This window comes from Passer montanus, unplaced genomic scaffold (assembly GCF_014805655.1).
Source record: "Passer montanus isolate IOZ18808 unplaced genomic scaffold, ASM1480565v1 scaffold2, whole genome shotgun sequence".
NCBI lineage: Eukaryota > Metazoa > Chordata > Aves > Passeriformes > Passeridae > Passer > Passer montanus.
The window spans coordinates 5,022,671-5,094,759 of NW_024366591.1; the positions used below are offsets into that span (position 1 = coordinate 5,022,671).

Genomic DNA, 72,089 nt, shown 5'->3' on the forward strand with positions numbered 1-72,089 from the left:
TTTGCATGAGCATGGTTACCCAAGGAAGAAAGGAGAAGGCAAATATAATGGAGATGGAGGCATATGGAAATGTCATCTCCAAATTTCATTAGGTTCATTTTCAATTCAGTTGAAAATTGTGTCTTTGCAATCCCCTGCTGTCTGTAAGAAGGATCTAACAATTCCTGTGCCCTTTTAACCACGTGAAGGTCTGATTACCTGATATTCTTGTCATTAAAATCTACCTTATATTCTAGCCTTTTCTTAAAGACATTGACATTTAATGCTGATAATTTGCATGATTGAATTTCATTATTTTGAAATTTCATTATTTTCTTCAGCACAGACTTGTCTCTGCTCATTTTGTGACCATTGATTTGTTTGAAATATAGGAGTTTGCAAAATAATATTTTTTATTGTTTGGAGGTGGGGGGGTTTCTATGTTGAAATAATTTCAAATGTGATTTTCTTTTATTGCATGCCTTAACACTGTAGACCTTTAAGCCGAACAAAAGGCTCCATGCTTGCTTCTGGATATGTAAGGTGGGCATGCCTAGTTCAGAGCAGGCAATGACATGGCACACTTCTATTTTTTCACTGATAGATATGAAACCAGCAGATTGATGGACTGCAGGAGGAGTTCAAGAGAACTAAGTCCTACTGGCATGCTGCTTGCAGCAAACTGAAAGACCAGGCTGAGTTGCTGACCAGGCAGAACAGGGAGCTTTCAGATGAGCTCAGAATTTCAAAACATTAGAGACGGAAAGCAGAAAAAAACCCCAAACTATAACTTTCATGGACAGAAAATCAGAGACCCTGGTATTGGAAGATACTCTCTGCTTCATAGTGTTTGAAAAATTCAGTAGTTTTTCTTTGGAGCTGTGATGTGTGAATACTGTCCCTCCACTCCTGCTTAGCCTGAAGGTGGGGAAAGCAAGCTCTACAGTGAGCCATGTTAAAATATGCTCTTTCTGTTGCCCTCTTCCACCTAGCCTTTTTACCCACAAGGTGTGCAGCTTTACCAAGTGATACAGCCAGCCTATCATAGACACTTAGGTCAGATGTCTCCCTCCACTAACTAGGAAGGAAGTCTAGATAACTAATTTACTTTCAGTGACTAAATTAAAGCCTCCTAAAAAGCCTCCTGAAAATAATTCTACATTTTTATATATAGTGCCATTTACCCGTTCAATAAAACATCTGTTCAGCCTGGAAAAAATACAGCTCAACCATCTATTAAATCGTAGTTCTTATTTTAAACTGTACATTTTGAACTGCTGTAAACTTTCTGGAAGGAAACACCATCAGTGGCCTGCCTTACAGAGGCACAAGTTGAATTAGTAAATAGGAGTTAGACTGGGAAGAAGAAGAAGGCATAAACTGGGTGGAAAATACAGTTGGCTGATGTCTTTGCTAATCTCTGGAAATCAAAATGATTTAATCATAGGTTTACAGAGTGTCTTGTAATATTTTTTATTCAATATTTCACTTGTTTAATGTACTTGTAGGGTTTTACTTGCTCCATTAGTATATAACTGAGTAACTTCTTTTAAGGGAGTAAAAGGAAATTAAAATTACTTTTTACACAGGAGAATCTGGTGAAAGTAAATGGTTCAGACTAGAATTAAAAAAACCCTGATTTTGGTTGAGTGCATAATTTCTTTTCCATGTGTGTATTCGAGGGAGAAAAACACATGCTTTGAGGGATTATTTTCATCCTGTGTATGTCAAGGAAGCTAGAAAAAATAATCTCCTAGATGGTATAGTCTGATGAGATGAACCCTACACTTCCTCAGAATGAACCTAGAAGAAAATGAAATTGAGCCATTTTCTCTTTGGCATTTCTCTAATTTTCAAATCTAATTTCTAGTTAGGTATCTTTAAAAAATGTTAGAACTACCAACAAATTTGTCCTTTGCTTTATCGGAGTGAAGGAGTTTTGTGTCTCTTTTTTTATTTGATTGTAATGTACTCATTAGTGAAATTTTTCACCTAACACTTAAATTTCATTGAAAAAGTAATTTGAAGTTAAATGTCACTCTATTTTTACTTTTTCCAAACCTACCTGCTCTTATGACTCATCATGTTATAGATTGTGAAGGTCAGAAAAAAAATATTAGTCACAAGTACAAAATCAAAATACATAAAAATTCCAATAAAAGCAATGATAAGAAAAAGCTACGTAATTTCTGCTGTTGGCCAGATTTCTGTTTATTTCTACTGCTTTGCTGATGTAAAACTACTACTCAAGACACTGAATATTTTTGTTGTGTGAAAGTAATACTAGAATACTCTAAAGGAAGATGCTAGGATGGTACCTACAAGGTTTTGTCACATACTAGGGACTTTCAGACCCTCGCTGAACAGCTTGTGGAATGTCATTTATTGTTTTTAAATATAATAATTTTTATGAAAAGAAAATTACTTTAAATTTGAGTGAGATGGCTTTGAAGGCTGTTTGATTCTACTAGGTGTGACTTGAACTTAAAATTACATATTTATAACAAATCCTCCACTATTTTTCAGAAGCTATTCTGTGAGGGACAGCATCATCATCCACACCAGAAGAAAGTCCATGGAGAGATAATCACAAGAGCAGCATCATCTCTCACGTGGGGCTGAAGACATCTTTGCAAAAACACTTCCTTAGAGATGTGAATAATAAAGTATGCATCCCTATTACCACTTTCCAGAGTTTCAAATACATATTTAAGAGAATGTTTTTTGGAATCAAAATTTCTACAAATGAAAGTGTGTAAAAGCATGATCATATTTTCTTGCTTGTGCATAAAATATGAATTTATGAATTGTAGATTTTCTTCTGATTTTGCAGTAGCAGGAGAAAAAACATTTTTCCCCCTGTTTTTAAGACCTAACTGAATTGTATGTTGTTTTCAAAGTTTTCCAAACTTTTTGCACCTGCTACTCCACAGCCTGATTTTACCAGGAATCCCCTTGCCTTGGCAAACCACAAATTTAGTATTTTGCCATTTGAGGCTTTACTTGCCAATATGTAACAGTGTCCTTCTCCTGGTTCAACTCAGTGGGAAAACCACTCTGATTTTTACAAGTTGTGACAAGTCAGCTCAGTATATCAAGTGAGATGCTTCTTTCTGGCTGGTGTGCCCACGACTGCTCTTCCACAGTCAGCTTACCATATTTCTAGCACATCTCAATGTTTAGAATTTAGATATCTAAATATCTCTTTATGATTTTCTTTCTCTTGGCTTTGTATTTCTTGCTTCATATTATGGGCATCTTGGATACTACAAGTCCCTTTTCTCACTTTTGGTCAGGTTTGGTTGAAATCTATGCTTTATTCAAGAGTACAATATCTCTGAAATTCATCTTTTCTACTGGAAACTTCCTTTGGCTAAAGGAAAATTTAGATTAGCCAACACATTCTGCTCTCTGCCTGTATAGGAACTGAAATAAAATGTAAAAGATATCAGATGAGAAGGGAGGCAACTGTTCCAGTATATTGAGCATGACAGTGTGTGGCACTCACATTCTCTAAAAAATCCCTTCTCCCAGGGTTTTTCTCCTGGGAAGCTGAAAGGCAGCAAGAAAGGCCTCAGAGAAAAGAAAAACAATTTTTATCTCATTGTTTCTCCTGTTGTGCTCATGTGGAATGTGTTTGGAGACCGTTTACCCAAAGGTGATTACCTGATTGGACTCCGGTGTGAGTTGTTTTGACTCACTGGCCAATTAGTGCCAAGCTGTGTCAGGACTCTGGAAAGAGTCACGAATTTTCATTATTACCTTTTGAGCATTGAGTAAGCATCTTTTCTGTATTCTTTAGTATAGGATAGTATACTATTCTTTAATATAATATAGTATTGTAAAGTAATAAATTAACCTTCTGAAACATGGAGTCAGATGCATCATTCTTGCCTTCGTTGGGGGTGTCTGAGCATTTACAATAACAGTGTGTGTTTGAAAGTTGCTAGACAGTAAATTCAGCAAATTCTCTACAGTTCCAGATATGAAAAGAGACATTGATGATTTCCTCCTATGGGACACAGCCACAGGCAATAAAAATTGTGACTTCAGCAACAGTTTTGAGGGAAGTTGAGGAGAGCAGACTTTTGGGCTCACTACTATCTGGGCTTTCACCATCTAGCCAGGACTTCATCCAGTCCAACTGGAATACAGCACAAGCATGAGCTAGACTGGTGGGCATAGTGCCCAGATGTCCTGAGTGAACTCCAAAATGTTTGACAGAGACACATGCTCTTTATCTGATCTGATGGCACAGAAAGACTTTACAGTGAATAGAGTGGCTGCCAATTGTTTGACTCTAGAATTGAAGTCTCAGGTAAATGGAACATGAAACAGAAGCCCAAAATCTGTGTCATAGCAATAGATCTGCACATGGTGACTCACTTGCATTTTCTTTGCATTTGAGCTCTTTTGCTAGCAGTGGATGCTTTCCCTCACAGATCCTGTGAATATGGATAATTCTGAATTTTGGATATAGATTTAAAAATCTATCATACTACTTCTATCCAAAATTGAGAAACTGAGCATAGGAACACATCTAAGTGAATGGGATAACCTTGAACACCAGAGAGGTGTCAGGCATTGGAATGGGCTGAACAAAGGAGTGGTGGAACCACCATCCTTGGCACTGTTCAAAAAATGTGTGGATATGGCACTTTGGGACTTGGTTTAGTGGTGGACTTGACAGTTCTGTGTCAATGGTTGGAACGGATGATCTGAGAGTCTTTTGCAACCTAAAATATTTTATGGTTCTAGTGAGCTATGTGGTATGTAAGTTAAAGCTAGCTTGGACTGGTGAGTTTAATCAGCTGTAACCAAGAACAAATTGCCATCTGATTTTTTTTTTTTTGTCAAATCTAATAGAATTTGAGGATATGCACAAAAACAGTTGGCAAGCAAGTCTGAATAATGGTCAGTTTGTATCTTTGTTAAAGATACAAAAGACATGATTTTATGAAGTAAAAGAAAAAACATAACCAAGAGATGGTACACATCTGAAAAATATGCATTTTGCTTACCTATAATACTTTTAAGGATGACCTCAATTTGTGCTGTAATATGACCTAGCTGGTGAGGAACTGTCCAGTTCAAGTTGTGCTTTAGTGAGACAAGAAAAATGTCCATTTTAACTGCATATCATTAGTGGTTCTTTCAGACTATGAAAGAACAAACACATGGGCCAAAATAATTATTATTTTTTAATTATTAATCCTTACTAACAGGGGTACTCTGAAAACAACTTGATTTCTGAATGCAACTCATTAGCTGGAACAAGTCACCATTTTCCTGCCCAACATCTCTGGATAAATTTTCATTATTTCTATGAAAAAAGATGAATTTATTTGCCTGGCAGTGTTGGAAGTGCAAGGAGGGGAGGGGAATTCCACTGAAAGGTATACTGATAGCATTTCTTAATGCTTCAGACAAGGTCAAATATGCTTACTTCCAATCTTAAATGGATTTTGCTGTCTAATCTTGCAGGGGATTTTGATGACCTTTGAGCGTGTCTATGAACATTCTTCTGACAAATTACTAACCCTCAAGTAGGGAAGGTCAGTGAATACGTGAACAGACTTTCACAGCATTTGAACTTCACTGCTTTATTAATGAGTATTTGTTGCTTTTTCTCAAATTTTTGATTTGTTAGAGTGAATGTGAACCCTACATGACACAAACTGTGATATTTGAAGGTAATAAGAGATCCTTATTTTAGGGTACTGACAAGTGAGAGATTTCTGGGACAATTTGATGAAGAACAGTAGGTATTAACAGCTGGGAGGCAAAAGCTTATTAAAAAATGTAACTGATTATTGTTGAACATGAAGATCCAGGAGAACATATTAGAATTCCTGTGGTCTAGCTGCAGACTCAGTAACAATACCTCCTCCTGTTCTCCACTGCCTTCCTGATAGCATAGATCTGTAGGACTAGAGGAATTTCAAGAGTACCTGCTTTTGCCAAGAGGAGGATCAGTGTCACTGATGGCAATTTCACTATGTTTCACTAACTTCCATAATGAAGAAATAGAATGAGCTGCCTATATGTTCTTTTATGAAGTTGATTTTCATTACTAAACTACACCTCTTTTGTTGTCACCAGCTGATAAGGTGATTGTTTTTTATGTTTTCTGTGAAGATTGGGAAAAAAACCTATCTACTTTGTGCATGTTGGGACATTGCTTCTTCCTCTAACTCTGTGGCCCCTTTACATCAAGGGTCTGCATTTACTGGTCATCCACATATTACCAATTTTTAAAAATTGAGATAATTTGATGGCTTTGTTTGTGAAAGTGATGGAATTGAAATAATCTTTATCAAGAACCCAATCATGTGTGATTAGTCCAAATGCTTATTATTTGAGTTTCTTAAAAAGTGCAGAGCAAAGCTGTAGTGGTTGCCTGGGATACAGTGATGCTGTATCTGAATTTTGAAATGGTCTCTTAGACTGACATTCCTCTGAATGAAACCAGAGACTGCATGTGATTCATGTAAGCCTGTCTGGATTCCTTTGACATTATCGCTTTAAAAATAGGTATGATAGTGTATGCAATGCATAAAAAATAAACCTGGCTTTTACAATGGCATGGTAACAAGAATTGTTCTGCATGGATGCTCCGCAGCTGAATTGGCTGATACATCTCATAATTTTCATGGAAACAGTGCTACTTTCTCTGAATACATCTAGCCATAAAGTATCTTCTATTTATAATTCTTATGTAAGGTTTTTAAAAGCTTGAATTGCAACATTCTTTCTATAATAAACTACAAGGAAAACAAATGGTTCCACATGTTTTTGTCTCTCTGAAGCTGATGAATATTTGAGCTGCTGTGGCCCTATTGGCAGTTTCTGAAGATGGTGAGCTAGCTGGCTCAAAACTAACCAGGCAGCAGCAAAAGAGTTCATCTCTGCCTGATTCTACTCAATGAACCAGGTTAATTCCCCTCTGTAGCTGCTGATGCCTCATAAAGGAGGGACTGGAAACACATGGCTGGGGAAAAAGAAAAGGAGTGAGACTCCAGCAATCTGGCCTGAAATTGGTTTGAGCTGATGTGAAACTGCTCCAATGGCTTTTCAAATTCTTTTAAATTATTTGGCAGTTTCAGTCTTGAGATATTTGGCAATGAAATGATGGATTGTGTGCTCTTTCTTTCTATCTCTCTGCAATTTCTGAGCTAATATCTCTTCATCAGAAATGGTCTTAAAGGTCCTCAGTTCTATACCTTTTGTCTCAAGCTGAAGTCTCAGGCATATTTTGACAGTTTGCCCTTCCACTTTTATTTGAAAACCTGATTATGTTTGAAGAACCCAACCATATCCACATAATCTGCTGGCAGAAAATATCACCAAATGTAATATAAAAATTATATTATTTTTAACAATGAATTCTATTCGTTTATGTACTTTCTAGCAACCTTGTCTGAAAGAGGTAATTAGTTGCCTTTCTCCTCCTGAAAACTGTTTTATGCTTGGAGGAAAAATTTAGCCTTTTAAAATCCTACAGTTTTCTGGTGTTGCAATAGGATTGCTTTCTTGGCTTCTTCCTTGTAAGCCTACATTAAATTGTAATGTCATTTATTAATATCAATAAGGCATCACCAACCACAGCAGCAGCAGATACCCTAAATTTCACTGATCACATGGAGTAAATTTTACAGCTATCAAACATTGACCATTGTTATCAGAGAAGGAGGAGTGCAGTTTTTCTGTCTGTGTTTTGCTAGCCCCATGTCCCTTGAGCAATAGCTCACGGACGTGAGTAAATTGAGCTGATGGCAAATATATTCTTTCCATTAATAGCTTACACGCATCTTCTCAAACAGCCACTCTTCAGTGTGTGAAACATTTCAAAATCAGAGTTACTGGTGCCATTTCCAACTTTTTTTTGGATTGTTTCTTTGTTTCTTACCATCATGTACTTGGGAGCTGCAAGAACTTGAGAGTCATTGTGTAAATCCCAAGTATCTCACAGTGGTCATGCAGGAATATTTTTTGTTTTCTCTGTGCTCTGCTCTAAGGTCTGCATGAAAAATTGGGGAAGTATTTTTGAGTGTCCTTGATCTTTCCAGTCAAAATAACTGCTATATTTTGGTTGAAAATTTTTGCATCTCATTTCCCTTCTGTGACTCACACATCCCTTAGGGTCCTACAAGTCTTGTGTCAGTCTTTATTGGTGGAGATGTATGAGATCAAAACATAGAAAGGTTGGACATGCAGCAAGTAAAAATGAACTGTTGTGCAATATATTTTACTGGACTCAGCTCAGTTGTGATAACCTAGAGAGAGCTGGCAGGGTGGTGGGACTGGGGGATGAGAACCTTTCAGCAGCTGTTGGCCTCGCACTCTGCCCCTTGGATTAGACTTGACTTGCATTTTTGGCCAAGCACAGAGAATGTGGGAAGCAAAACAAGACCCAAATGCAGAGTCATGTATAAAATGTATGTGTGTGTGCTTGAGTGTGTCTTTGTGGATACATCCACACACACAATTAAACACTTTTCTAAACTTTTAATCACTTAATAATGCATCCGTTGTAGGAAGATTTTTTTAATGCTATTTGAAGATGTTTATATTAACTTAACACAAATGTATTTACACCTTTTAGGACATAAATAGCTCTGTGCAAAAAAGCTGATCCTTTGAGATTAGTGACCAAGAAACATCAAGAAGAGGAAACATCTAACTGTTCCAGAAGCATAACACCAGTTGGCAGGAGGACCCTTAATCAGGGATGACTGACACTTTTTGAACCTAAGTAAGCCAGCAGCAGGGTCTATTTAAACTCCCTTTATTTTCTTTTTATGATATCATTCAGAATCTGTATTGGGATCCTGATCCCCACATGGCTGCTGCTTGGCTCTCTTTCCCTGGAACTGCAGATTTGTTTGTCAGTAATTATCTAAGAGGCTGTTCATACACTGAGCTATTTAGACACCTGCAGGCAGAGTGTGAGTGTATGCTTTGAAACCTGCCCCCATTGTCTCAGAAAAAATTCAGGGGTGATTACAAGAATTGGGGCACTGCATGGGCCAGTAGTTCCCAGTGGCAAGGCCAGGGGCTTGGAGAACCAGGGGCAGCTCATGGAGTCCAGCAGGGCTCTGCCTATCCCACAGCCCCAGCCAGGGAGGAGGTCAGGCTGGGTGTGGAGCGAAGGGCCAGACCAAAATCCCAATTGTCAAAGACCATAGCGATGAGACAAACGTGGGGTCATGACAGGAAGTCATCCATGGGTCACCTTTGGGAGGATGGACAAGGTGTTGACAAACATTATCAGCGTAAGAAGCAAGACTCTGAGAGCTAGAATCTTTAAAAAGCTTGAGGTAGGTGTTGTTATTGAGCAATTTTCATGTGCTTTCAATGACACCTTTTTCTTTGATTTTTCTTACAGAGACACCTTTGCCCATTTCATATAGCTCAGAAGACACCTTCCCCTCACAAAACTACAGGAAAGACACTTGCAGCTTTGCAACCTGCAAGAACAACGAAGAAACATAAAATAGAATTGCAGTGAATGTGTGGTCTTAGTTTTCATAAACAGCATGCTAACTCCCATTCATTTGGCAACAATACTCTCCTGGTTTTATCTTTTCACCTTTACTCCTCATGTAAGTGCAGTCTTTGAAAAAATATTGCAATGGTTTTCAAATAATAGGCTAGATTCCTTTGTCAATATAGTTCTGCACAACTGTTGAACATTAATAGATCTATGTTGTTATTTAACATTTTCATTTTTTCTCAGGAAGAAGAAGCTCTTAAAAAGACAGAAAAATTGCTAAGAGCTCAGAATAAAGTGGCTTTTGTGATCCCACAAGAGAGATGGCATAACTGCATATGACAACAAAGTATCTACAGACAGTTCTGCTTTTCTAGATGCTGAAGTAAAGGTTTGAGCTATTTAAAATTCCAGTTCTTACATGAGCAGCAACTGTGTTCTTTCCATCTGTGAGGAGAAATAAAACAAGAAAAAGAAAGTATTCTGTTCCCACTTCCTATGTCATGCAGTAGACACAGCTTTAGAGATAGATTTGACTACTTTAAGCATGGTGTTTATAGTTATTTAGTGAAACATATCATTGTCCTGTGGGGAGCAGTTTTCCCTATTCCTTCAGGTCCCATAATTCAAAATTCATCACATCTTTAAACTGTAATTAACATCAGCTTGTAACTGTCCTGGATGCTGTGTGCCAGATGTCACTTGACTTAAGGCTCCTTTACACTGCCAGACTGCAAAGAGCATTAATGGTAATGGTAAACTGGAATTGTAACATCCAGAATAGCCCTTAGTTACATAGATAGCACCACCTAACATCTAAGAGCCATGTAATTTGTTTTGGAAGAGTGACTCTAGCTAATACAAATACCCTTCTTCGTAAATCAGTAGCCAATACTCAGAGAGATAGTTCTGCTCTCTGTTCCTGTGTTTATTCTCTCCATTTTGTACAGCATAATTTTTCCAGAATGCATTTTTATCACCTCATTTTTGGACTTCTGTTTTGCTATCTTTTGCTTTACAAATGAAAGAAAACTGGAATTAATCTGCAACATTTCTAGTTACAAATTTAAAAAAAAATCATTGCAAATACATGGCAATACCAGAAAGAAGGGAATCTTTCCTCTGTGTGTGAAATAAATTTTTTGCACAGTTGTTTTCAGTAAGTGAACATATTTTTAAAACATTTCTGTTTATATAACACTGACTTTGAAGTTTTCATAATATAACCTACAAAATTAATATTATCTAGAAGGTCAAAGTTACATCAATAAAGGAGAAAGCATGGGGAAGAGGTGCAGGAAAAAATAGAGTATCATGATGGAAAGGTAAGAGAAAATAGCTGCTTTTTTTTGGTTGGGAGATATTCCCTTTTTTGTGAAAATTCTGATTAGACTGGAACAATATGACAAAGTTGTAGTGCATCTTCTGGTTGCTTCTTCTTTGAATGTTATGAAAGAATTATACTATGGTATTTGATATATTCCTGAACAGAAACAACTGCTACAGTAACACCAGGAAAAATTATTAACTAGAGGTTATGCTGGGTGACGTCTTCTCTGACTAGTGACTTTTTCATAGAAGAGCATATTAATGACATTATTGCCTGCTGTCAATAAGAAGTCTCAAGCAAATTTTTAGGTCTGTGCATGCAGCCAAAATTAATTCTGTAGTACTGAAGGTCCATACAGGATTACTTGGAAAGAAATGGTTCTTAACCTACCACATCAGCTATCTCCATTAATTCATCCAGTTCAATCATTTTGATGCACACAGTTCAGAACAGGCATCTCTCAAGTGACCTGTGTGGAAGATGTACAAGCATATATTAAATGAGTCTGGTCAGTAATTCACTAAATTTGGTCATGAAGAAACCTGACTGTCTTCCATATTGCTGCAGGACTGTGCACTTTATTTTGCTTAACATTAAAACAAAGTAATGGGATGGGAACTTGGAACATGTGCTACAACTAAGTTAATCTTGTGAAAAGAAAATTTCTTTTGGCCTCTTTTACACAAAAACGAGGCAAAAATAATGCCTGTTCTGCAGAGATAACCTTTGAAATACAAAGATGTAGCATGACTTTCTTCAAAGTCCAATTTAATTGGAAGGCAGTGAGGTGATGCTCATTTCCTTTGACTTCATCTACATTGGATGCTCTGTGTGTTTGAAGGTAGAAGAGGTGCTTTCTGACAGACACCAAATCCTCACTTTCCACATTGGTACTAAAAAGGAGATTGGTGCTGATGAAAGGATGACAATGATCAGCTTTTCCAATAGAGATGTAAAGAAGATCATGCCAGATCAGAGAGTAGTGGGTAACTTTTCATTTCCTTTCAGGAAAATAAAATTATTAACCGATTTTCCAGCAAGGTTCTATAATTTAGCTTGTTCTATCAATTCTGAGAGAAACAGATGAGGAAAGGTGTTGGTTTAACAACCCTGAGCAGTGAAACTGCTTCATCTATGAAGATAGAAGTGGAAAGGCATGAAGGTAACAGTCAAAGAAGGAACAAATGTGTAGCTGGCAGAGCAGGAAACTGAACAAAAGGGGCATGGGTTGTCATCTGAAGCAAGGACTGGTTTTTATACATTTGTAGAGTATGTAGCATGGAGGTTTCTTCCATGTTGGCATTATGTAAATAAAAATAGCTAATAACAATGTGGGCTAAAGTGGAAATTAGTGAGACCTTTGCAACAATAGGATTTTTTAAAATTAATAGTGCATGGATGAGACCATAGAGGTGAGAGGATGACTTTCATTTGCACACTGTTCTCCTGCACAATATAGAGGTGCAAGTAGCATCATCTGGACACAACCATAAGGGTGGATGAGAGGAAGGAACAGCAATGTGAACATAGCTACTTTTATCAATGACAGATGCAGAATATAACCTTGAAATTACTTTTAAAGATGGCTTACTTTTGAGCACATTGTTGTTGAATCTGCTTATGCAAATGTTGTGAATATGCTGCTATCATCTCACTCTCCTTCCAGATTTATTATTATGCAGATATACAGAAAACTCACACTGCTTATCCAGATGGCCTGGAGGTGCTGCAGTTCCCTGATAATCAGATAGGTATGCAAGACCTCATAATGTGAACTGTATGTATAGATTTATTTCTATTATGACTGCAGCAGATTGGATGTTTTCTTGCCATTTCACATTGTCTTTGCATTTTACTTTCAATATATTCCATCACTTCTCAGTTTCTTCCTACAAAACAAACGTAATAATGGAATGTAAATGTAGTTCTTCCAATTCTGATTATCTGATTATGTGATTCTTTAATTTCTTTTACCAGCGTTGTAGATATAATTTACATCCTCACTACAATGTCCAAAAAAAAATCCTGACTTAGCTTTGTGTAAGGCAACCTGAAAGAACACTAGACAGACTTTTTGCATCTTTTTTTTTCTGCAGAAAAAACATTATCCTGATGGCACACAAGAAATTGTGTTCCCTAATCTCACAGTGAAACGCCTCTACAGTGATAGACTGAAGGAAACCTTTTTCCGGATGGCACAATAGTAAAAGTAGAAAAGCAAGTCCTGTGTAACTAACAGGGACCACACTTTGGACACAGGTACAACAACACTGACATTTAGAACTGTGGTTGGATTTTGCATAGCTGGGAAATTTCCAGATGAAGAGAAAAAGGATTTGTAAAATAACACGGATTTTTCAAGAATGTGGCACTGAAAATTCACTTCTGCCTTGAATGATAGGTGACAGTTCACCACTAGCAAAATGACTGCGAAACATTCCTCATTTAGTTCCATGTAACTTTACACTGGCCAGAGTAGCTGGGAGATCACCAGTTGTCAGTGTTAGCAATGTGGGTACTAAAGGACTCAGGATCAGGGCTTCTGAGAGGTGTTTGGCTCCCTGTCTAATATTGGGCAAGGACTGAGATTATCTCAGTTTGTTACAGCATGGTGCCATTAAAACCAAGGCTGTGGGTTTTGATCCCTGAAAGGGTTATTCACTGAAGTATTGGACTTGAGAGTCTTTATGGGTCTCCTCCTAGTCATATTCTGTGAATCTGTATTGTCTCTCAATTCCTCCATGCAAAATGAGAAGAACAGCTTTGGGACTCTTACACGTCTCTTCAAAGGAAGAGGAAGGATACTGCTGTAAAATGGATTTTCTGCCTGCAAAATGCCTTGAGATCCCTGTATGAAGTAATGTAAAATTCAGATCTCACCATCCATTAGCTATTACATTACATACTGAAGTTTTTTTGTGAGACCAGATTTCCAATGCCATTCCATGTAAATCCTGAGGTTTTCCACTTTACATTATTTTCTTATTTCATTGAGTTATATTTGACATCTCTGTGAGACAAGTTAATAAAAGACAGCGTTTTCTCATCACTTCATTAATTTCTACTTCTTTCAGGAACAGAGATAAACTAGTGGTATTCAGTGGTGGCCAAAGGGAGATTCACACTGCACAGTTCAGGAAGAGGGAGTACCTGGATGGCTCCGTGAAAACTGTGTTCTGCAATGGCAGACAGGAAACCAAGTACTCCACTGGATGACTCCAAATCAAAGATGAGGAGGGTAATCTCATCCTAGATAAGAGGTGATTCTTACATGCAGAAGGCTGCACTGTACATATGTAGCTCAAGGCATTTTCTTGGCAGGTCACAACTGTTAGGAAGATCTAACTTGTGAAAGTGAATGAATGGATCTGTAGGGCTGAAATTTCTTTGACTCATCAACTGGTGCTTAGATTGCAATAACATTACCTGAATGAAATGAAGACTGAAGAACATGCAGTCACGCCCTTTTTGTGTATTCAACATTAAAACAGATACCGACAATATTTCTCACCAAAATGTTTCTTTCATGGTACTTATCACGCTTTCTCTAGTTTTTATGCAATTTGTTGTGAAAGTGACTACAATTAATAACTATGTTATGAAACTCCTAAATATACAGTTCAGTGCTGCCTTATGCTGACTAAAATAAATCTCCATGGGCTATTTATTTCCTAAGTTAATAATCAAAAAATGTGTGGAAGTGATTAATGTTTTCCGTTTGTTTGGATTTTTTGGACCAGAATTTCCCAGCATGTACCAAGGTTTAGCATGAGCTGGACATTAGACCAAAACCTGAGCAGGAGTCGAGAGAACAATCACAGCTCTGGATGTTCCTTCCAACTAAAGTTGTTCAAAAAATTATATGATCATAATATATAAACCCTGATTCATGTATTTGAAAATAAAATGTAATATTTATTCCATCCTAGTAATTATTCTGGGTCAAAGATCTGGATCTTCTGAATCTTTCTTCTTCCTCCAGCAGTCTTTCCTCTGTGTTGCTTTCTTTTTGAAATAATCTTTCCCACTACTGATTTTATTGTTCCAGTAGTGCAAAAATATTTCCGGTCAGTGAATCTCTCCATCTGTAAGGTTCTTTGGATGGCACTTGATACTTAGAGGGATTAATAATTTATCAGATGTTGCTTTCAAATTCCTTCCTCACAGACTGCCTGTCAGAAAACCATCGAAGAGTTTGGGTTGGAAAGGACGTCAAAGATCATCCAGTTCCAGCTCCCCTGCCATGGGCAGGGACACTTTCCACTAGACCAGCTGCTCAAAGCCCCATCCAACCTGGCATTCAACACTTCCAGTGAGGTGAATTTTTCCAAATCACTGAAACTCCTCTCTTGTAGAGCTCAGTTCATTACCTGCCCACTGACTGTGATACCCAGTTATCTCCTTATGCCCTTCAAATTCCTGTAGAAACAAATAGGCTTTTATAGCATGCTGGTTTAGCCTTTTCTTACACCTAAGTACAAAATTGCAACATTTTTTAATTCCTTTTTCTGTTTCCAGGGTCTCAGACAATCAACAAATCACCACTCAAGTTGCAGGGCATCTTTCAAAGAAAGAGCAAGAAGCATTGCTGGTATTTATCATACACATACTTCAGTTTATCAATTTAGTTATGAAGATGTAATCAGTTTGACATCAGGTGGCATGAAGATAAAATTGTGTTGTTTTCCCTTAACTGCTTCATAACACTGCTTTCAACTACAGAAATAGTTAATATATTTTCCGTGTGTTTCACTAGGAATTTCAGTTTGTGCTACCTTATGCTGGTCAAAATAGATCTATGTTGATTTTTTCTCAATTAAGCATCATAAATAAAATAAATGTTGCTAATGTTTTCAGTTTGGCTGAGAAACTGGATATGATAGCAATGTTTTGCAAAGGACCATTGTTTTTATTCCCAAGAATTGCTTTAACAAAAGATCCCTGTTCTCCAGTCAAAATGCTGACATTATTTTTGTTTCTGTAATAAATCAGAATGCTTTGCTCACAGCTTTTAGCCTTAAATCACTGTTTGCTATTCAATAACCCATCACTGAATCACAGAATCCTGTGGATAAGTAATCCCTCCTAATTGTGAACTAAATAAGGAACAATTTTGTTATCATACTGCTTGCTCCTTGCTTCATTCATTAACCACACTTGACTCTACTTGCAAGAAATATTTTGACTTTGGAATAATTTGGCACATGGTCCTGCACAATGTGTGATACATGAGGAATATATGCAATGCAGTCTCTAGAGCTGTGCACAGAGGTGAGCTTACTGAAGATTTTGCAGCACTTTTTGCGAGCCCATGTCTGACTCTTGTTTTACCAAGATGAGGGTTTTTTTCAGGTGTTATTTTATAGTATAATAATAAATGGATTTTTGACATAAAGGGCACACATTGCGTTTGGAAACAAGAAGGCAGGAAATTCACCTGCATGAATGACAATCTCTGCCAGGTATGTTATAACTGAGAGTCCTTCACAGATGAGTTCTGACACATCCCACTTTGTTTTTCACAGGCTGATTCTCATACCCTCTCTCCTCCACCTTCCACTTGCCTCAGTTAACCAGAAGCATGGCTCTACCATTTATAGTTCATAGCTGTAGGAACACAAATAACCCAAAAATAATCCACATTAACTGTGACTGCATATTGTCCTTAAACTGTAGCAATACACATAGCTACTTCTCAATGTTTTTTTGTCCTGGAGGATTTACAATGAAATTTTGATTAATCCTTCAGGGAGATGGAATACATTTGGGAATTACGACTTTTGTCTTTTCACAGGTTTTCCTGGCATTAGCAAAAACATGCTACAGCCACTATTTGGCCTCAGTTTTTTTTTCACATATAGAATATATTGTGACTTGTGAACTGAGCTAGTTCCAAACAGACAGGGATGTAGGCCTCTGGTCCTTATCAGAGGAAATATCTGTATGGTTAGCTAATAGTTGCAGAAGTCAGGTGTAGGTAACCACCAAGTGAGTTGGGCAGACTTGTGTGGAGAATGCCCAGCCTCCTGGGATTTGTTTATTTTTAGCTTCACCTTTTGCTTGGAAGGGTATTTTCGGCATGCTATTTTTTTCTGCATCTGGGAAGTCAGTGTTTTTCTTGGAGGTGCTCTGGCAGTTTTCTTAGTTAGGACAGCCACCTTAGGAGTTGATCCTCTTGCGCCTACAGGGCAGATTGTGGTGAAGAAGCAGAAGTATATTTTGGCCACTTTTTCATAAGCAATTAAGCCAGTTTTGCTCCAGGGCACACACCTTCTGCCAGCTTTCATCCCAGTGACTTGGTTTGGCCTGGAAGTGTCAATCTGCTTGCAGTTCAGCAGTTCAGAAATACTGTGGAAAAGTTTCCTTCTCACAGTGTCATCCATGGAACAGCCTAAACACAAGCTTGGATTTTGGTTGAGTTCTAAAAGTCAGGGTTTGAATTTGCCCTAAACATTCTCATGGCGATGGAACACCCACAGCTTCAAGATATCTCTTGCATCATAGTCACCTGTGTTCAATTCCATCTTACTTTAAGATGACTTTCTTTGCACTGCTGCAATACTGGCACATTATACTAATTCAGTATATTACCCTGGTCTGGGCAAACTCTCTTGGCTAAGGTCATAGAGCCAAACACAAACCAACAGTAGACAGTAGGAAAATGCCTATTGATTCCAATGTTCTTTTCCTGCTCTGATATGTGCTGATTTAACTCACTGATAATCTTCTGCTATTACACTAATGAGTTCCTCTCCAACTCCTGAGGAGCAGGGCACCTTCTTCTGTCATCACTTCCCTATCAAGAAAATGATGTTCCATAGAGATATACACGGATTCTAAATGAAATACCATTTCCCACTGTCTACAATGGTAGTGAGTGATGGACCCCACCTATTTTTATGAGTAGGAAATGCATTTTGAGTTACATTGCACAGAGCAATTCTTGTATAGACAGTTCATGAAATGTGCTCCTCCCTACCCAGCTAGTTCAACATACACAAGACTCAAACTAAAGACCTGTCCAACTGGTTGGTGACATAGAGGAAAAACACCTATGGATCTTAGATTTTTTTTCTCTCGGTTTTATTTTTTTTTGAACGCTACAGTGGTGAAACCCTACAGTCTAATTGTCCCTGAAGATTAGACTCCATATTTGGGTCAGAGAGTGTGTTGGATGAGAGAAGAGTGTTTGATCTGAGGACCATTCTGACAAAACATTAACACACTGACTCTCACCTTCTCTCAGAAAGCAGCAAGCAAAAAAATACAAAGTGAATAGTCTATACAAGACTCTTTCACATCCTGTTATTGTAGTGGCACCCTTGTTTTTTCTTTTCAGGTTGAGTTTTAGACTGCAGAATAAATAACCTCTGCCTTCCAAACAACTACAGAAAAAAAGTGAAAAAAGTCACACCTGGATATACTGCCTTGAGCAATGTGCAAGTGAGTTGGGAAAGGATACTTTTATGTGGAAAAAAGCCCATTTATTGAAATGGAAAATTTTTTCCCAGAGAACAAATGTAATCTTTTGATAGCTTTAATTTAACTTTAATTTTCTTGTTTGGAAAATGTCAGAATATCCTCTTTTCATTTTTTAAAATACAATGGTTCAGGAAGACTTTTTTAAATGTCAATTTAATTTTAAAATTAAAAGCCCAAATGTGAAATGAAATGCTTTGCCATTGTCAAAATGTAAATTAATATAATTCAAAAGTTTCAGAAGTCACAGAATAGTTCAGGATACTCATCACTTTATTTGAATGTGGAAAAAAAAATTAAAAATCTTTTGGGAAAGAAAATCATGTTTCTCCACGGTCACATTTATGGCTCTCTCGTATGATGTACCTATGTCATAGCTGTCCAATGTATAGAGAAGTGTCCAGGAGGTTTTTCAGGAAGGCTGGGAAGCAGGGTAGTGGGGTTAGAAGCATATGATTACTTTACCACAGGACTTTCTTTCGGTGAATCCTTTGCCCTGTAGGGCATTGGGTCAAAAGTAGTCCTGGGCCATCTTACATTCTGTAGTGAGGGAATTGTTGCCTAAAAATACATGGGATTTGAGCAAGCTTTAGTCCAGGGTGTGAGGAATAAGGCTCCTATTGGAAAGAGACTTTAGGCATCATTAATGGCTGAGACTGTGGCCAAAATTTGAACTTCTGTAAACAATTACTTTCCATATTGCAAAATAATATGTAATTCTATATTCCAATATTAATATGTATATGAATATATTTTGTGTTGTTCTACAATTAAACCTGCAGTAACCTTCCATCTCAGGTTTAGACTGGTGTTGGACGGGAGGCAGCACGATCTAAATTGCACTGGGATTATTCCTGAGAATCCCCTTATAGATAAGAGACAGTCTGAAGTTGAATTATCCTTAATGAGAGCTTTCCTTGAGTGAGGGGTTTGTAGGCAATATGAGATAAACATGGTTAGCAGTTACTGAAGTATGGTTGTGGTGTAATAGGACTTACATAAAATACCATGAAGGAGTAGTAGCCTTGCTGTGTCTGTCATAGTCAGTCATTCTTTTCAGCACCAGAAATTCAGGGGCTTGCTGCTGAGCTTGCATATAAACCTAATGTGATGATCCCAGAAAATGATGGTTATTTTTGCTTCCACTATTTTTCCTGGGAATTCTTTGCTTTGTCTGCTTATTAAACAGCAATACATCACATGCTAAGAAAAAATTAGTAACATGCAACAAGCAAACAACAACCAAACAACCAACCAGAAAACAAAAAAGACAGACCAAAAAACTCAACCATATCAAACTAAACAACATTTACAGGAGCTGGTTCAAATCCTGGGGCAAGCATTAAATTAATTTTTAAAAAAAAGTAGTTGGACACAGCCATGGTAAGAATTTGGATGAGGCACCTTACAGACTGCAGTTTGCTTTGTCTTTTCTACACTGCTCAACAATGCTGTTAGCAGTCGAGCAGTGTAGAAAAGTGTATTAGTGTTTCTGCTATTGAACATGCAGCCAGTATGTGATAAACTGTGCCATCACAGTCTCCACTAGGTAATCATAAATAAATCTGTTGATAATGTCTGGACAATGAAGCTTTCTTTAGTGGTTTGTTCATATCAGCTTATATTAATGAACTTCTTTCATACCTCTGGCATTCAGGGAATGAAATTAAACTTCAACATTCATGGAATGCCAGCTTACAGGAAATTGGCTCACCAAACCTAGATATAACAAACGTCTGCTTCAATTTCCCAGATAATTGAATGCCAGGAAAAGAAAACAAACCACTTTAACTAACAAAGAACACTTATCCACTTTTGAGAAAGTCATATCACATATAAGCAGAAGCTCTTGAAGCTCATTTGTGAAACACTAACTCTAGGATTAGGCATTGGTCTAAATGAATGAATATAAATTTCACTCACTTCACTGTGTATAAATGTGTGCCCAGATGAGCCCTCATCTTTTCACCAGCCTTCATTCCCAATGGGTTCTATGTTTAGCCCATTCCTTAATAACTTGTAAACCCACCTGTAAGTTTGCAGACATTCTTCCCCAATGCAGAAACTACCGCAGCTGTCTCTGACTGTGCTCAAGTTTAACACTGATATACTGCTGCTGCCAACCAGCACCCAGAAGCAGAGAGCCTGGAATCATAGAACCAGAATGATTTGGGTTGGGAGAAACCTTAAAGACCATCCAGTTCCAACCCCTCTGCCATGGGCAGGGACACCTCCCACTAGCCCAAACTGCTCAATGCCCCATCCAGCCTGGCCCCATGAGGGGAGCAGGATGCTATTCTCTGTGACACCCTGGGACACAGAACATTCAGTAGATAAGCATCAACAGGCTTATTGCCCATTGCCTGACTTAGAGCCCTGGAAGGTTTCAGGCACATGACTGGGGAGGGATTCATTCACTTCAAAACCCATAGCTAGCATCCTTTGAGGCAGCTACACCTGCTCTTGTTAACCTCACGCACTCAGAGTCAGACTGATAAAAGCTATTGTTTCACTGCAAAATGAACACTGTTGTTGGGGGTGAGGTAAGAGCTTGTCTGGTAGTGAAACATGCAGCGAAGCAGGGTGAGTCTGCCTGCACCCTGCTACTGGTTGAGGCCTCAGCACAGACAGACCTATGCTATTTACTACCTGCTAGACTGAAGGAGGACTTGTGGAGTCTCTTTTTTCCATGAGAGAGAAGATGCCTCATGCCACAGCAACCTCAACTACCATTTATTTTGTTTAATTTCAGTGAATACATGTTCCTAGATGAATTTCTGCCTAATTTTTTTTTATATATACTGTGCAGCAAAATCCCTACAGTCTTTACAATTAACAAAACCATAAGTTCTTATAACTGTGTATAGTCCATGCATAACAATATGCGGCAATTTTCATTTAAGTCGTGTCCAAGACTGAGGGACACCTTTATATTCATCTGTTCCAGGCAAAAGCATGTTCATTGCATTGCCACCTATAGCTGTGGCTTTCTTTCCCAGGGGAACAGTTTTTCCTCATGGTCCCTGTGCAATGGAAGAGCTGTCATTCAGGAAATGACTACACAAAATCCTGTGAAAATTCAAGAGTGAAAACTAGCTCCTTAAACCACAGGCTACAATGTCCTATCTCCCATGCTGATTCAATGCCAGTAATGCTGAGGTCCTCAGCAAGGTCAGAACATCTTTTTCCTGCTTCTTTGCTGAGCTTTTATTGCTGAGCATAGCATATGTGGCATGGGATACCCCTTTCATCACTCTGTCTCAGCTGTCCTGGTTTTGCCACCTCCCAGTTTCTTGGGCACCTACAACCTACTCACTGAGGGGGAAGAGTGGAGAAAAAGAGAAAACCTGGATGTTCAGCAAACACTACTCAGCAATAGCCAAAATACTGGTCTGTTATCAACACTGTTTTAGTTATAAAAGTGTGAAACACTGCATCATATGGGCTGCTACAAAGAAAATGAACTCCATCCCAGCCAGACTCCGTACAGAAGTAAAAAGAGAAACTACATTAAAAAAAAACCAAAACAAAAAACCCAAAAAAACCTGTATAGTGTCTAGAGTAATTGTATTTCCAACAGAGATATCAACAGCATGCCTTTGAGCTGCCAGGACAAAAGTGCAAGAGAAAGCTGCACACGTGAGGGAGCCCACCCTTCTCTTCTGCAGGACATAATAAATTTTACTTTATTGTATGAGACCTGGAACAAAGCTCATCATGTGAAAAGCTATGAATAAACACAAGTGAAGTCTGAAGGAGACTCCAGATTTTTGGGAACAAGAAATGTAAGAAAGACAGTAAAGTAGCATGAAGTTTGTTGCTGTTAATAGATGTAACAATTTGGGGATTTTTGTCACACAAATTGTGTTATTGTTGTCACACTGTGTGGTGTTTCATCCTCCTGCTGTGGTGAGTAACTGAGAGAAAGTAGTTTCAAGTGTTGTCTCCATGGCAGGCAACAACTCAGCTAGCTATATGTAGTTTGTTTCCAGAGGCAGCACTAGTCTTCGACATAAAGAGCATTTGTCTGCAATTCCTTTGGTGCTGTCTGCCTCACACAGAGAATCTGAATGTGTCATTACCAGTAAATGAACATGAGGTCTGTACATTACTCTCTCATTAATTTGCACAGTAACTGTACTGTAACACCCTTCTCTTTGCAGTAACAACACAAAAATCCATATCTAGAAAAAATATGGACAAAACTAAAGAGAAGTTGAAATGAGATGAGCCACTACAGGATACATGTAGATCTCAAGAACTTATTACAGTGTAAGTCCATCCTCCTTTTCTCCCTATCTGTCTGTGACTTGCACTGTCACCTGCGCTCTTCTCATGGCAAGGTTCTCCACGGCGTGGCCGCTCATCTTGAAAACAGCTCTGTCCCTGGATGGGAAAGTGGAGCAAGGTTATAATCACTGAAGTATTTTGTCTTGTAGTAGGCATCTCTTTTAGAATGAAGTTGCTGTAAATGGTGACAGAAAAATTAGAGACAGTTAAATCAAGAGTGCTGAGATAGAGGGATGACACAGGCAGACTCAGCTATCTGCTGACCTAAGACAGGTTGGTGGACTCAGTGGTTGGTTGATTCTGTGGTGTGTAGATATGAACTGCAGATATGAAAGCCAGTCTATAGGCTGATGTAATTTACAGCAGGTGTTAAAGAATGCAACATAAATCTTTATAATGAAAGGTTCCATGAAATGATGTGTGTTAATTGCAATTAACTGACCAAATGCAGTTGCTTCTTTCATTCTGCATGTGGCTTGACTGTAAAGTTATACCAGGTCTTATCTGGAGAAACAAAAAGGTGAGGACTTTAGGAATCTTGCTTAGATTTCTTAAGACTTTATTAATTAGTTGATCATATGCATGAAAGGATTAAGTCAGATAATCTTCCCTTATAAAGGTGAGATGTCAAAGAAGGTTTTTACTCTTGAGACATTTGCATTGTAATGGCCTTGAAATTTGTTCCTTTACCTTCTTTCTGGATACAGTACACACTGGAACACCCTTGGAGGCATGCGTGTAAGGAGCTGGCCAGTTTTCTTTGCCTCCATCACTCTGGCCCTGTTGGATTACATGTGTGTTTCCTGGGAGTGGGCTCCTCCATTTTCCTTCTTTGTAGCAGCAGGTGTCCCAGGGGAGCTCTTAGCCTCGAGGTATTCCACCGCTCCGTAGGTCACCATGGACAGCACAAGCACAGACAGTACAATGTATGTTTTGATGTAGACTTGCAATTTGGTGCTGTAAGCAAAGGCAATGACAAATCCAACTGATTCCCAGAGACGGTAATTTGCAAAGGCAGCCTCCTTGTTCTTCTCAAATAAAATGCCATAAAGTGCTGCAAGGAAGGAAGAAAGGAAGGAAAAACATGTCTTGTGAAGATTAGATCTGTAACCACATATTTTCTGCAAAGGGAATAAATAGAACACAGTGGGGAAGACAGACACTCCCTCATAAATGTCAGAGAAAGGAAAATACAAGCCTTGTCTTTAAAAATTTGTTGTGCTTCTGTGAATTGTAACAAGTGAAATAACAAAACAAACATGACAAAATAGAGAACATGGAAGAAAAGGGGAACAAAAATGCGAGGAAAGAAAAAAGGATGTGCTCTATTGAAGTAAGATGGCAGGACTTCTTTTTTCAAACTATTAGCTACAAAAATCAAGGGTTTTGCACTGGTGAACGAGCAAGTAAGGAGGAAAAGGAGGCCTTGACTTTGTGGAGTCTCTGTGTATGACTGTTGATAAGCTCGTATCAAATCCTTACAAGTTTTCACAACATAGGCCCAGATTAAGTATGCGGGTAAGACGTCTCTCTTAATCAACCAGGTTTTCGAATTTTCAGCTCCTGGATGGGTTAGAAAATAGAATATCCTTGATGTATACAGAACTTCCAGGCAGCAACTGGAAAATTTTCTTGACATAGAGACTCAGTTCAACTGATCATCCTAATGAACTTGTGTTCACTGGGAAGCCCCCAATGCGCTCAGTCAGTTGCACACTCACCACTGGAATCCAGGGAGGGATTCCAGCTTTCAGGTCTGACTAGTGAAGCACACAGGGAAGAGGAGAGAGCTTGCTTTCCTCTGGGTGCTGAGCTAGCACCAGTGGTGATACAGAACAGGACATTTACTCTCACTCAGACATGGTGTGCACAGACGGAAGGAGAAGAATATCATGAACTTTGACTCTTTTCACCCACTTGCCTAACAACACATCTGTTGGAAATATGTCCATTCAGCCAAAAGGCAAAGAAGAATGCAAAGTTCTCTGAAAATCTGAGTAGACTCAGCTACCCCTTCAGTTTTGTTAAGCAGGGGGAGGCTTCATCTGTATGAAAAGCTTATATGTCCTGATGACTGCAAGAGGACATTTACTGAATAGTTTGGGCATGATGGAAAATCTGGACAAGTGAATCACAAGATGTACTTAGTTCATTAAACTGGCTGAGTGGAGTGTAGATATGATAGTCCTTCATAGTTTTGCCTAATAAATGAAAAAGTACAAATTGTTCATTCTGATTTCCTGATGTGTCCAGTGTTATCTTCTGGAAAGGTATTATTAAGGTTTCTGATGCCATGGCAGTTCTATGTCTAAAGGTTCTCTGGTTTTCAGCTGGTACTTGTTTGCTATTTTGAAGCAAATTGCCTGGATGAGCTTCAGCAGGACCTGCTGGGCTGAGTGAGTGAAGAGGCTGCTAGTTCTGAAATTTTACAGTTCACTTCCATGGAAATTATCCTGGTTTTCTGCTGCTGTCTGTTTTCCTAATTGTTGCCCTGGTACTACTAGGCATCTGCTAGAAATTATTTTAGAGTTTAGGTTTATAAACTCTTTAGACTCATATTCTTTCTAAAGACACAAGTCAGCCCAGAAAGAACTTGGTTTTACTGTAGTCATCCTGATAGTTCTGTGTTACACAATGGTTATGCCCAGGTAGAATTTTTGTCAGTGGGTAATATCAGCATCTGTGCTCAAGTTAGGTAAAAAAGAGCACTACACACTCTGAAATGAAGTAGCTTTCATTGGAAATAAGTGAGAACGTCCACACACAAACACAAACATGTCAGGAAAACTTTATAAGATGAAGTGACTCATCCACCGTGAGCCAACATGTCCTCTAGGGGGTACTCAAGTATTAAATATCCACAGGAGCACAAAGCAAACCAAAGAATGCCTTAAGTATGGGGCACAATGCCATTTGTGTCTTCACTGATTAATCTACTGGCGCCCAAACAGCACTCATGGGAGCTTAGCAAAGGAAGGACCACAGACATGTTATTTTGGAGGTCATATCTCACCTCATAGTCTTTGATGCTGGGAATTTCTTATGTGATGTATATCTGCATAAAACTTCTGAATGGGAGAAGACATTTAGTCCTATGTGGGTATGACAAACTGAAGATCCTGTTCTGGGATGCAGCATTGTTGGGTAGTGTCACTGCACCTCTCTATTCATCACTTTTACATCATCACTTGATATTTCACTGTGACAATATGACAAAGTGAACTTTGTATCATTTTACAAATGGGAGTTGTGAAGCAGCTGAGTAAGGTACAGACCAACAAAAAAAAAACCAAAAAAACCCCCACAAACCAAAAAAAAAAAAAAACAAACCACTATGCGAGGAAAAAAACATTTGGGTGTTTTCTAAATGTGAAAAATTTCACACAAATGTGAAATTTTGACAAGTATCTTGCACGAGTCTGGCAATGGAGATGACATGAAACAGTGCTGCAAACAGAGATTAATCCTGTCACATAGTTGCAGAGCTCACGCACCATCGAGTAAGCATGAAGCACGGTCCACTGTTTTTGCCACATCTGGGGGTTTGGAAACTACAGTCACCTCCCAGCCACCTTCTCCAATACTTAAGCCCTCTCCAATACTTACCCCTTTTTTTCCCTAATGTGGGCCTCAGGTACATTTTTGTCAGTCATGCAGGGACCTTACTGAGGAAAAATGCTCTCAAGGACATCTCAAATTTCTGTAAATCCTAGAAGAGAGGGTACAAAGCCCTGTTCTTTTCAGTGGTGTCCAAGAAAAGCGGGCAAGAGGTGATGAGCATAAGTTGAAATATATGTGCTTTCCTCTGAATATCACAATTTTTTTTTTAATTATAAGGGTGACTGAGCACTGTCACAGGTTGCTCAGAATGGGTGTGGAGTGTCCTCCTCTGAAAAATATCAAAGGGTCTATGGACATGGTCCTGAGTAAGTGGCTGTGCCTGGATGGCCCTGCTTTAGCAAGGGAGTTGAAGTCGAGGTCCTTTCCATCCCTAACACCTACTGTGATTCTGAAAGAAGGACAGTATCCATGGACAAGTCTTTCTGGATAAGACAGAAGCAGGACAAAGGACAGGTCCTTTATTCTAGTGGAAGACTAAGATAAGCTCTCAAAAGTGTTAGGAAGAAACTTGCAGAGCAGTCAGAAAACCTGTAGCTGAAGAAGCAGGAAATGAATGAACAGCTTTGCTTAAGAGAGAGAAAATCCTCACTGCTCTCCTTCCATGACCCTAAGTATTATTAAGAGCACTGATTTAAAATTTTTACCTAAGGCACAAGCCTCTGGTAAGGATGTGAGATGATGAGAGGGTGTCCCTTGATGTATGAACTAGTTCTCCTCTAGGGGATATGAGCTGGAGCTGCTGGAGGGGCAGAGAAGGATGCTGGTCCTTGTGTGTAGAGGCAGGACGTGCTTGAAAGGAGATCACTATCAGTGACAGACGATGGACTGCCATGTTTTCCATCTGGCTCTCCAGGAGGAACATGGCACTTTATCTAATGGGTGAAATCTTCTAAGGCCCTGAAACAGCCAAAGGGATCAGAGGAAGGACACATAACCTGATGTGTGCCCAGAGGAGAACTTTCCCCAGAAGTGATTTTGTAATGATGTGATATAATTCCAGCTTAAATTGTTGGCAAAGAATTCCATACTTTGACTATGCATTGTGTGAGAAATACTGTTCACTTTGATTTCTATAAAGGCTTCTGCCTGATAACTTTATCTGGTACCACTAGTCCTCCTATTAGGAGATACATTGAATTTCAAGTCACCTTCTCCAGACAATTAATTACCTTACTGACTGCTTTTCTCTTGTCCAGGGTAAAGCTTTCTAGCTTTTTAGTCTTCCTTCAAGGAGAAGTGCCCCATGACCTTCCTCCTTTTTATTGCCTACTTATGCGCTATCACACTGGATTATGAGTTTTGAAATGGAGTAAATCAGAGCTGTATGAAGTTACTTGGCTGCATAATATTGCTTTCTGTGGTTTTCTCCTACATTTTTCCAATATCTCCTAACAGACATTTTTCTTCTTTTGTTGCTGAGCTTTGAGTTAATTTTTATCCAGAGTGTTCTCCTTTATTGCAAAAGACAGACTAAAAGTATAATTCTTCTTAGTTTCTAAATTACTTTGAAATACTTATACTTCTCCAGAATATTTATTCTGAAAACCCATTACTGTCTTCTGCAGTATTCTTCTCTTTTCATGTTGGAAAAATTGGTTCAATGAGTATTTTGCATTCTTACTCCCAACTTGTTCTATTTCTTCTGCTTTCCAACGAGTTAACATATTTTAGATGCTGTCTTAAAGCCATTATCATTGTTATGCAGCACTGTTTCATAGATTCAAAGATGCAGACTCTTATATCTCGAGAGAATACATTTCATTGTCACTGGGACTTACCATTAGTTTGTGTTTGCCAAACAGCATCAGATACACCCCAAAGACCAGGGATTACAAAAAACACAGCAAGCTGCTTGGGATCAGGTTTCCAGAGCAGTACTGTTATTATACAGCTTGTGTTCAGAACTGCAGCTGTTGATTTAGAAGGAAATAAAAAAGAGAAATATAGATGCAATTATAATCAGGACAGATTGTGGTAGATTACACTTTTTTATTCTACCCCCAACAAAAACACAAGGCAATATTAAAATCTGTGGTTCATTGAGCTTTGCGCTGGCTGAGTTGATATCACATGACATACAAGACAATGCAGGCCTTTCAGTGTCTAATTCATAATTCTGAGCAGTGTCCTGAGCTGAGAGATCCTCAGCTCATATAGCTGTAGCACAAAGGACATGAACCACTGAGTAGGAGAAGTAGCTTTTGAAAGGCTTGCAGTCACAATGCGAGGCATGTGAGAAGGGGCAGCAAACACACTTCTGCTGTCCTTGTCTTAAATTAAGTTTTCATTTACGGCCAGTGGTGACAATTAGGGATTTCTAGAGGGTGACTTTGGGTCTTTCTTTTGAAAAGTGGTTTGTAAATGAGTCACAGATTTTCGCCCCCACAGGCTGAGTAAAATGACTGCTAAACAGAATTGAGAGGTTCAGAGGTCTTCCATTTCTACCACTACAGTTCTGTGGGAGATTTAATTGTTTATTGCTACTAATACGTGTTTTTGGGGTTTTTTGTTTTTGGGGTTTTTTTTTGGTTTTTTTTGTTTTGTTTTGTTTTTTTGGGGTTTTTTTATATCTGAGTTTTATAGACTGAGACACACACCTAGAACAGACAGAAGAATTTTTGAGCTAGTGACTATAACAGAAAATGCTTTACATTTCTTCTTCCTTGTCCGGGTTTAAAATTTCCTGTGGACAAAATGCCTAGAACGTCTTGATGCATATTGATCTATTCAGTGATATTTCTAATAATACAAATTATTGCATAGTGGAAATAAGATATTAGTCCACTTCAGTATGCATAATGCATAAAGAGGCACAAAATATGTATTTCTTGGTATTTTTTTATGCCTCTATTACTCATTGGAACAATGTTCTCTGGAGATGGAGATGTTCTTAAATATGCAAATCTTTTCTCAAGGCAACATGAAAATTACTGTCCCATACACAAATCCCTAAATTATTCTAGCTTGATACATTACTTTCTTCTACTTTTCTCCCTATAGAACAAGTAGTAAAAAGGACAGCAGGCCAACCTTTAAAAAGCTTCCTGAAATTTCACTCAAATTTCCAAGTTTGTAATTTCCTGAGTCTCAGGTCAACAGTAACTTGCTTTCACTCCATAAGGGTGAGGAGGTTTCAGCCCAGTGGAGAAATCCTACTTATGATAGTGCGAGTCTCAACATCTGCATTGTAAGATCATTTGTCATTGGCTGCATCAGAGCTATAAAGAGCAGTTTCTGCATAGATAGAGCCCTCAAAAGCAGGTTGAATTTACATCACCAGCAAAGTGATGTAAGGCGAAGACAGCAATACAGTGCTTAACTGTGAGCTGAGCTGCCTCTCTTCTCATTAATTAAGTTTGTGAAGTCTGACTTTAGATTGACTTTGGTTTTAATTGATAGCTGACAGCAAGCTATCATTTTGTACATGCAAAGGAGGGAGTAGTGGATGTGATTACATGTGGTGATCAGTCATGCAAGAAATGTTTACATACCTAATGAAAATAGAAGTTTTCTACCCATGAACTGTGAGATCTTTCCGAAGAGCAGAGAGCAGAGGGAATTTATACTTGCAAAGCAGATCATCATATAGCCAACATATTGTATCCCCAGGGCACAGGTCACAAAACTCTGGAAGAAAAGGGGTAGTGGTGTCACATTTTCTTTGATAAAAATAAACAGCTAAAGTTCAGGGATCTTAGCCTAAGTGTTTGGTAAATAGCCAGCATGGATGAAATAAAAAGAGCACAGCTAGAGAGTTTGCTGACAAGTCTCTGGTGCATTGACATAGCTGGCCTTCAGGAACAACTTTACTACCCCAGTTCCCAATCAGACTGATGCCATGCAAACAGGGGAATAACAAGCGGAACAAATCTAAGCACTGCTTGCTGTACAAATAAAACTCCTGGAAGTAGCATTAAGAATTTTCTGCCCTTCCCATCATTGCCCAAGAGATGAAAATTGACAATTGACACTATGGTCATGACAGAGCAGCTCCGAAAAAAAAAGAGGACCTCTTCTATAAGAGCATATAACCAGTGCAGGTTGCCATGGAGTGCCTCTTTCAATCTGTTCCAACACAGCAATAAGTGCACCATTCCATCTGATTTTTATCCAAGCTTTGAAACCTTAAGTATGAAAGAAAAAGCTCAGGAAGGCTGCCCTCTTTCCTTTGAGGCTTTCTCAGCAAAAGCCAGGAGAACACACCTGCTATATGTCTAGGTTTGTTGAGAAACTGGAGGAGCAGAAGTGGTTTTAATCACTTCAATCTGTCAGGCTCTGGACCTGTGGTAGTGACTTGTGAGGGCTTTCAGCCAGCCATGTTGAGGACTTGCTCTCTTACCGTAAAGGTTGTCAAAATAAAATATGTGGAATGTGCACTGACTTGCATTTATGCAAGCTCTAGGGAAACCAGAAGAGGAAGGAAGATATGAAAGCTTTGCTGGCTTCTGGCTTTTCTCCCAGTTTGTTACTTACAACAAGGTGAAGAGTTTGAACCTGTAGCTCTCTGCTGTGGCCTCCACTGGTGAGTTAAGCTCTCTACTGCATTTTTTTTGAGGCTGTTCCAAGGGACATATCTACTGCTGTTTGAAGATGTCACTCAAGGGTCATTCATGTAGAAGTAAGCAGTAATTTTGCAATCCACAAATCATCATTAAAAAAAAATCTTCATTTGACAAGTAAATATTGGTCAGATGTAATAGTAAGATGCAACAGCACAAAAAAATCAGGAAGAAATATATTTTCATTTACATCCATACCTTTGAGTAGTCACCAGTAAGAAATGCCTGTTCAAACCCACTGTACATTGTCAGAGGGATTAGAAGACACTGTCTTTTATCTTTAAGATGCCGGAAAGTTGCTAAGAATGTAGACCAAAAGGATGGTTTTTCTTTCTCAGTCTCTGCTTGGTTAGATTTGATCTGGTCCAGAAATATAATAACCAGCAGCACAGCTAGCACACCACTAGCTGCAAAAAAAACCAAAACAAAACAAAAAGTTCATGAAAAACTGAGGAATGCTGAAAGAATGATGGGAAGTCACTTGCTGCTGTTACTGTTCTGACTGCATGTTTAGCCCTCTGTGGGATATTTTGGCAGCAGCCTCAGATTGCACTGTAGTGTAAAGCCATTTCTGTATAAACAAGAAGGCCTGATCTACATGCACATCTTCTGCATACAGCTGTGCACTCGTAAATCTCCTCAGCTTAGCTGTGGCTGGCCTGTTGTGACAGCTGCCGGGCCAGCTGCACAGCCACAGAGGGTGATGGTTCACCCTTCCAGGGCAGTCCAGGGGCACAGGGATGGGAGCTGGCCAGAAACAGCTCCCTCAGGAGCTATCAGAAGGCTTTAAATCAACAAGAGAGAGGAGTATTCACTTCCAGTGCCAAGGTTTTCATGGCTAACGGGGCTCTTCTTTCAAATACATGGAAAGAAAACTAAATGCTGTCTTGAAACCCAGTATATGTTGTGCCCTATTTTTTTTTTTTTTGGCTCAGAACCATGCTTTGAGTATGCATTATATGCTGTTTTGAAGATGATAGTGAGCAGCTCTAGCTAACTTGAAAAGATGGAAGTTATAGCTTTAAACCCATAATTTCCAAGCAGAAGCAGCATATAAAAGAATATATGGAGTAGTTTATCAGAAAATTATCATTCATTTATAAATCCATATTTGTTGCTTGTGTAGTGAATCAAAACAATTTTTTTCATGTTATCAAGAAGGTAGCCATGCCTCATAATATACATGAGACAATCATAGATTCACAATTGATTGCTTCATTACAGATGCAGGGCATGATAATGTTTCCTTACTTATGCTGACTAGAATTCCATCCATGGAAAGAACTACAGTTCAGAGTAAGAGGAGAACTGGGCACCTCTTTCCATTCACTTTACTTATTTAATGTGCTACTGTGTTATGTTTATGGATATTGTCTCTACTGTGAACTTCTAATATCCAAATACATCAGCAGATTTACAATAAATTGCCTCATTTTTTTATTGCTTATTATTTTTCATCCATGTCTCCTAAAATTTCTCCAGTGTCCTGGTTCTCCACTGTGGCTGAGCTGTAAATCCTTCATGATTCAAGTTATTACTGGTTCTGCCAGAGTGTTTATGAGTACTTTTGGACTAATTGCTGGACATAAATGCATGAGAGCAGGACATCCAGGTCTTCAGAAAAAATATGTGTAACAAATATGTTAAATGAATCAAGGGCAATTATAGGAGATAATGGCATGGCTGAATAGCAGTTGGTATGACCATAAATAGAAACATTCACAGTCCTTGATAAAATGAAATAGCAGAAGAGTTATCCATTATTGTCTCTCCCCAGGCTGGCCAAAACAAGAATTCAGCCACCAAATAGAGGACACATTTAAAAAATGTCTGTGAATGAAATATTCAGCCAGTTACTTTCCCTTGAGGTAAGAAAAGACATCTCCTTTATTAAGAGCTTAAAAGAAAAACAAAACCCCACTGGCGCAGGGTCAGGAGGAAGTAGGGTTGCATTCACTTTGCATGCACAAAGCCTAAGGAAGTCCTGTATATGTTAGTCATCAAATTTAAATTTAAATTTTACAGACAAACATGCCTTTAACAGAAAGTCATCAGCTCCAGTACATTCTGGGAGGAGAGTGGGGGCATATTTTTTACACTTTCCCACCAATTAGGTGGAAGATGGGGACAGAGGGAGAGTTTTCCGCAATGCCCTTGTGCACTGAGACTTGGCCTTGCCTGGATTGCATATACTCTGCTGGAGTGTATAGCAAATTCTATGCTTCTGTCTCAGCACAGAGACTACATCTATGTTCTGAGACTCTGAAAATATTTTAACAGAGCTAAGGTGCACATTGCCTTACCAGATAACGTTCCTTTATCCAGAGAATAACTTCTTTTGAGTGGGATACTTCTTGGAACTTTTCTCACTCAGTTAGTCCTTGCACACCTATTTTTCCTTTTAATGGCATCAGCTTCCCTGTTTTTAATTATTTTCTATCCTTGTGCAAGGAAGGTCTATAGCAGCTGTAGTTACTAAATGGAAGATATGCCAATTTGCCTGGATGAATTTTGGTTACCACACTGGGCTTCAGCTTTATTCCAGGTGAAAAATGTAAAGAATATCTTTCTCCTTTAGATAAAAATGATGAAGCTCTGGCAAAAATCATTAGAATTATTTAGGAAGGAGTTGTTTATAGCTCTCACATATTTAATTTTCCTTTAGCAAATTTGATTGAAGGAGAAAGTCAGAAACTTAATCTGCAAACCATGTTAGATTCCATTAGTACTAGCCTCTCCATCAGTGATACTGATTAAAGATTGTGTGGATTACTCACCAGTATAGACCCCTACCAGTGTGTAGATTAAGGAGTTGGAGGGTCTTTCTGACCCAGTGCTGTTAGTGGTATCAGTCAGGCAGTCATATGCTCCACAGCATTCCAGGTTGTCTTCTGAGATCTCCCCTAATTACGAACCAACAGAAAGGCAGGTCAGTGGAGAGATCAGATAAGTATACACTATGTGTAAGGAATCCAGTGCTTAGTGATTGGTTCTGGTTTCAAGTCTTTCCTGATTAGAGGTATTTAACTTCAGAATCCCAGTTTAACACACATAAATTTGGTTTAAGAGAAACAAAAGAGAGACTGAACACTGAATTAATGGTTACATGAGGACAGGGACTAAAATTAGAGGCTGAAAACTGAATCCAAGTTCAATTTGCAGTATTCAAAGTTTGAGTGTATATTTTTACATCTTAATCATAATACCTCATGAGATAAGTCTCCAAGTTTACACCAGCAAGGGACTGATGGACTTCAGTTCTTACAGCCACCCTGCATTTTCCCTCTCCAGATAATTTCTGTATATGGTAAAGGAACAGAAACCACCTCAAAACATTTTTTTAATAAATTCAAATTATGATTACTCAGTATTGCAGTCTTCCAAGTAGCTTGCTTTTTCTGACTTTATTATTTTACTACTGCTTTTATAACTTTCTGAGAGCACGCTTGAAACTAACAGTACAGCAGTGTTTGGAGTAAGACCTTTGTTTTGTGCAGTCCTATCATTTTTTTTGCAGGTCAAAGCCACAAACACACATGTACTCACACATACTCTCACCAGCACACTGTGCCCATTTCCTCCAGTACCCTCTTCATAAAGAGCAAAGGCTAACCCAAAGTGTAACCCTGAATAAACTGTCTACAGGAGGAGGATGATCCAAACCCCACACAATAATTTTAGTGCTTTGACTGCAGAATTTGTCTCTGGTCCAAGCACAATAAAGGGCAGTACATCTGTACCTTGGCTGATTCCTTAAGGAAGAGCTGATCCATAATTTTTCAATTCAGCTTATTGTGTAACTACTTTTAGTGTGTTTTTCCTCATTGCTTCCCATTAAAGATGTGATGTAGATCAGCTGTCTAACCAGCTTCATAAACAACTTTAGGTTTAACACAAGATAAAATGTAATAATGTAAAGAAAATAATTTCCTTATTATAGTCACTACTACTACAGACCCTCAGCAAAATTGCCATTTGCAAAAGTTGAGTCACATGAATGAAGTGTGAAAGTGTGTAAAACAAGTTTTTTATCGGTTCCTGCATCATCTGAAGATGAAGCTGCACATGCAATTAGTCATATGCAAGCTGTAAGCAGGGTTTGCAGTGCTTCTCTTGAATTAAAACTGTAATATTGTTGAGTGAGGAAGGATGACTCTTGTAATTTACACTGATTACTGTCTTCAGTTGTGGTATTACCATATGGTGTAACTTTGCCTTGCTGTGTCTGGATGCAGTGATGCAGGCAATACATCTCGAGTAGGTACATCTCTGAATTTTATGCATTTTGATTCTCCAGATACATGCTGTATCTTTCCTAGTGCTCAGCAAAATGATACATTTTAATGATCATGATACATGAAAATATGAATGGATGCCTTTGCACAAGCCTCAGAGGAAAGAAAAAGAATTGCGTGACTGGAGATTCTTACCCCCTTGCCCTAGCAAAGAAGTTCCCTCTAGATTAAAGTTGTGTCTCACAGAGAAGGCACAGTAGAGAAACTTATGTTATAACTGCTCATCATTGTTGTGAAGATGTGCTTTGAGAGTTGTTCACATGAACGCAGCATTTTCTGAAATCCTATGTAATAGATAAAAAAATAAGTATCTTTAAAATTTGGAGGAACATCCTCAAAAGTAAAACTAGGAAGGAATTTAAAAGACCAAAAAAACAGTGTTTCATTCCTCTTGTTAAAATTATGTATGCTTTGAGGCAGAGGAGAGTCAAATGGTTGCAGTCTGTACAGTCCCCACAGCTGTACCACTGCCTCTACCCTGCAAGTGAAATCAGAACAGACAGTCCCTCCTGAGATATCATGTGTCTTTGGGATCAGGTCAGCAGGGCTCCACTGCACTTGAAAAGTCTGCTAGCATTCTGCTTTAATGGTGTTTCACCTACAGTTACTTAGGTTTAAAGGAAGGATGATTCTATGTTAGTATCACACCTTGTGACAACTACTTTGTCATAAATCCAAAGATACAAAGATGACATTTAGCTTTAACCTAGTAGCTATTTGAGAGCTCTTCAGAGGACATACTGCTTATCTGAGACAAGAAAGAGGTAACTTCTTGCTACTCACAGTAGCAGTGTATATGGAAAGTTGTCTCCATGTCTGGAGAACAATCCTGTTTTGATTTTGACAGGATGTGGAATATGCAGGAGACTGCAATGTTAAGACACCACAGCATTTTGAATCTCTAAGGTAGCATCCAAATATTAATTTGTCTTCATAACTACCCTTTTAAAACTGACACCAACTACATGCATGGGAAATGAGGGCACCACTGCTCAGTGATTTCTTCAAGCTGCATTGGCATCTGCTGTCTGAGCCTGAAATACAGCAGAGCAGCCCCAGCACACAGGCTCCTGCCAACAGCTATTGCTATTTCTTCTTGACAGCTCTGTAGAACACTCATTTTCAGCAAGCCCAGCAAACAGTCTGACTAATTTTGAATGCATAACAGCAAACTAACCCAATACTACAAGCTTTGCAAAAAGATTTTGTCTATTGTTTTAAACCACTTTTAATAGAAGTCAGATGTGAAGGATTGTCACTGCCTGCAGCAAATCTATGCTTTGCAATACAGGAGTAGAATTCAAACAGAATTCAACAGAGTTCTAATTTTTAGCTATTTATCTGAACTCTCTTTATGGCTGATTTTTGATAGAAAATAGACACTTTCAAAGAGAAATTTATCTCATCTATTTCAGATATCTATCCTCAGATGGGCTAACTCTCATCTGAAGTGCCTGCTTCCACTGACTATGAAAGCTCAGCTGCAGAAATATACCTCTTATCTATCAATAACTAGTTGATGTTTATAGAAAGAAGTGCCAAAATTTTTAATACATTTTACCTTGGTTGGAAGATTGGCTAAGTATCAAGGATGAGATAAGATTTCCCCAGATGCCGGAAGTCTGAAACACCAGAAAGAAGATCCCAAAGTATTGGCTGATAATGTCTTTAGCATTTTTTCCTGCTTTCTCAGCATACAAAGTGCCAGCAATAGTGAGATAAGTACATTTGGCAGACCAGAGTGGTGCTCCTCCTAATCCCAGGATCATAGAGGTAGGGATAAGTGTGTACCTGCCAAAGAACACTTTATTTAGCATAGTTGCTACCATTAGCATAATAATCATTTGCCCAAGGATCCAGCAGCAAAAATAGACATCAAAGAAATAGATTTATGCTTTTCATGATACAATAAATCTGTTACATAGAATCAAGAGAAGGCCAGCCTTGTGAAGTTTAGGCTGTGCAAGCATATGAAAGACTGTGTGGGGACTAGGCCTAGGCCAGGCTAGCTAGGTCTGTGCTCATGTGCCATAACTTCTCATAAGTTAAACTATGTTAAACTGAGAACTAAATTCCACATGCACTTCAGAAGATGGATATTGACAACTTTCCTCTACAGAGTTGCAACCCTTGTCACTGGAGAGCAGTAAGTTGTTCATCCACCTTTAGAAAGACCTAGGCAGGAGTTAGCCTTCTCCTGTGGTCCTCTTCTCCCAGAGCTACTGTCTGGAAGATAGTCTTCCCTTCAACCTTTTCAAAAACAACCCTAGAAGTCTTTTGACTTTTAAATGAAACTCACAATTTTTTTTTTCCCCAAAGGAGAATCTCTGCTACAAACATGAGTTAAAGAAGTAACTTCAGGTGAGTAGATGGATGTATTCATTCTGACTCTTTGCACATTTTCACCTCTCTTGTCCACATAAAACTGGATTTATTTATCTTGATTTCTTCCAAGTAGCACCTTTTGCATCCAACTTTCTACTTTGCAACACAGAGTTAGAGTAGAAATGGAGAAGCAAAAGAAGAAAAGACCTTGTCCTTACATATTTTGTTTGAACACGACAAAGAGTGTTAAAGTATTTAAATCCTACCAGCTAGCATAGAAGTTCCCTAAGGAGTAGGCGATGTAGCAGCACATAGAGACTACAATGGTCCACTTGCAGCCCAGCTTCTTGATGATGATTGGAGGCAGGAACATGGAGGATAAGGTGAGCGCAGCATACAGTACACTTAGGGAAGCAACTCCCAGGCCTTCTTCAGCATTGAGACTGCTCTGCAAGGACAAAAACAGCAATTAAATTTTATCACAGGTACATATTATTGTGGTGTACAGAGAGTGGCTTTGGGCAGAAATAGAGAGACACAGCATCTGGGGGTTGGGTATTATTGTCTCATTTCCCCAAAAGAGCCTGGTTATGGACTTGGAAACTTCTTCAAAATGATAGACCATTTATGAAAACATTACACAAAACCAGGTGAGGATTGCCCAGATTTAAAGCTTTGGTAAGTCATTCTTTATATTATTTCATGTTATTTGTTTGAGTTTCTCTTTGAAAACAGGTTGAATGAAAGATAACCTCTTTTCTTGGCCTTCATTTGTTGTCTCAGGCAGGAGTATTCTCAGATCTGCGTTGCAAGGGCTAGCATAGCAATAGTGGCAGATTCTTTGCTTTAAACTACAGGTCTGATAATTTCTAAGATTTTCAGAGGTCAAGGTCCAAATATCTTAATAGGTTTGCAGCGGCCCTTGCTCATTGGAAGTAATTGATTCACTCACATTTTCACAAAGAAGGAATAACATTTTACTGATCTAACCAGGTTTTATAGTTTTATGCTCAAACTAGCTCTCTTGTCTTGATGCTCTGAAAGTTGAAATGAAAAGATCAATCTGGGAGACCTGGGCAAGCTTGAAAAATGGGTCTATGCAAACTTAATGAGGTTCAACAAGTCCAAATTCAAGAGTCAGGACAATCCCAGACATGAGTACAGACTGGGAGAAGAACCCATTGAGAGTAGCCCTGCAGGGGAGGATTTGAGAATTCTGTGCATGAAAACCCGGACAAGAGCAACAGTGTGTGCTCACAGCCCAGAAGGCCAGCTGCATCCTGGGCTGCACCAAAATAAGTGTGACCAGCAGGGCAAGGGAAGTGTTTCTCCCCCTCTACTCTGCTCTGGTGAGTCCCCATCTAAAGCACTGCATCTAGTCCTGGGGTCCCTGGCACAGGAAGGACGTGCACTTATTGGAGAGGAGAGCCATGAAGATGATCAGAGGGAGGGACCTCCTCTCCTAGACAGGTTGTGAGGGTTGGGATTGTTCAGCCAGGAGAAGAGAAGACTCCAGAAATTCTTCATTGCAGTCTTACAGTACTCAAAGGGGACATTAAAAAGTGGAGATGTGACTTTTCACAAGGGGAGATAGTCATAGGCCAAGAAATGGAAATAGTTTCAAACAAAAAGAGAGATTTAGAGTAGATACTAGAAAGAAAATCTTTACTGTGAGGGTGGTGAGACATTGGAACAGGTTGCCCAGAGAATCTGTGGATACTCATCCTAGGAGATGTTCATGCCCAGACTGGATGGAGCTTTGAGCAACCTGGTTTAGTGGAAGGTGCACTTGCCCATGGTGGAGGGTTGGAATACAATGATCTTTAAAGTCCTTTCCAACCAGACCATTCTGAAATTCTATGCTGCTTAGCAATGTTTTCCTGATTGTTTTTATTAAGAGGTGATACTTCAGTATGATTTTGGAAGGGGGACTGGATGCTGAGGGCATGGCACTGGAGAACATTGTAGGGGAATGAAACTGCTGGTGGCTTCATGGAACACTTTCCGAGCCTGCAGTGGCTGTGCAGTCTGGTCATGCAGGACTCTGGTGGCAGTCGTGCAGCACACTTGGAGGAGGACAGTGAGGTGAGGACAGTCTCTGTTAGAGCAGTGCCAAGGCGTTTGAGAATTGGAATGGTTATTGTGTAAACAGGCAAAGAGGCTTCCTGATCTCAGAGGTCTTATTTTTGAAATATCACGTTTGGTTTTGCCAGTTACAACTTCCAAAAATTAAAAGTCAGGCTTCCACAATCATATGATTTTTACTGTCTAGGTTTTTTTTGTTTTAGTTTTGGGGTTTTTTTGTTGTTGTTGTTTTTGGTGGGCTTTTATTTGTTAGTTATAGTTTGTTATGTATAGTGCTTGGTTTGTTTGTTTGGTTGGTTGGTTTGGTTTTGTTTGTTGTTGAAGGGGGTGGGGGAATCTGTGTAGTGAACTATTGAAATTAATTAGGAAAAAATTTAATACTCCAGTACTTACAGGTTCACAGGTTCACAGAACCTTCTCAGTTGGAAGGGACTCACAGGATCATCAATATTATTCTTAAGTAAATGGTCAATGTATGGGCATTGAACACACAACCTTGGTGTTATCAGAACCAAGCTCTAACCAACTGTTTCAGATGGTAGGACTGACTTGCAGCTTCTAGGGTTTATTCTCCCCTGCCTCATTAGTCTCCCCAACTAATAATATCTCCATCCAGTTTTGGGACTGTTTTTGCAGAACAGCTCTGAGTTCAGAATCTGACAATGCCAGCAAAGAAAATCTGGTCAAGGAGAGAAGAGAGATGTACAGAACAAGGACGGGCCTCTTCCTGAAATGAGGTCAAACTCATTATTATTGCAAACAAGTTCATCATGTTATGTATCAAGTTCCACCTTTAAGGCATACAGATTCCCACTCCAGTTGGAAAATTCAATACATACATTAATATCCTGCCTAAAGTTGCTTGTCAATGTCTTCTATTCATTTATCAGCCATTAGACCAGCAGAGCCTTTTAGGCTGACAAGTTTCTCCTTGTGTTTATCTACTCAGAAGCATTTGTAGACAGTGACAGAAACACTCAATCTTTTATTTTAGATGAGCAAGTGAGCTCTAATGGTAACCTGAGTATTGAAGTCATTCTAGAAACCCATCTCTGCTACTATGTTTTAGGATGTTAATGCCAGTAAAGCCACAACTGCCTTATTAAAAAATACTACTTTTTTACTATTATATCATGAGCCTAGATATTACTGTATTATTTTATACTTATTTAATAGTTTGGGCATAATTTTTAATTATTTTACAATGCTGTACAATAATAATTATTATAAAATGTTTGGGCATAATTTTTAATTATTTTACAATGCTGTACAATAATAATTATTATAAAATCTTAGCAATTTATGAATATTCAAAACAAACCCTTTCCAGAAACTGAATTGTTTTCCATTTGACAATATCTTCTTTTGAGAAAAGTTATCTCAGGTTAATATTGTTTTCTGTTTCCATTGAAACAAATTTTGTGGATCTAGAGTAGTAGCATGACACAAGCATGTGAGCTATTTGAGAAATACTAGAATAAAATATTTAGTAAATGCTGCAGATCTGGGTGAAGAATATTAACCTGCAGCAAGGAAATGTCCTAACACACCTCATAAAAAATACTGTGCATGCCTTCTTCACACACACCATGGAAAGATTGTGTTTCACACTACCAGTTAGCCTGATGCCCTTCCATACCAGCTGTTCTGATATCCAATGGGAGATTCCCCTCTTACCTGCAGACTCTGGAGTCCTGAGTAAGCAGTAAAGAGAAATAAAAATCCAAAGGAAATGACCAAAACATTCTTAAGATTCCTTTCCATGTTGACTCACAGAAGACAAAAGGTCTGCCAGTTGCCAAAGCTGATCCAATTATTCCAGGGGATGATTTGAGTTGGAGAAAAACAGCTTATGCCTTGGAAAAGGTCACTTTTTTCTGTGTTTGTAGAGAAAAGAGTTGCTAATTATTTGAAGACTGACCAGTGAACTTTACTTTTAAGTAGTACTGAAAACTTCTTATGGAGTTGTTACTCATTCACTTGTTGTTACTCAGGCAATAGCCAACAGTCCCAAGGGCACCTATCATGTTTTTTACAGAGATATATGGGTCTCTTGCAACACTTGCACCTATTTGAGTACTGAAGTAATATATTATATGGCTCTCTACTATGATCATCACAGAAGAAAAAAATTGCAAGCTGTAAAATCACTTTCTGTCATAAAGATACACAAGTCCATAAGGGGCAAAGATTAGATGTTGTACTCAAATCTATATCAAGGCTCTTGCTTAACTATGGTTACAAAAGCATTCTAGGAAATGAGATTGTGCTACAGCTCTGTCTGCATACACCACTCCATAACTGGGCAGCACAGAGTCCCAAAGCTGCTGGCTGTTCGGCAAGTGTGACAGCCTTTATGCATGGGGAACCTGGGGACTTTGGTTCCTCAAGTACACTGAGTCATACTTACGAAAATTATTTTTCCCCATCTTTCTCATCAATGCATAAGCCAAAAAAAAAGAAAGGTGGATTGAGCAGATAACTGAAAAAGCAAGTTCCCCTCCCCTTCTCTGGCCCAAAGACTGGTAGGGTGAAAGGACCCTTTCTGCATCTGTGGCAGAGGAGGGATGTGAACTTGGGAGCAAAGCGGAATCAAAAAACATCCATGCTATTATGTAAACAGGTCTGTAGCGTGTCCACAGTGTCCATTGAGAATGCACAGCTAAGACTTGGTTTAAATCCCACTAGATGGCACAACTTTGTTTCCCACAGGGACAGTCACGGGTAAGGGGAGGGAGCTTTAATGCAGAGATTCATTTAAAACATTTACGAGGTCACAGCCAGTTTCTGCTTTGGAGAACATTGCAGTATGTGCCTTTTTATTTTCTTCTTTTGCCTTATAATCTTTGTGAATGAAATAATGCAGAAAAGAAAATCTTTTAATTCTCTATTGTTACTGGAACAATGTTGTAAGTCTAGATAATGGCTTTTTATTTTACAGGCTACTATGCTCAGCATGCAAACTCCTTGAATGAGATCACAATGTTGCTCTTGTTTGGCAGTGTTTGTAAGCCTCTACAAGGAGCTTAGACCAAACTGGTGGTGCTTTCCCCATCTTTTCAGGTTTATGGATTTTTGCAATTTTCACACGACAATATTTCAGAAGAAATTTACACCTGGTGATAACATGAATATTTCTGTTTTGGACCCTTTAGAAAAGGTCTGCAAAATTCTAGGAATTTGCAGTCACAGGTCTAAAACAACTGAAAAAAATTATTGAGAATATATAAGAATAATGCTTATCCTAAACAAAAGCACAATTATCACTCATTCCAGCACAGGCAAGAACCTGCAAAGAATAGTGCAAAGAGCACTATTTATTTCAGTTCTCTTTCTTGACATTATCAGTAATAACAAGAAAGCTTAAAAATCATCATCAACTGGACACTATTTTTAAAATGCAGTGTTGGACAGGTTATCTGATCAGCACTTCTGCTCTGGAGGAATTCCTGACTCCTAATTCATCACATCTTCTTAGCAGCATAATATTAGAGAGCATGTAGGGGATAGTGGTAATTTGTGCGTGTAGGGCTTTTTTTGTCTTCTTTCCATTGATCAAAGGCATTCAGCCTGTTTCACATGCCTTGCCCAGAGCTTTGGGTTATCCAACTGACTGGTCCCAAGCCTTAGGAATGTGCAGAGTCTTTACCAAAGGGATCTGATAAGGCCAAGGATCTTTTCCTTTGGTACCAGGTAGCTAAAGCTCTAGCAGGCCTGCTGTGTATCACCCTTGACACTTCTTTCATTCTTCCTGCCAGTCCGAGATTAAGTGAGCCTCAGGACCTGTGTGCTGTATTTGGGGATTAGGTTTCACACAGAAGACTGCAGCCACCAAATGAAAAGTACTTGCAGGGTACAATCCTAAATATGGGAGATGGAGGAGGCTGGTTAAATTCATTTCTCCCTCCCACAGGTGATTGCATTTGTTTTCACCTGTTTATTTTCTCAGGGCAAATGAGGGCAGTCTTTGCTCAAAAGATTATAGCACCAAAGGCTAATCTTTGGATGATTTTGTGCTTCATAATTTCCCTATTTACTCTAGTCAAATTTATTGTTTAGGCAGTAATTTTACAATAACAGAAGAAAGCCCCACAACACCCAGGATACTCATCATAGGATTTTCTGTCTTAGGAGGCTTTTAATTGGTTATTTCCTTGGTAGTACACAGTATCCCTTGAATCTATCTGTAGAAAGGATGACTGCCTACACAGCATCTCCTCTCTTGCTGTGAAAGCCTGGCCATGTTCCTTCCTTATTCTCCTCCTCCTTCACCTGTCTTTGTGCCCTGCTCATTTTGGATTTGGAGCAGGAATGACTAAATGTGACATGTCCTGCAAAGCCCAGTCATTTCTGACAAGGGGCATTGGAAAATACTACCTGTTACATGTTGAGAGAAGATCACAATCTGAAAGTGAGGTAACAGTGAGCTGAACAGATCAAGCAAGAAAAGCTGTTTTCTTCTAGGAAGGGGGTTGTAAGGAAGTTGCCAGTCAGTGAATACATTTTGCCCACAAATTTGGAGCAAAATAATTTTTGTAGTGTCAAAGGCTCAAGAATTGTAAGTGGCTCCGTTTTGTCTATCAAGGTTTGAACATCTCAACCTTCTTCGGTATTTCATGTCTCATTTCCAAATTTCCTGTATTTCCCACATCCTCTTTCAAATACTTCTCTCACACCAGGCAAAGCATCCACAGATACTGTCCTTTCATGTGTTCTTCCAGGATTCCCTCTGCATACATAGCTGTATAGACATGAGTATGCCACTTCTGTCTGAACTCTATCTGCTGATGTCCTCTGTCTTTCTCCAGAGGAACCAAACTGTCTACCTCAATCTTCCTTTATATCCTTGATGTATGCCATCCTTCCTCCATTCCTGCTTTGCTGTTCCCTAGCCATTACCCTGCCTCTGTCTCTGCTTCTCCCTTCTTACCTCATCTCCTGAGTGCCAGCAGACTTCTTGATTCTTAAGGGAGTGGCTTGAAAACTGCAGGTGGTGCTCTTGTTTTACCAGTTATTACACTACTTTTAGCCTCACTGGCTGTAAGGTGTCTCTCTCTCCTTTTTTAACACCACTCTTAATTTCTCACGAGGTCCATTTCCTCCAGTTTCACGCCCTATTACTTAGGGAAGAGAAGAGACACTCTATCTTCTGGGTTGGGAGACAGGTCATGATAGAAAGAGAAAAAGATCCTAGAGGGTACAGGCTTGAATGAAATGGACTTTTTTCCTTAGAGTCATGTAGGAGACTTTCCCTGCAGGACACTTGTCTGCTCTGCTGAATGCAGCTCTCCAAATAACCAATATTGTCTTTATAATAAAGACAGAACTCAGTTTAGGATAGGATAATGTGATGCCAATCCAGATTCACTCATAAATGTTGATGATGTGGAGAAACAGTTCCTTTAATTGCTGGACTTCTTATAGCTGTTGCTCACCTCCTGAGATTTGCATCACTTTTGGCTGGATTTCCAATGCATGAACCTGTGTATGAGAGTGTTCACAGGCCTAATTCTAGCCTAGGAAGAAGTTCAAGTGTTTTGAAGGTAAGACGCTGCCCTGTAGAGTATCCAGCCTTTCCACAGAGGACAGCCAAAGAGGTCAGACTCTCTGGGCTGACAGCTGCCTGTGAACAAGCCCCTGCTTCTCCACCAGAGTGGTCTTCCATTCATTTTCTTATAATTAAATGTTTTTATCTGGTTCAAACTCAGCCCAGTGACATTTTACTTCCTCAAAACTGTTGCCTGAGCACTGATGTAGTACTTGGGCCTTGTACTTGTTTAGATGTTTCAGAATAGCTGCAGTAATCCCATTTCTAAGCCTAAACCAGGGACTGTGACTCAGTTGGTTAGACTTAACACCCTGCTAAAATAAACATGCCACTGTGTGATCTGTGCTTTTATAATGAATGGGTAGGGAGGCAGATCCTGCATATGAACAATGGACTTTTGTAGGGCAGTGGCTCTGAAGTCTTTAGAGCTATTTACTGGAAACCACCTGATTGCATACTGGTTGTTCACATGAACTTGCATGAGAAATTCCTTGAACACACCCATGATGTGGGCTGGGAGGAGGGACTCCATCAGTAACCCAAATGATATACATTTCCACATTTTCTCTTTTGTTCAGAGGTGGCAGCTCATGTTATTAATGGCCACTATCAAGCTAGCTCAAAAAAAGGTCTGTAGTGATCAGTCAGGATGCCCCTATTGTTGAAAGGCTATCACTAAGATTTGTGATGAATTTATCAGCCAGTGGAAATAAAAAGAAGAGAAAAGAATGGGGCTTGATCCCAGAGAGCGGAGCTGCTTAAAGACATGTTGCTGTATATGTCCTGGAATGTGGAGGTTCTCATCCCTGATGCCTCCCACCTTTCTTTTGTCTATTGGTTACACCCATGACTGAACACTGACATAAGGGGAATATTTACAGACTATTTACCACCCACTTGCCATCACTGTAAATACCTATATAAAGATATCTAAGATAGAAGGGGAAGTAGCCTGACTCTCTTCTTCCGAAAGCCTTGCTTTTGCTTTCTTTCTCTGAATATAATACAGCTACTTGTAAAAACAAGAGCTACCAAGCAGAAGTGCAAGCAGGGGCTCTTAAGAGTGAAATATTAGAAAAAGGAGCTGTACAGGCTGGTATGACAGAAAGGTGTTGTTATGGACAAAATAGAGTATCTATAATTCAGAATAGGCAACCCTGCAGAAAATTTTGATGATAAAATTTCTTCCGTATTCCAGTAGATATGATCAGGTGCTAGGGGCCAGTTATTACCTGGTTTACATGGCCTTTTCTGTGGCACAAAACATGAGGAAACTACATAACCTTCTCCTAGGGTGACAGGGAGTCTCTCCCAGGTCTGAACAACAGGCACTTTCCCTTGCCAGTATCGGTAAATCATCCAGGACATTATTTCTCTACCAGCTGTCCCTGATCTCTTTCCCCCCATCTGCAGCCCTGTCTTCTCCCTCCAACCAGTGACCCATTAGTCCACATATCCTTGCGTTCAAACAAATCAATTTACCTTTTCCAGTGTCTTCCTGTACTTTGAAATTATGAAGCTGTTATAGACCTCCCTGGAAACAGGTACCAGGGCTCAGCTGGAAACATCTTGATGGTTGCTGCTCTGAACAATCTGTATACTTCTAAACTTACACTGATCTTTATAGAAACTGCCCGAATATTCTCAAGAGAGTTGCAAAACTCCTACCCCATCCTTGTTTTGAAATTATTCACCGGTTTTGTCAGTCCTTATGTGAAACTTGAACCAAGAAGCAAACAGTATGTAATAAGATAGGTCATATACAACTCCACCTCTAGCTTATCATCTGAAAAGAGTGATTGCTATTTTATTCGCACTCTTGCTTGCATAGTAACTCACTGCGAAATGTTTTTTTTTCCACCAAACTGCTCCCACTTCCAGAGAAGTACTTAGATTCCTAATCAGTTTCCATTTCACATAAGCTGTACCATAACTTCAGGATGGTGGGGACTATCAGTCACCCACACCACAGTATGATGGGCACACTGTGGAGGCTTGAAGGTGAAAAGTGACAGCCAATTACCACCAGTTCCTTTGTCATTTAGCAGTACCACACCAATAGTCACTGCATGCAGAGAGTTTCAGCTTTCATTGTATCTGGAAAGTCATTCTTCTTGGGATTTTTCCTATTAAAAGTTACTGATGGAGCATGTTCCAGTATTCACTGCAATCATTGGAAGACTTCCTACTTTGACAACAGTTGCTTCATCTCTTCATAGTCCTGCGGATGGATGTCCTTGCCCTTCCCACGTGAAAGAGTTAAAGTTTGATGAAGTTAGCTTAAGCAGGAGGCTAAAGAGTTCTGAGCATTGTAGGACAGTTCTGAAGAAATGTGGAGGAAAAGCTTTCAGAGCAGTGGGCAGGGAATCTAGAACCAATATTTAGTTCCTAACAGACTGCTGACTTTAATAGGCTATTTGTAGGAAAGCACATTTCTATTCTGTTTGCTGGATTCCCTAAGGCCATCAGACAGATCAGAGTGGACTGAATATGTCTGTAGCTACTTTTTGTAAAAAATCAATATGATTAACTTTCAGAAATTACAAAAAATTATGCTAAACATAGATTCCTCCACGCCAGACCTCGGAGGTACAGTAGTTTTAATTATTCAGCATTAAAGTTGGGCTTAATTAAGTTTTATCTGAAACATTCTCTTCCAGAAATAGCTTTTTAAGTGACTGTAAGAATTTTTCTTAAACAGACAAATAGAAAGAAATCCAGAGTATACTACAGAAAATTTCAGTGTCTTTTTATTGTGAGACCTCTTCTCTGCAAAGGAGGAGGTAATTAGGGAGTAAAACCTTACCATATGGAGAAGAAGCACAGGGAGTTTACTGGAGCAGTTAGAGAAAAGCAAATAAACTAATGGCTTGCTCTTCTGAATAGGAAATACTTAACTATCAAAATCTTCATATCCTCTTTAAATCTTCTAAACACTTTCATACCTCTCTATTAAAAGAGTGGAATGCACAGGAAGACACTTTCAGTAAATGTACAAAATCCATGCTACAAAAACATGCAATGAATGGCAATTAATTTTGACTTTCATAATGAGTTACTTTTGCTTTGTTTGTAAATATGCCCAATTGCCCCTGCTACAGTCACTTTCTTGAAGCTGATCCTCTGTTGAGCCTTGAGGCTATTTTAAGCTATTGCCCCTGGGACAACTGTGGTGCCTTTGATCAGCACAGAATTTAGGCAGTGCAGGGTGCATGGGCCATTTCTCCAGAAGGCATTTCTACAGTGGAGAGAAATTATAAAAGCAAGTGGGTCTTTAATATTAATCCAGCTGTTCATGGTGGCTTTTGCAGGAACTGGAGCTGTAATGAGACATGGCTTGGTAGGTAATGGTGCAGATTCTGTTGTGCAGAATCCCTCTGCAGAGATGAAAACCCAGCCAGAAGCAGTCATCTCTTCCTTGTCCTTGACATTGCTACTGGAGAATCACCAGGATCTTAATCCCTCTGGGCTCAGTTTTGCAACAAGAAGAGCTCAAACCTGTCTTTTGGTTGGAAGAATTCTTTTACCCTTTAGAAGTCAAGGTCCTGATATGGGCTTTTGATTAATTATACTTTTAAATATTTCTCCTTTCTATTTATGTTTTGAGTGTAGGTGCAGAATTTCAATGAAGATTGGCTTCTGCTTAGAGCTGTTTGGCAGCATAAGTCATGCAAACCTCAGAGAAATAGATTAAATATTGCAGCCTAAGGAGTTTGCTGAAATTACAATTCAGAATAAGTAAAAGTCCTTTAATTTCAGCTTTTAAACAGAAGTTGGACTGTCCAAAGATGTCATCTATGAGGCATGTCAAAGGTTTTTGACATTTGAAATTATATCTCCAGTACCAAAGAGGGCCGGTCAGTTTGTAGCTTTGTGCTTTTTCCTCCCTGCAAATGTGAGTTATTTCTTTTATCCCTCAATACATCACCAGTATATTGTTGTTTGTGGAACTGCTTGAATTTAGTACCTGAGAATCAACAAATGAACCATTTACTGACTCTGAAATTGACTTTTATAATTGAGAGACTGCTGGAAATATATGTATATCTGAGGGAAGCAAAAATCAAACTGCGTTGTATAGTTCGTTCACAGCAGATCCAAAAGCAGTTATGTTGGATAAAAGTTATAGAATTACATGACTCTCAGAGGAATGTACCACTAGACATCAGCTAGTCCTGCCTCGTGCTCCAAGTTGTGCTGCCACCAGCACTTAGTCAGATCAGCCATGTGGCTTGGTATAACACGGTCTGGACTGAAGCTGGCGTTCCTGTACCGAGGACAACCATAACACTTCTCTCCAATGACATAACATGGGACAGTGGGAATTTCCCATGGACAGTTCTGCTGATGAAACTTATTCCTAAATCAGGAAGCCCTGCTGCGGAAACATTTCCTAGAGACACAAGTGACCATCTTGCTCAGACACTATGTACTTACAGAGAGAGCTTGTTGTTTCACAGACTGCGTGGGTACCCTTTGCAGCCTTACACAGTAGGTAGTGCAGAGTGGCCTCTACTTTTTAGACTTGACTGTAGTGCAAAATTAGGCTTATAGCCACATATTGTGCCTTAGTCTTCATTTTGAGTTCCTACCTTCAATCATTTTGCAAGTAATGGGCTAGTGTAAATTACTGTGTTAAAATCTTGTTCTTTGGAGGACTGAGAATTCTGATCTAGATTGAGATTTAGAAAGTCTATTGTTAGTTTTTGTGGGATTTACATACTTTTTTAATACCATTGACAACAGACCCTTTCTCTTGAGTGGAGCAGGCTGATGCTCCAAACACTACAGGGTTTTATGACTGCTTTAAGAATTCAGAGGCTTTGTTTGACTTGTTACTCAGGTGTGCTCCTTCTATCTGCTTGAACTCCTTCCATCAGATCAAATCTCAGGTATCAAATGTATTTGACACCTTGTCTCAGTAACTTCCCTGGACTTGCTCAATACTAATTTTCTTCAGGAATTGTTTCCATATTTATTCAGAGGTTGCCAGTCTCACCTCTGTCATGGCTGATCTCTCTTTTACCCTGCTTATTTTATCATCTTTGCCCTTACAGTCTCTGAGCCATGAGTTGATAAAGAGAAAAGCTGAACATAGCAATGCAGTTGACCTGTCAACCAGAACCTGGAAACCTGCTTCTTCAGCATCTGGCTCTGTTTAACAAAAATCAGGCATTGTAAATTACCAAAGGGAGCTCTGCCTCTGACTTTCTGCTTTCACGAAGAACTTTCTCTGAAGATTTATTTAGTATCACAAAGTGTAAACAATAAGAGGGAAAAACAAAAAAAGGCTGCCCTCTAAAGGAACAAAGCCTCCCTTAGAAGTTCATTGGCAGATACTTTATGAAAGAGGAAGCCAGACATTATGTTAAAAACTGCAAAATCAGCATGAGTATGCACAAGGGCCAATACAGCTTTTAAAGAATGGGGGGTTGCAGGTGGCTAATATGTAGGTACTGTGTCACAACATTCTGTTTGTATGCATTTACTACTTCTTTGGCACCTAATACAGAAAACCCTTAATAAACTGGTGCCAGAGCAATCAAGTGACCTAATTTTTATCTAATGTGGATTAGCCATTGAGTTTAAAAACTCAGGCAATTATTTGGCAATTTGGTAACATGAAATACTACTTTATTTGTGTATGACTGCTAAAATTGCACTGTATTTAGAAAATAGGTTATCAAACAGCATTTTGGAGCCTGTTTTTCCCCAGGAGAGAGAACGTGGGCACCAAGGAGAAAAGTGGAAAGAGAAAAAGAAATGTGACCTGTGACTTAAAGAGCTCCCATAGATCTGTCTATCCCACGACAGTAACATTTTTACCAAAGTGATTTTTAAAATATTTGTCTAATCTCTTCCTAAAGATGAGCAAGTAGGAAGCTGCTATGGACCTCCCTTGGCAAGCTATTTCATACCTTTTACTCTTACAACCTTCTTTTAATAGATAATTTTTGTCATTCTTCCTTCTGTAGAAATCAAATACTGGGGCCTCACAAACGCCAGGCAAAACTGAGAGGTAATTTTGTACAACCTGCAGATGACACTCCTATATATAAAGTCTTGAGTGACACTTATAAAATAATCTCAAATTCTAATCCTGTCTTACTTGTGGTTTCTTCCAGGGTCTTCTGAAGATGTAATCACCTTCTTCTGTGTTCAGGCCTCTAGATGTTGTGTGAAACCAGCACACAAGAGGAGGAGGTCCAGGATAGATGCCAACAAAACCTCACTCAATTTGTCTTTCCACTCCAGTTGTGAACCAGGATATGTGGTCGCTGAGAGTAGCTGTGAGCTTGCACACAACCTGCACTTTTTTCATCAACAATCTACCTGGCTTATCATGTGAACCAGGGACAAGAACATAACGAAGATAAGTGACTCCTTGAGCTACTAGGCCTGTTAGTTGTTATAGGAAGGAAATTCTACCAGTGGGACATAATGTTTTGTTATTAACAAATCCATTCTGGCTGTTACTCATTTCCATTTTCCCTTCAACAAATATTTGGTAACAAATAGGTCTACTTTTTCTTTTTTTTTTTTTCCCTGAAAATTGAAGTCTTGGTGGGCAACAACTGTACAAATTTTCATTAATATTTCCCCATCAGTTTCTGAAGACAAATGTGATCTTTACTCTTCACCTGTATCTAGGAAAAACTGTAAAGAGAGATAGTAGTATGCAAAATGTAAGGACGCATAACTAAAAGCACAGGTGGAAAGAACTATTTTAGTGGAACAAATAATGTGAAATAATGGTTATTGGAAAATCACTAAACAGACCTGCATATTGAAGCATGAAAAGAAGTACTAAGAGCATTTCTTGTCTTGAAACATCCGTGCTAAATTAGGAATATAGAAGTTACTGTTCTTGATGGTGTATAGAAGTTACTGCTATTGATGTCAGCAAACACAACTTCATCTAGAAAAACAGGTTTTATTTTTTCTTGTTTAAACATAATTTCTCTCTTCTTATCAGGACATCCAAACTTCAGAATAAAAATGTGCAGAAAATGCAGTTTATTCTGTCAGTTTTCAGATGAACCTTTGAAAAGCAGTTTAGTCTGCATTTAAAAGATACACAGGATCCTCACAATCCAATAAGATCCATGTGTTTGCTCTATAAGTAAGTCCTCTTTTCCTCCATGGCAGGTTGAAGTTTTCCATTTGTTTCCTACTTTTCTGCACCATGTAGTGTCTCATGTGTTATCATGTATTTGCATCATATGGCCACTCTCCAGGAGAGCTGCAGGGAGCAGGTGCAGAGGAACTCCCAAGACTCAGTGTTGGGGAAAAAGGAGCTACAACGCTGCCATGTTTTGCAATGCTAACCATTTCCAGGTACTGAACTTCCCTCTGCAGAGAAGGGCACTTTGGGCCAGAGGGAATGTCATGGAGTCTGAACCCTGAAGCTGGGCAGCAATGGCTTGGCACAGCACAATCAGTACTGTCTCAAATACATCTTCACACAAACTTCTCTAGGAACAGGCACTTACCTATGCATCTATCGCATTAGGCAGCCCTGCCTACCTAGACAGCATTGGGCATTTAGTGGTTCACAAGAAAGTCACTGCTCAACAAAGTCAGCAAATTTGTTTGTTTTCTCCAAATGGAGAACTTCAACTATCAAAGGAGTGTTTTAACACCCAGTGGTAAGAGTAGAAATTGTTGTATGACTTCTTTTTATCCTTGGCTTCTGACAAAATAGAGGGGAAAGCTCTACAAGTAATTGTGTTCATCAATACTCAAGATCTACTTTACCCAAATTTCCTGCTCTCAGACATCTAAGGTTGCTTTATAAGCAAATAAAATACAAATGATTAGTTCATCTCACATATATTAAATCCTTCTGGGAATTACACACTGTAATCTTTCTCATATGCTTACTCAGATGCTCCCCAATGTCAATTTTTACTGATTTCCCAGAACACTCCTCTGCACAGACCTCCACACACATTTTGGGTGTTTGTGCTGTGCAGCCCAGTAGATCCAATGAGTTTAAATTAAATGAGTTGTACACCACCAAGTGCACAGGGTCATACGTGGTGCTTCCTCTCTGTTCCTCTGGAAAGTTAACAGGTGGATGGGAAGCTGTATTGCTGACTGATGAGCTGTTACTGTCCGTGGAGAGGTACTCCTTTCAGAGGGAAATCTAGGGTATTCCAGTAAGTTTGTAATAAGAGGAAAGTAATCTAGGATAGTTTCAGTCTCAAAGTTCACATCTGTACCCAGGTGAACTCTTGTACTTTCACTAAAGGCAATGAGTCTAGGCTGATTTACCATAGCTGAGCACTGCCTGGATATTATTAATATGTGGGGTTTGGGTTTTTTTCTGCCTATTTGGAATCCATTGCAAGCCAAAGCACATTAATGATACTGTATGAATTAGAGTCTGAGACTGAGACATGAATGAGACTGTAAAAGAAGGCATATCTTCTTGCCTTGCTGATGAGTGCATTGGAGTGCTGTATTCTTAGTCTAGCCAAAATACTTCAAAGGTTGAACAGTTCTCTCTTTTTATATTTGACAGGAAAACATGGGACAAGTGTAACAATATATTACAAACCCTTTTTTTAAAATTGTTGGTGACTTGGAAGCAGATCCACAGAACAACAAAAGGGTTTGCAAATCTCTGGAATCAGTCTTACAGTGCTTGGCAGCGAAAACGTAGAGGTGGTCCCTGTTCTATGTTTTGCTTTTTCCTACTAACCACCACACATCATAAAAAATGGGATGCAGTATCCAGTCTGCCTCTTTCTTCCTTCCCCAAGGAGTGAATATCTTCATGACTGGTTTACAAAACCATCCACAAGTTTACTGCTCTTCCCCCATGTAATGTGTGGCAAGGGTGGATCACAGGGCCCATGAACTGGCAGGCTGGGCACCCTTCTAGCAGGAGGTGAGTGATACAGGCTTGAGTCTACAGAAAGAAGAGCAACTGGAATCTGTTTCTCACAGAGAGTCCTACAGAGGTCTATTAGGCACATCTCGGCATACCTGGGTAAAGTCCCTCTGAGAAGACAGGCCCTATGGGAAGCATTCCCTAGCCTCTTACTGCTAATTATAGCTGTAATCTACTAAATGCAGCCATCTGGGAAATGAGGCTATTTAAAGTACTTTAAGACTCTCCAGCTCTGTAAGGTACTGTGTAAAATCAGCTGCTATCCTGGTTGACAAAGACTGTGCTACATTATCCATACATTTCATTGACTGTTGGGTGGGACTCAGGTTTTGAAAATTCCTGGAGTCCTTTTACAGATGGATGATTTAGAATCTGAAATTATTGCTTCTTCTCTTCTACTTTGTTTTACTACACCACTGAACTATCAAATATCTGATTACTTTTTTCCCCTCATCCTAAAACCCCCAGAACTTCAATGTGCTGAATTTGAAGAATGCTGATTGTCAACACAGGAAAAAACCCAAACCCCACTTTTGGAGACATCACATGCAATCCCAGCCAACCATGCTGAAGAAAAAGGCAAGATGATGTGGTGGGGACGGAAGAGAGGGTTAGATGGGAAGATACACAGAGACAGCAAAATAATTTTTTTTTTAAAGGCTGAAAAGACATGTGCTTGCTATCTAGAAATAATCACACTGCAAAGAAAATTTTATGAAGGTTAAAAGACAAAGATGGTGCAAGATCAAATAGCTATGCCACAGTTAAAAGAGGCTGCATATAAGCAAGCTGTCAAATAATCTGGGGGAAAAAACCCCAAACATTCTGGGGTCTTTTTCAGAGCAAGTGACTAGGTACAAGCCCAGATAATTTAAAAAATAATGCTGTCAATTTACCAAAGTGACAAATGGCACCTGTCAGACTGAATTCAGTAACCCAAGATGTCCTGCTTAGTCCTGTATCAGCTTTTCAGTAAAAGCCTTGTGAGGTTTATTTTCTCCTAGGGATAAAATATGCATTCTGATTGTTGTTCAAGGTGCAAACTAAAACATTCAGGTTCAATGTATGTTATTCATTCAGGAATGCACATTCATGCAGGAAGATACTGTCCTAGCAGCTGGTAAGTCAGAGGAGAATCTGTACTGCTTTGAGCCCCAGGATGTCTGAAATTGTTTTTCAGTGTCCTCCATCTCAGTGCTCATGAAAACCTAAAGACAGCTTTACTGATTCTGTATATTCAAAATTATAACCAAAATCCTTGCTATAACTGCTAATATCATCATTTCGTCTTCAGGACAGTAAGATTTCAAGAATCGGAAGTATAAGATGTCATTTGACACCTAGTTGTGGAGATACAAGCTTCACTTTTTATAGTTATGAGGGTAACAGCTCACTGTGTTTTTCAAAATGAGATCTGAGATACTTGTACATAAGTCTGGAAACTGGGACTTCACAAAAATACCAAATAGCATGACCGAAAAAGAGAGAGAGAGTAGAAAAAGCCTCCATCAGCTTGCCACTTCTTTTTCCAGACAAATTAATAAACCAAGCCAATCTCTCCAGGAAATATTCTGGTGTCATGTGTGTTTTTACAACCCACTCTTGCTAGCAGGATATGGAGGAAAAAGCAGGAATGTGGAGGTGAAAAGCCAAAGGAATGCTGGTTTCTTGTGGGACCAGAGATAAGGAAGGGCACAAAGGGTGAGAGGTTTCCACATGCAACCTCCATTCCTGGAGGCACCCAGGTCTGATTTTGTCCAAAGAAGAGAGGGGAGTATACTTTAAGAAATCAGGAAAACTTGGGTCTGGAGGACGTACAATAAAGAAGGCAAGTTTTTTGCAGCCATGTATTACTTTAAATATTTGCTTTTATTAAACCAGATCCAACCGCCACCAGTGCAGTTTAGAAACAAAGACATTATTATTTCTAAGTAGCCTGGCCAGGCTGACACTCCTCAGCTACTTGGAGAACCAAAAGCAGCAATTCTGGAAGCTTCCCAGTTCTGGACATCATGTTCCAGTTAACAAAAATCAGCCTCACACTCCTGGCTATGTCCACAGAATTGGGGGCCCTGAACACAAAGTGGTCAGTTAATGAAACATAACATTGCATGGCTTCTTGACCTTTCAGAGCTGGAATGAATTTGCCAAACAGGAAAGAGTAGGAATGAAACAGAACGAGTAATTCAGAAACCCTCTGGGTATAATCTGCTGATGCCTTGCACCTCCAGACTCATTTCAGGTCTCTTGGCAAAGGAATTCATGAGTGTCAGCACATTTCCAGGGGTGAGAGCAGAATCCTGCAAAACTTGTTCCACCATTTCTGCCTGTGTGAATTAAAAGAATGTGATGTTTTATCCCCAGCCTACACTGACAGAAATGTGTATCCCTATGTACCTCTGACACTTGCCTGTCCTGGATGGGTTAGTAACCAAAATCCATTGCTTGTGAGTTATGAACTGAAGTAAGGACATCAGAACAGCAGTACAGGTTCAGGTCTTGGTTCCCTCTGCCCCATGATTTGTTTTCTGACTGTGTCATAGGCAGTGACAGGTGGAGGAATAAGGTTGCAGCAAGAGCATTCAATCATCCTCTCTTCCAGTATTGAGTGGTTTTCAGATTATTTTTGAGTCTGACACACTGCTTTTTTGTAATGCCCCTCTGGTGATCTCACTGACCTCTTTTAGCCCCCCAAAAGAGGAAAAAAAGGAAAAAAGTCCCCAAAACTGTGTCAACATAATGACATTTGGGGTTTTTTTTCCCTGTTTTATTATCTGTGTTTTCCCCAATAATTCCTAATACTAGATTTGCTTTTCTTGCTAACCCAGCACTGCGTTTATAAAATACACCTGGATCACCTGTCCCAGCCATGCAGCAGTGCTCAACAACAATAAAAACGTCTGTGTGTTACTAACATTTTTCTCATTCTGAACTAAAATTACAGCACTATATCAGCTACTAGGAATAAAATTGACACTATCCCAGATGAAACTAGGACAGGATGAAAACTCGTGGCTGGGCAGCACAGATTTTACCTTCACATTCTTTGAATTCACGTGGTCCCCCTTCAAGCTTTTCCGTAGCAAGGAATCCTTGCCCAAATTAAGGGAGAGATGCCAGACCTGGGGAAGCCATGGGAAAAAAGGGAGAAGCAGCTGTGCCTTGAGGTGGGAAAGCAGCTCTTGCTGTGCAAGCTGGAGGGCAGCATCCAGTTTTCCTTCCAGCTGTCGGTCCTGTGATTGCATGGTACTTCATTGCCAGCTGGGGTTAAACCATGACACTGCCTTCACTTTCGTCTCAGATGGTTCTTGAAGAAATGTGGGCAGCAAAATGTAGAGTGAGGTACATGTGTGGTACATGAGGTAATCTGGTGGTTGCTGAGGGCAGGATGGCTTTTCCCAGCACCTGCTGAAAGCTGCTGCCATGACAGCTTACCCCTGGCCTGGGCACACCACCCTGCATAGTACTTGCACAAAGCTGCCAGCAGATCTGTCCCTCTGGAGCAGACACAGTCAGTGAAGCCTATGCCAGTGAGACAGCAACTGTCTGGATCTGTTCTCTCTTTTTTTTTTTTTTTTCCTCTCACTGTGTTTTGCATGCTCCTCCTTGATAGTTGTAACCTTCTGCTCTCGAACTTGTGTTGCAGTGTATTTCCCTGTGTGTTATACTTTGGGAGCATTTTCAGGGATGTCTCCAGAGCTGCCCACCCTGGCCCCAGCACTCCATCCCTCCTTTGTACCCCTAGGTCCCACACACCCTTGGCAGCCCTGCTGCCGGGACCTGCGGTTATCCCCAGGTACAGAGAAAAGATTTACAAAAAGGAAGAAAGCAGAAGTTGCTCATGGATAAAGAGAGCTGAATCCACCTTAATCTGACAGCCTTACAACTGCTTTCCCTGGCTTCTGAGCAAGATCCAAATTATTTTTGCCAGTCTGCCCCTGGGGCCAGGCTACACAAGGAGTCAGTGAGGGCACCCTGAGCACTGAAACTAACTCCCCATGCCAGATCAGACCAGTGACTCAGTAGGAAGAGTTTTTCTTGGTGGGTTACCAGCAATGCTGTGAATGACAACATGATCAGGCAGGGGGTTTCCTAGGGAAGATTTCTCCCTGACACTGTCATTGTGTCAAACCTTCATTGAAAGCACCAAACTTTGGAAGCTTGTCTATATAATATGTGGTAATGAGGGATTACATTTGTATTTCTTCCATGGAAAAATAAATTATAAAATAAACTTTAAAAATTAAGCAAAAGCTGGAGATTGATTTATATTTAAAAACAAACAAACAAACAAGCAAACAAACAACCCCCCCAAAAACAAAACAAAAAAAACCCCCACAAAACAAACAAACAAAAAAACCCCACAACCAAACCAGGCCTGAGCACTAATTTCAGAAGATTTGAACTGTATGCTCAGACTGTCCTTTACCTTAAATGAGAACAATAAACATTAAATCAAAACCGAGACAAAATTTGTCTGTTCATGCTCAGTAATATGGTCCCTTCTGTGCAATTATTTACTACATCCTTGCTCATCATGAAAGCTCATCATTGGCACTGCAGCTTTTGGGCTGTGGAGAGGTATTTGCATGTGGAGCATCCAACACTGGGATCAGCAGCATGACTGCAGAACATCCAGCTTTTCCAAACCTGTCACTGTTCACACGCTGCACTTACTTTGTGCAGCTCCACATATTTTCCTCTTCTAGGCAACCACCTGTCATGTTTTTTTGTTGCAAAGCCAGTCTACCATGGAAACACTTCCAGTCCACCAGCAATTGCCATGCATTAGGTCATTGCAGAGATGTTAAATAGTGGCTTGTAGATGTCTGTGTTGGGATCCGAAACATGAAATAAGGTATTGTTTGGGATCAGACTGCCTTCACTCTTGTCACAACAACAGAGTCTGATGCAAGTTCCTCTACATCACCTGAGCTTCCGTTTATGCTATGGCAGGTAGAAACACGGACCCAAACCCTGACTTATATAATAACTATTGTTATCTTTTATGTAACACAGTACTAAATATTGTACAAACCAGCAGAGCGATCACCCCCAAGCCAACAGCAGCTGTCCAGGAGCCCAGGATGAGTGAGCTTCATGAGCTGCTGTCCTCAGGATGGCCAGGACTGCGGAGCGAAGTGTGTGATGTCATTACAGGGTAGGCACCAACACACTGGCATTGTTTCAAAGGACTGCAAACCTTGCTCATGAGCAGCAGAGGAAGGATGACAAGGATTTGTCCCACTTGTTCTGCACACACACAACTTGTGGCCCTTTAAACCTGTCCTGTCTGAGCTCAGTGACTCGTCAAGAGGACACTGGAGAGGCAGAAAGAAAGAGCACAGCAGCACACGATTGTTTCCAAGAAAGAGGGTTCCTGGTAGAGAGCCAGGTGCTGATGCCCTCACTGCATGGCAGTTGATGGAGCTGTGTGGGGCTGAGTGCTTCTCGCTCTGTGGGTGCAAGAAGGGTGCCTGTCCTCAAACAAACTAAAACAGGTTGTGTTTATCTCTAAGTGGAGGTCTGCTATTCCACTTGTGTGCAGGATGCACAATACATCTGGAATAATTAATTTCTTAGCCTATTGTTACCTTCTTGTGTATCAGATGTTTGCTACTTCTGAAGTCTGTTGACTGTATTCAATATCTCTTCCTGTTTAAGTTCGTTATTCCGGTCTTAAAACTTTTTTTTTTTTAGGGCACGTCTTTTTATTTTTTATTTTCCCTTGAACTAGAGAATTTGCCTGAAGTATGGATGAGTCACAGATACCATATTTCCTCTTCTCTGAAGCACATTTACATTTTTGAAGGATTACAAATGACAATGATCAGCCATACTTCCAAAATATCCTTTCAGGGAGGAGAAAGGAGGAACAGTGATGCTGAAATCAGCCCAAAAGGTAAATGACTGAAAAGGGAGGGAGAGAGAGAAAAACACAGAATCTTAGAAGGGCAGTCAGATGCAAGCATTCACTATGCAGCGTTTGATGGTGGTGCCTCAACTGATAACATTCCTGCAATGAGAGACACTGTCATTCCTGCCAGCAGCCATTCAAGCATATCACCAGCAGCACTCATTACAAATATCAGAAGCAAAGGGAATACATATTGAGAAAGTCAATTAATTTCCTTGGCTCCTAGACCAGCATTTTCTGAAGTGAGGGAAAGTTAGTTTATAATTGGGTGTAAAAGGTGCTGCCAACCCTGCATTACCCCATCAAAGCCATTGTACTGGTTTTAGCTGAAAGAGAGTTCTAATTCTCCTCATCACAGCTGCCGTTTTGGATTTGTCACAATGTTGATAATATGAGAATGTTTTAGTTATTGCTAAGCACTGTTCAACATCAAGGTCTTTTCTGCTTCTCACCTGTTCTCCCAGCAAGTGGACTGAGGGAACACAGGAAGCTGGGAGGAGCTGACCCCAGATAACCAAAGGGATGTTCTGTACCATATGGTGCAATGCCCAGCAGTCAAAGTTAGACAGAAAAGTTTGCCAGAGCTGATGTTGCTCAGGCTGGCTGGGCATCAGTTAGCTGGTGGCAAGCAGTTATGGAGGACTTTTTTTCCTTCACTTATTTTTTCCTGGTCTCCTTTTATTTTACTTGCTAAACTGTTGTTATCTCAGCCCATGAGTTTTCTGGGTTTTGCCCTTCCCATTCTCTTCCCATTCCCTATATAAGAAGGATGTAAATGAGTGGCTGCGTCATGCTTAACTGCCTGACAAGTCTAACTCACAACAGCGTTATAGGTTCAGAGCTGCTCCATGTTGTGGTTCTCATCTGAAGTATTACAGTAATGTATTTTTAAAGCCTTTCATTCTTGTCTCAAAAAAACGCCAGAAAATGGAGGTTCCCAGTTTGTCTTGTGTCTTAAGCTGTTTCCTAAATCAGGTCTTGTGGGTTTATTCCTGACATTCTATGGGATTTTTTTTTGTTGAAGTTTGTTTGATTTGGTTTGGATTTTTGCATAAAGCTGTAACAAGTACTTGCCTCATAAAGAAATCTGCTACTGAGGTCATTAAGGGCTAAAGTTTAAAGGGCTGCCATTGTCCCTGTCTTTTCATTCTCCAATTGTAAGTCGGTAAGGAGTTCAGTAATGGAAGTCCTTCCTATGAGTATCAGAGTGAAAATCAGGCCTTTCATATGCAGTCATTGACAAGACAGGTTAATTCCAGCTGTCTCTTTCTGTGCATCAGAGTACCTTACATAAAAGCCCATCAGGAACTCACCCTATTAGAGGGCCCTTGTGGTAATTGGTGATGGCACAGTGCAGTTGACTGGGGCCCCACAAAGGGTCCTCCTGACCTTCACTCAACTGGAAGATCATGTCACAATCTCAATGCACTGAACTAGTTATTCCAACAAATTATTTGTATTGTTCTTCAGGACAAGGCAGGCTCTGTAGCTGCTCTTGTGAAGACTCATAGGTTGGGAGGGGTCTGCTCCTTGCTTCTGTTGCTGTGAGACTTCACGGCACAGCTGAAAGGTGTACATAACTATCCTGCTTCCTGGTTATCTCCTCCTTCCATGTCCTGCCTTGCCTCACCTGAAGTAACCAAAATATTATTAATTGTTGTTATTACCTATAGGCAGCACACAAGATTGACAGGATAGGAAAGTGTGAGCACTCAGGTGCTGTGTTGTGGCAGGCTGGTTCCCTGGAAGTTTGCTTGGTGGAACATAATCTGGGATGGAAAGGAGAGGACAGCACAACAGAGTGCTGTCTGAGCTCAACAGAGTTAGATATTCACTATCCATTAAAAAAAATCTCTGTGTTCTTGTTTACTTGGATGAAGATCTGATAAATTCTGATAAATTTCAGAATACTGAGAAAAGCAGTGATGGAATGGTAAACACTGACTAATTAATTTTCCTTTTTTCAGGAGTTATCAGCGACGATTCATGGGTCCTGGTGCCAGTGGTAGTTTTTTCCCCAGGATTTAGCAACCTAAAGCGCAATCCCTAGCCTCTGTTCAAGAGCCAGGAATAGTGGAAATGCAAGTGAGTACCAGCAATCAGCTGTCCAACCACCATAAGCTTGTTCAAAGTGGCACATGGTTGAAAAGTGGCAGGCAGCGTCTTATCTACATTACATTTTCTTCTTGACAATGCTGGAGTTATAATGTGGGAAGTTTGAAGAAGATAAAACCAAAATAGACAAGGGAAATCAGTTTTTCTCCTGGGATTTAAGCCAAGAGGATCTACTACTGCCAATTATTGTTGTCATGCCAGAGTAACTTGAGGTAAACCAATGGGGTAACAGACAGTGCAAACAGGGGAAAGGAGAGAGAGAGGAGAGAGGAGAGAGCAAAGGGGAGAGAGGAGAGAGGCCTAGGACTCTCCTGTTCACAAAGCCTTTGCCACAACCACTTGTCCATTGTCTTTGTCATCTCACTTGCATTAGTGCTGTGAAAGCTAGTAAGGTCCTGGAACAGGAAGGATAGGACCCTGGTAGTCTGACATGAGAGGTGGAGTTGGAGCAAAGGATCATGCAATGCAAGGCTGGAGGTAGAGATGGTCACATCAGCACAAAGGAATGCCAAACTCCCAGGAGTGACAGCTGAGCAGCTTTTTGAACTTCCTGCTCTGCACAAATCCTGTTCTTCCTCTTCAAGTGGAAAAATTAATGCAGTGATTAACAAAGGTGCATCTGAAACTGGGATATCTTCCTACAGAAGGCAAATGTTTCAGGAAGTGTTGTTTCCAGTAATTGAATATAATGATATAATTTATAGCTACTCAGCCACAACATTGCACAAATCAGACAAAATGCTCCTGATTACTTAGATTATTTTTTTGTCACAACACAACAATCTTCTGACCAATGATGATATTTCCCCTTTTATTTACAGCCTTCCAGGAGGCAAAAGGGTTCCAAGAACTGGAATTGCTTGGCTTCTTACATCACTGCCAATCAGATGGGCTGCCCTTCACACTGCAGCACTTGCAGCACCAAACATCCTGTTGCTAAATTGTTGTCCTGTGATGCAGGGATACATGCAGTTTTTGCAGGTATATGCACATAAGTATGTACCCACACATACAAGACAATAATTTGATGGTGCTCTCTGTTTGAAAGAGATAATATTTTCTTTTTTGTTTGAGTTTGCGACGTTTTTTTAATCTGAATTGAGAAAGCAACCCCTACACAATAAGATCAGGGTTTTTCGTAAATGACTCAAAAACTGGTTTGTGGTTAGGTGGTTTGGGTATTGGTTAGTTTCTGGGGTATTTTTTCCCAGCATTTAATGTCCTTGGGTAATATAATCCCCATGCAAAATTATATTGCTTGTTCTAAAACAGGTCTGATTAGCTCCAGTGGAGGAGAACATTGATATGACAGTCTATAACATCTGCTTGCTGTGTTTTAAAGAACTAATATTAATTAACTGAAACACAGGAGGTAATGGACAGCCCACTGACTGTCTCTGAGCTCACTACTCAGAGCGAGCTTGGGGTGGAGAAGGCAGTCTGTTCAGTTCCTCACATAACACTGCAGCACCTTTGCTGCTGAGCACTGTAGCTCCTTTTCTGTGTCATAGGTGCAGCTGTCAAGACCATCCCTGCATTTGTCAAGTCCTTCATCATTTGGGTTTTGTGGAAGGGAAAAAATTGAAATGTGACAACTCTGGGATTTTTCCTTTTTCCAACATCATGTGAAGTGCCCTGATATGGCTTTGTAGTCCCAACATACAAAACACTGTTAAAAAACCAAAACAGAAATCCTGATTTTCATACAAAATCATAGAAAAATGACGTCTGTGCAAGCTTCCTTCCCAGGAGCAAGGTTGCCCTCCAGCTTCACAAGAGACAAAGAATTTCACTGCAGGTGAAGCAGGTGGAGTGGTTAGTGTGGAGTGCCAGGAGCACACCTTCCTCACTGTGCAGCTTGGTGGCCTGCTCCTTCCCACTCCATGGCAGTCCCAGAAGTCCCCAAAAGAGGGAAGTGCTCTCTGCTTTCCTTTGTGGGAGCAAGTGGCAATCACAACTAAGCTGCAGCACTGAAAAATAACCAGGTGATATCATCCTTTTTTCAAAGCTGGGAGGCAGAAAATAAGGAGGGAAAAAAAAAAAAAGGTGTCTGCATGTGAAAGTTTACCAGCATGTTAGAAAATACAGAACTCAGTTCCACAAAGGAAGTAAACTAAAATGTACAGCATCCCCTGTAACATTTCACTTTGCCATTCAGACAGGGCCTTTTGAAGTCAGTGGGAGTCCTTCCACTGCTTTCAGGAGCTTTTGGAACTATCCAATTGTTTGGATTGCTGACACATAACTGGCCCTTTCCCTGTTGCTTTAAATGAGTACTGCAAGGGAAAAGTATAGGATTCTCCTCTGCTCAGAAGGCACCTATTGTGTTGTAGCTGCACCCAAATATGTTGAAGCAAAAGGGTGGGCCCAGCTGCTCAGTGCTTATTTACCTATCCTGGTGCTGAGTTTACATCAGCACAGGAGATTGTGCAGAGGATGCGGCTATGGAAACTAGACAGCAGGAAGGAATGACCTACCTTGCTGAGCAAGGTCTGCTTTGGAGCAACCTATTGCACTGGGAGCAGAGGCATTCCTTAATCCTATCCCTTCCAAAAGAGGCTCCTTTTCAAGACCTGCAGCTTTGGCAGAAGATTCTGATCTGTGACCAGCAGAGGGTTAGAGGGGGTTAGAGGGGGTTAGAGGTATTTGCATGGTTTGGGGTGGGGTTGAAGTTGTGCTAATCTGTAACCTAGAAGTCATAACTCTTCAGAAAAAAAAATGTTGCTCAGCTACAAACTCAGGGAAATGCCATTCTTTTCTCTGTCCATCTACAGAGGTGAGGGGGAGAAGAAGAAAGGAGATGCTCACAGATTAGGTTAGCAGCAAGGTCAAGTCTGCAGATTTCTATCACACTGCCTGTTCACAGTTTTCCAGATAGACTTTTATGATTCTGAGTATCCTGAGGGGGAAAAACAACGCTGTATTGGAATTCTACTAATTATTTTTAAAATAAAACAAATAACTGAGCTTTTGAATGTATAAGTGAAAAGTGAGAAGATCAATGTCTATCTAAATGTAGAATCATTCAGCATGCCCAAAGTTAGAAATGAACATTTGTTTTTCCTTAAGATACAATAAGCCACAGAATGTGGTGTTGGTTGTTGGGTGTTACAGGCGTGCTGCTTTGACTATCCAGTGCTAAAGTACTCTACTGTAGTGCTCTGCTGCACATTGATTGTTCTGTCTTTGCAATGTCCCTAGTTTGGTGTTCTTCTTACTGATATTTTAGTGTGTCCTTTCTGAAATGCTGTTACCTGGGATTTTACTAGATGTTACTCAGTTCAGACCAGTCCAACTGCCACTGAAATAAAGACCATCTCTCTTTTGGGTCCACTACTCCAACAAAACACAGGGGACTGCTGTCATGGCTGAAGACAACCATTATGACTTCTTAGGGTTTACGGGTAGTAAGCACGGAACTGTTTTTGATAAAGCGCTTAGCTGTGCAGAGGGTCAAGCAGAACACCCCTTCCTCTTGCTACATAAGTGATGAAAAAAACAAACAGAAGGTTTCAGAACTGATGGCTGTGCTGTGACTGGGACAGGCTAAGAACAACACCAGACTGGCAGGAGAAGATGAGAAGCCCTTGTCTTCAGAGGGAAGTGGCTTGGTTCCCTTAGAAGAGACTCCAGGAAAAGTTGTATGTAGGAGGACTGAATTGCTTAAAGGAAATGAGATGAACCTCAATGAATAAAAGGTGATTGAGAATTGCATACAGTCATACTTACTTTGAATGACTTGGGGGCCACAAGCAGGCTAAGCACAGGTCTGTTCTCCAGAATGGCTTATACACATCCAGCTGAAGAAGAATGCCAGAAGTGAAGGACAAAACTGTTACAACAGCCTCCACTTGGTCTGATAAGAAAATGTGTTGAATGTCCAGCAACGGATTTCTACAGGTGTGGTCACAGCTCTACTGCACCCCTGCATGACGCAGGGTGGTGGTTGTGCATTAGGGCCCAGCACCCCGGTAGCTAATTAAGGAGCAGTGTTTCACTCAAAACTTGTGTGTCACTTAATACAGTGGTTTGTAGCCAGACAGGCTCCTCTTTTAGCTACCATGCTGCTTGGCTTGTGAGCCAAAATGTTGTGGTGCGGAAAGAGAAAAATTGCCTTTTGATGTGATACCTATCTAGGAGTTTTAATGTATTCATCTCTCTGTTATCTGAGCACACATTTTCCAATCATGGCCATGTGAATTATTTTGTCTCACAAGGTGTGGTTGTGTTTTACAAGTAGCCTTGTGCTGGCTGGCTGAAATATGAACCCACAGCCTTTAGACCAATAATACCATACAAGTTGTAATGTTTTCCTCAGACTCTGGGGTATTGGTTAGCTGCAACACTGCCAAAGGACATTCCAAAGTCAGAGGAAATTGAGTGTAGGTGGGCAGCCCAGAGCCCAAGTGCATACTTAATAAACTCTCCATTATTATATTTAAAGGTGTGAGTCACACAATAATCATTCTGCAATCAAATTCACTGTTGAGTGTGTTGGTTCTTTTCCTTTTAAGTCAAAAGTCATGTAACAGTTGCCAATGCCTCTCAGAAGTTTAATTTCTGAAAGTGGAAGCAAATGAAGCAAAGCTAGCTAGTTGACATATCTACATGTGTGCAAATGCTACCTTAGCTGTGCACTGCTTGTTTGTTGGTTTTTTTTTATGCGCCACAAATAAAATACTATTTTGTTGTCTGGGGCTGAGTGACTCTGGAAGAAAAAAAAAGGAGAGCTTAGATATCTCTCTTGCTTGATGCCAAATCAGAGATCTCCAGTATTAAGCAGGCCTTCAGTACTGGGGAAACATGCATAATATGCTTATAACTGGCCAGCACCACCCACTGGATAAGTAGGCAGTCACTCACAGGAGGGACAAATAAAATATCTATATATTGTGTGTGTACAAAGTATTTTTCCACCAAGGATTAATCCAGTCTGGTGTAAGATAGAAATTGTTGAGGTTTTATTATGTCTAAATCAAGTTTTTTAAGTAGAGAGCTTTTCCAAGAGACCTCCTAGGATAGGGCTTGGCGCAACCAGCACTGATTAAAAGAAACTTCAAGTGACTGGCCCGTGGTGGCTGCCTCTGATGTCATGCTGATGATCATCATATCTCTCCACTGTTTTGGTGGGGTATGATGACACTACAAGTAAATGGACATGGGAAGAGCTCCTCAGAGATTTTGAAGGCTTTGTGTGATTCTTGAGCATCACTTTCTGCCCAATACTCATGCCAGTCCTTTTCCAGATCTTGCTATCCATGTTGCACACAAGAAAACCCAAACCCCTACAATGAACAGTCCCAAGGAGGGTCTTCTGTCCAGGGATGTTCAGGGTTTCTTTTTCCTGGGTTTGTCTCCTGTGGTATTTAAGGCAGGGGAAGGGTGGAGCAGTGCTTTGGTCAGGAATGTCTTCCAGCTCTTTTCTTCTGCTGTGATGGAAGAATTTTAACTTTGTGAAGTCACTGAGATCTTGGCCAGCCCATTGCAGTCCCTGTGAGTCATAGGCCAGCACCAGCTGACATGTCTCCTTCAGCTATCAGGAAACAGCTTGTAGTCACAGAGGCAGAAATAGGAGAATACAAGGAGTATTCAGCAATGACAGTCCTCCCTTTTTACTTGGTTATTTCTCAGATTAACCAGTTTAAGAAGTCATTAATAGCCTGACAGCATAAATGAAGATAAGCTTGTTTTGTTTAGATGATGTTAGGAACTTTTTCTCTACTTTGAAGACACTTTTCCCACTCTCTGCTTTGTCCTTCAAGACATTCTAAAAAAGCCAAACCTCTTCATTCTGTTGCACAGTCTCCATGTTGTTCTGCTTCATCTTTTGTCCTAAACTACACCCAAGGGAGCAGTAAGGCTATAAAAATGCTACCTAGCCCTGAGATAAGCCAGAAAACAGGTGCCCTTCTCAGCCAAGTGCCATTCTCCATTCATCCAGGGGGCACTCAGTAATTTTATAGTTGGAACCAAGTGGTTTGCTAACAACATGAATGCTGAGGTGTGGGGGTTCTTTTGCTGAATATAAAAATAATTTCTGATAAGCATAATGTGCTAATTATTAAAAAGGAGACAATCACTGCCTTTCTATTGTGCACATAAACATCACAGCAGGCCTTGACCACACATTGGGGTCCCTTGAGAAGCACCTGTTCTGGTTTGGCAATCCCAAATGCTATGTCTGGATGCTACTTAGGCCTGTCCCTCCTTCATATCCTCTTAGTGCTTAGGAGGTATATCAGCAGGAAGGAGTTGTTTTCAGAAGAAAATACCTCTCATTTTTTGTGACTCAACCCCTCTCCTCCACAGGGAATCTGAGGCCAGTGGTGTATTGTGCAGGTGTGTTCTGGATGCTGGCTTAGGTGAAGGGGGCCTTGCAGTCCTTTGCAGTCACAGCACACTTCCTGACATTGCTCATCGGAACAGATGTTTGTTTGATCTTTTCACCAAACCCACTTTTTTCCTCTGCTACTTCAAACAACATTATTCTTGTGGAGGTTGCATTTCAGTGGTTCAGTGACTGCTGTATAAATTATCCTTTGGTATAAATTACCAAAATGTTTAAATGGCTGTTTTTAATTTGAAATGAGTAGTGCCACAAAAGCTCCAAACATTATCAGTTGCTGGTTTTACTTCCTTTGGAACAGGAATGAATGAAACAGTTGGGACAAATAAGACTATATTACTCATGCCTTGTGTTCTTAACTAATCTGAATCTCAGATGAATATTTTTCCCCTGCAGGACAGATACTGCTCTCTCTCTAGCCAGTCTGAAGCCTGAGTATCACATTCTGTTTGTTGCTTCTCCCCACAGATTCAAACTGATCTGCTGTTGTCCTGCCTCTCCACTCCCAGAACAATGCCTTGTCTTACATGCTGTACCCAGTCTGTGTTTAATACCATTACCTTTTGGGTTTTCCTGTCTCAGAGTGCCTAGCAAAGCTGGCTCACCTAGGACTGTGTCCATACTACTGAAGATAATAAAAGCTTTTCCATTAACTTTAATGGAAGTTCAGTCTTCCTTTAACATGCTGCTGCATATCCTGAAATCCTAGAAGCTGGTGCATCTTCCAGCCACCTGGGTTGTAGTAGCTAGTAACAACTCACCAGAGCAGTGAAGCTTACAGATGTACAAAATTTTTAATACTCTCACATAACTTTTAAGAACTAAAAATTCTGGTGCCATTTGTTCTTGGTTTTTGTGTCAGTGGCCGATTCTTTTGCCTTGGCAATGTTTGCAGGACCATTAAGTTGTGCCACTCAAATGTGTCCCAGTAAAAAAGCACTCGCTGCTGGCACAAAGCACAAATGTCCTCTGATCTCAAAGTGATCCCCACTGTCACAACACAACAGACAAAGTGAGGGTTATTAAAAGGTGAGCAGAGAGGTTTTCAGGGAACCATGTTTCAGTTTCAGTCTTCCATGAGGTGACTTGTCAAAACAGTAAACAGACATGGTTATTTTAAGAATTTTGAAAGACCTCTTGTCTGCATCCTTTTAAATTAATGTTGTTTGTTTCCATGTCTCATGTAATAATTATAGGTAACTTCTACTGTGCTTGCTAAGCTTTTTTCCTCTTCACCATGTGATGTTTACCTATTAGTGCAGCTTGTGCTAGAGGTTATTCAGGGCAGCTGAATCCCAGGGTCTGCTTATTTTGTGGCACACAGCTCATTAGTCAAGATGTATGACAATGTCTCTGTTTAGAAGACCAAGACAGTGCTGTCTCATTTTCAGACACTCCGTTTCTGTGGTCACTGAGATTCCCCTTGTTTGTTACCTTTCCTCTTAGTTATCTCTTCTTCTTTCAAGGGTGAGACAGTCACCTTTGCAGGACTAAGGATCTCAATATGTAGATTGCTTTGTTGATGGAAAGCACAGACAGTGTAGCATATAGCAAACAAACTCTGAAGAAGTGCTTTTAAATCAGAGGTGCTTCTACATCAGCACTTAGTGCTGAAGGTATGTGGAGAAGGAAAGATAAAATGTTGTCACTAGCAACAAAAGAACTTATATGAAATAAGGACAGAAGGATACACTTGTAATCATAGAGCTGAAATGCTTAGGGTTTTTTGTAGGTCAGATTGATGAAACACAAGATGAGACCTTGTAGCCCCAATGTTGGATGCAGGTGTGGTAGAAAGCTGTAGTATGACTGTTCCCTCTTTATGTAATGGACATCAGAGCTGTGTTGGGGGGGGGTGGGGGGGGGGGGGATATTTTCCACAGGATAGTAGGATGAGAAAGACACTGCAGCTATAGCCTGCTTATAGTCACACAGAGAACAGTTGATGACTAGGATTTGTTATTCCTCCTTCTCACTGTCATATCTTAGTCTCTCTGCCAATGGCCATTTCCTTGCTAATAAATGTCCATGGTTCCTTCTTGAACCATATCCTACCTGCACTCTGCTCTTTAACCCCTTGAAAATCCCATTTATAGAAGCTGCACTGCCTATCCTGAAGTTGCACGTTCTTTCAGGCATGAGGAGCCTCTTTTCTTATATCAAAATTTCTAATTTTCCTTCTGAATTGAGGAAGTCATAGCCAAGTCTACTTCAAGGAGGCAGTTGTGGCAGTAGTGATGCAATTTATCTCCTTATATGTGAGAAGGTCAAAACCACTAATGATGTTGCTTGCCTTTCTAAATCACCCCTTACCATCAGGAGCTGAGAGTTCATGCTTTTCAGGAAAGCAGGTTCCACTAAGGTACAGTAGGTCATTCTCAAAGTGATGTACTCCAAATTGTCAGGTGCATGCTTTGCCCCTCAATAACAAACAAACTGACTTCACTGAGTCCCATCACTCTTTATTTGCTCCCTCACCTTCTTTTGCAGAGTCTTTTTCTCCTTTCCACATGTCTATCCTTCTTCATGCAAACTAGATGTCAGCATATCATCCTCCTTCCTCTGAGCACTATTTTCTCATGACAGCTTGTATATATTTTGACTCTCTTGGCCTGGGTGATTTAGTTCTTATCTCACCACTTTGTCAAAAAATATTTCTCTTTCTCTTCTAGATGTTCCCCTTTTGGTTGTGACTGACTTTGTTTCCTCTCCTCCTCCCACAGAAGTGACAGTTTTTGCAGTTCCTCAAAATTAAAGTTTTAAATACCTGTAGATGATCCAGGGATCAAACTGTTACCATCAGGTCTTATTCACAGTATTCCCCCTGTAGGAGGAATCACTCTTGAACATAAAAATTTAACTCAAACACAGGCCCAAATCACATGTCATACTGGCACATCTATATAGGTTGAGTGATAGTCAATTTCTGAGCGGATCAGGATATTGTCCATGGGTCCATCCTTGTCATGAGCTGGTCCAGATCTGCTGGTTTAAAAACCTACAACAATTGAGAAGCATCAAAATCAGGATCCAATTCTGCATTTTTGAGGCTAGGTGTGTTCCTTTCCAGCTGCTGAAAGCAAGGAAAATTTCAGATGTTCCCACTTTGCAATGTAGTTTCATTTTTCTCCACTCTTTCTGCAGCATGGAGAAACCAGTTTCCCTTCTGGACTATCCTTCAGGAATAAGGATCAAGTTAAGCAGTAACCCAATAGGCAGGAAGAGATAGTTGACTCTTTATTCTCCAGCTGTCACCTTTCAGGTGGCTTTTGATAACCCACTCTAACTCAGACAGGCTAAACCATCCTTGAATTAGTGCATGGCTGTTCCTGCAGGGACAACAAAATGTGAAAGCAGAGTTGTTCTACAGAACAGGACCCCCAAGAGTGGACAGACAAGTATTTTCACCAATGTCCAGTGTTGCAACATAGATATCAGTGAACAGTTTAAAGTGCATCTTTGTCATGGCTCTTCACGCTCATGCTGTGTTGCTTAGTGCAGAGGAGGAAAACATTACAGTAATGGTACATTCATATTAAAAAACAAATGCAGTGGAGATAAGTAAGGAAATCTGTCCAAAAAGCCTTTCTATCATGTGAGAAGAAAGGAAAGAGGCAAGGGAGCAATGAAAATACATTTTACCAAGCTGACTACAGATAGAAAGAATACAGACATTTAAAAGCCTACATTTGAGATAAATTGAAGAACAGTTCAAATTCATTTTTCAAGGTTAATTGAACACAGTGAATCCTTTTTTTTGTCTTCTTTTTATTTTTTCTCTTTTTTTTCTTATTTTCTTTTCTTTTAC

The 72,089-nt window shown here is 39.8% G+C and overlaps 1 protein-coding gene across 2 annotated transcripts; it reads right to left on the reverse strand.

Moving 5' to 3' along the window:
* Nucleotides 1–23,145: 23,145 nt before the first annotated feature.
* UNC93A (unc-93 homolog A) lies at nucleotides 23,146–41,220 on the reverse strand. Of its 2 annotated transcripts, XM_039707542.1 has the most exons (8): nucleotides 41,134–41,220; nucleotides 37,638–37,819; nucleotides 36,608–36,837; nucleotides 33,525–33,654; nucleotides 30,950–31,154; nucleotides 29,684–29,819; nucleotides 27,971–28,102; nucleotides 23,146–23,625 (listed from the first exon to the last, which is right to left on the reverse strand). In XM_039707542.1, the coding sequence occupies exons 1-8, from the start codon at nucleotides 41,218–41,220 to the stop codon at nucleotides 23,360–23,362; spliced, it is 1,368 nt and encodes a 455-aa protein (XP_039563476.1). In that variant the 3' UTR covers nucleotides 23,146–23,359. The 2 variants fall into 2 exon arrangements, with proteins under 2 accessions (XP_039563476.1, XP_039563477.1); XM_039707543.1 differs by lacking the exon at nucleotides 33,525–33,654 and having other exon boundaries at nucleotides 30,950–31,158.
* Between the last annotated feature and the right edge of the window lie 30,869 nt (nucleotides 41,221–72,089).

Coding starts and splice junctions, on each gene's coding strand:
- UNC93A (XM_039707542.1), bottom strand. CDS start 41,220: ATGGAAAGGAATCTTAAGAATGTTTTGGTCATTTCCTTTGGATTTTTA. Junction 37,820..41,133: donor CAGGACTCCAGAGTCTGCAG/GTAAGAGGGGAA, acceptor TTGTCCTTGCAG/AGCAGTCTCAATGCTGAAGA. Junction 31,155..33,524: donor GTAGGGGTCTATACTGGTGA/GTAATCCACACA, acceptor TTTTGCAGCTAG/TGGTGTGCTAGCTGTGCTGC.